Source organism: Taurulus bubalis (assembly GCF_910589615.1).
Source record: "Taurulus bubalis genome assembly, chromosome: 18".
In the NCBI taxonomy this organism is placed as follows: Eukaryota; Metazoa; Chordata; class Actinopteri; order Perciformes; family Cottidae; genus Taurulus; species Taurulus bubalis.
In genome coordinates this window covers 18,938,747-19,010,835 of record NC_136606.1, presented here as the reverse complement: position 1 = coordinate 19,010,835, position 72,089 = coordinate 18,938,747, and the positions used below count along the sequence as shown (strand labels likewise).

Below are 72,089 nucleotides of genomic sequence, written 5' to 3'. Positions count from 1 at the left end.
ATAAACAGTAGACTGAAGAGTCATGAATGTAGCTCAGACCATGCCCAGTGCATGTTTAAATGGAGAGAACTGGACATGCGTTTACATAAAAATATGACAATAGACCACCAGGAACTGACATTGCTGGAGTGAAGAAATGCAGACGTGTGCCTCTATAGAGCCTCCCAAAACTGGTGGAAATGCTTGATCCATACAGAATAACATTATGGCTCTCTCAAAAATGATGTCTTTGTTTTATTTTGATAATTTGGTCAAAGAGGATTTTGCACTTTACTTGAATGTGTGTTTTAGCTGTTGTGACTTTTCGTCCTCTAAATCTTTGTTTGATTTAAGAAGATTGACTATTCTTGTTTGTACATATTATTATTTAATGTCATTTATGTGTTTACTGAAGAAAAGTTTGCACTTTCAAATGTACAGTGTGTGTTGGCTTAGTGTTAATAAACTGTTAAACTGGCAGAAACAAACTTATTTTTTTACCCGGGGGGGGGGGCACCATGAAGGAGTTATGCTTAGGGCACCAAAATGGCTAGCAGCGGCACTGCTTAGAAAATAACAGTTTCATTCAAAAATATTGAAGTAAAGGTATGGGGAGCATCCTTTACCTTTACCATAAGAATCACATGCTGGAGTGATTTGAGACTATAGCTTCAAATAAGAAAAGAAACGTGTTCCATTCTCCTGAGCCAAGTGGAAAAAAACACTGTCAAACTGTCAGGAGAGACCTCCCAGACATCAAACTTTACATCAAAAAGACCTTCATCAATAGCCAACAGCCTGTGGCAGAGCTTCTTAACCATGGGGGTTGGAATGCCATGTTGAGCTGCTTCAAATGCAGGTGAGGCAGCGGGCAGTCTGCAGATACAATTATTTCACACGTTTCTGTATAAAGTACAGGCTCCGCCCCCTCACCTGGAAGTACTGACACATGGTGGGTTCAGGCTCCGCCCCCTCACCTGGAGGAACTGACACATGATGGGTACAGGCTCCGCCCCCTCCCCTGGAGGTACTGACACTACTAGATACAAGTTCTGCACCCTCACCTGGAGGTACTGACACATGGTGGGTACAGGCTCCGGCCCGTCACCTGAAGGCACTGACACATGTTGGGTACAGGCTCCGCCCCCTCACCTGGAGGTACTGACACATGGTGGGTACAGGCTCTGGCCCGTCACCTGCAGGAACTGACACATGGTGGGTACAGGCTCCGCCCCTCACCTGGAGGTACTGACCATGGTGGGTACAGGCTTTGCCACCCCCACCCCCCCACCTGGAGGTACAGACACATGGTGGGTACAGGCTCCACCCCGTCACCTGCAGGAACTGACACATGGAAGTGAAAACAGTTTGGACATATCATCCATAATACATAATCCATTTGGAGCTCTCTTTATTCTTTTATTTATAGCTGATGTCAAGAGAATGTTGAGTGCTATAACTGGAGGGACAGGTGGTTAACTGTGCCTGTACATATATTTACAGATACATAAATTTACATTTTCCCAGTGAGGGATCATTAAAGTACTTATGTTATCTCCTAACTTTTCTCTTACAGATACATCTGTTATCTGCAATGAGACAAGTTTAGAAATGCCATCATGTTTAAATTGCTATTGTTGCAAGATCTATTTGTTGCTTCGGATTTTCAGAGGTTTTCTTTAAACATCTATGGCCACAGACTCATTGCCGTTTTCAATCCAAAAAGGCAGCAGCGCTATCGTTGCGCCATCGAGCAGCGCCATACAGAAAAGCTCTTCTCTTTTCTATCCAGTCACTGAATCCAGCTGAAGTTCAACATTTGCCCTCCAGCAAAAGCTTCACATGGCTGTAAAGTTGGGCGATGCTCCTCTGTGGGTTTGTCACTATGAGTCACATTACACATTGGATTCAGTGTTAACATAAAATACTGATTGAACTACATTAATTTTCTTCCATTTTGTATTTTTCACTTGAGCATAAAGCATTTTCTTTATGCATGAGGACATTTTCTCATCTGACTATAGAACTACCACACACGCACACACACACACACACACACACACACACACACACACACACGCACACACACACACACACACACACGCACTGCTCTCAGCTGACAGTGTTGGCTCTAATGGGCCACAGGTGGCTCATGTTACTTTCCCTCACTCTACATTCAATGGCAATCTGAGTCAAACAGTTCAATATTAAAGGGTGATTTACTGGCCAACAATAGCAAACCATATGTTCCTGTTTCCCATCAATCATGGCTGACACCAAAACACAGAGGGAGCTCTTTCTCTCCTTCTGTCACTCACACTTTCCAATGCACCCTGTAGATTTGATTGAGTGCGTGTGTGTGTGTGTGTGTGTGTGTGTGTGTGTGTGTGTGTGTGTGTGTGTGTGTGTGTGTGCGTGCGTGCGTGCGTGCATACGTGCGTGTGTGCGTTCAGACCTTCACTGTAGCCCAGGCCGGAGTCTCTGTGGGTGTTTGCGTGTGTCCACACATTGACAGGTGGTTAAAGACCATGCAATGCTGCCTGAGGGACATATGCAAGAATGCATAGCACCGAGGTCTGCACACACACCTTGGATAGTGCATAGGTGGGAATGGAACCACCCCCCACACTGACACGTCAAATGGAGTCTCTCTGTTGGAGAGGTGGATAATAGAAGTCCAACATGCCTTCACTAGTTAAAATACAGTATGGCGCAGCACTGAAGTGTTTTTAACCCACCACAACTACTACTAGAGGGCTTTCAGATGATGAACACACCCTTTTTGTCACAGAGTTAGCGAGAGGCATAACAGAAACTGGAGGCAAAGACGAATCACCTTAGAGTGGCTAGTTACATCAAAAACCACATCCTGCTCTGTTGTTGGGTATCAGAACTTCCAACCTGACATTTGATTGCATATATTGAGATGACAATCTGATTCCAGACTCTTGCGACCCTACAATGTCATGTGGCTGCATAGAGATGGAGAGCAAATGTTGCTAATAGGCTAAACTTAGATGTGTAAATATGTAAATAGGCGATGTGTAAATAGGCGACTGTATTTTTCCCCAACATCAAACATAACTAAAACACAATACACTGAAAATACAATGATATCCATACAGTACTAGAGGACAACCAAGACTGGATTTCTCAGGGCAATATAAATACTTGAGTTTAAAAAGTATGCTGATGTTATCGAATTCCTTTTTACATAAACACATGACATAAATAGACCAAATTACCTCAAACATGGCATTTCTGTACCTCAATGTATTGTTGCTATATCCCACAGTGTTGTTTTTATTTTGTTTAAGTTATGCTTACCTAACTGCAGCCGACACCGAAATGTTGTTTCCTAAACATAAATGTGACCGTTTTAACGTGAAGGTGTGGCATAAGATGATGTAATAATTAACTAACATGCTATTTCTACGCCTTTCCATGAGACGGTGTTGATTTATATTGAAAGAACAATCGCCCCACACCACATTCTTTTTATGATTTTTTTTATATCAACCGGTTGTAGCTCTGTCACCTCCCTCAGCATCATCAGATGATGACCAACTGCTCCAAGTAATATATAATATTCTTCATTTCATGAACTGGATCTATACTTTAATAAAAAGCTGATATTGGCTGCACACACACACACTCACAGGCGGACATCTGTAAAGCTTTGTAATAACTGAAACTAAACATCTGTTTGGCGGGGACAAAGATGGACCTAGTGGAAAACAACAACACTGAATGGTGCCTAACTACATCTGCCATGACAACGGAGCTTTATGCTGAAGCTGGGAGCCAGTTGGCCAATGTGTGACGGATGGAGCCTCAGGGTTTGTACTGTAGCTCTGACTGCAAACAAGAGACTCTCTTTAACAGACACTTTATTCTTCCAGACTGCTAGTCAACAAGCTGCTGCCGTGGGCAGATGTATGTGTGTGTGTGTGTGTGTGTGTGTGTGTGTGTGTGTGTGTGTGTGTGTGTGTGTGTGTGTGTGTGTGTGTGTGTGTGTATGTGTGTGTGTATGTATGTGTGTGTGTGTGTGTGTGTGTATGTGTGTGTGTGTGTGTGTGTGTGTGTGTGTGTGTGTGTGTGTGTGTGTGTGTGTGTGTGTGTGTGTGTGTGTGTGTGTGCGCATTCTATTTCTAGTGACTTTTACATGAGTGGGAAACAAAAGATATTGGCAGATAAATACAGTGCCCCAGATTACATGTAATGTGCCAAAGGCTCCAATGCAAAGGAATTGAAATGTAATCTTCAAAGCAAATACCCAGGGGTGTGAAGTAGTGGTAGTGCTGGCACAGCATCAACTGAGGAGAATCCCTGTTTAAAATAACCCTTGCCAAACCCAATAATGTTATAGTAGAACAATTCAAAGATGACCGCAGGCTTAAGTGAGCCGTGGCCTCCTCTACTCGACCATAACACAATGATGGACTGGCAGCTTCCATTTGAAACAGATTAATTTGTCTGGGTCTCAGGAAAAGGCCACGAGGAAACCACCACCAAGATCACGACACTCCAGACGGGCCGCGGACGTGGAACCAAAGGCAGCTGGGGCTTGGTGACATCTAGGATCTGAAGGATTTAATCATTTAAGCATGTACAGCTGGAGATTATCTCCAGCAGTAGGATTACAAAATTGAATAAATGTCTCAGTTTCCTGGTTTGTACGGGGTGTCCAAACGCGTCTCAGGTCAAAGGTGTTTGTACCGGATCAAATAGGACGCAGGACGCAACGACGCATACTCCCCCATGGCACAGCTCAACGTATCCTCGTCCAACGATTCGTTTGATATTTTGCGAAAAAGTTACTCCTCATTTTTATTTATTTTTTCAACGACACTTGTCAATTTCCGCTCTTGCATGCATAGTATTTTTAAAATGAACTTCCCCCTTCACAGGAAACAACCTGGCTAGGGTTTAGGCAACGAGATCAGGGTTAGTGTTAGAATCTTTTTTAAATATATAAATATATACTGTATCAGTGGCTTCAGTGCTGTCTAGATCAGCTGTTTAACAGCAGGGCGCTGTTAAACAGCTATATAAGATTCAAAGTGTAATAATGTCCGTACGTATACGAGCACAAAATAGCCTAAACAGTTTGACATGTCTTGACTCACTTTTGGTACGAGACAGATTTCTCAATTTTTTTTCTGCAAATAGTACCCTGTCAACGTAGGCGTGATTAGGCCTGTATATGCTTCAGTCATACAGCTGTCTATTCAGCTTGCACTTCACTCCCACTGTATTAGGTAACAACTCTAACAATGTTTTACCACCCTTTACTTTTGAATTACAAGAACTTGTATTACATATGCGCAAATAATTGAGTAATTATGATGACTTGAAACATCAATGGCAATAAAAAAGCGGTAAGGTACGGCAATGTGAGTTCCTCTTTTTTTCAATTCCTTTGTATTCATTTTATCTCTAGCTTTGAAGATTAGCGGCAGAACATTGATGTGCTGTTGAACATCCTCATGATTATGTATCGCTTGTTTCCATGCTGGTATGTGTTATTGTACCGGGGGCTAGCGGGGTCAGCGCACACTGCTTTATCAAAATACATGTCTTTCTTTCTTGATGACACATTATTAAAAGCAATGTTACTTGACTAATGTTTTAATATTCTGCAAAACCAAATAAGAAAAGTAAAAATAATAAATATTTCAGTGAATATGCAAGAATAAATAAAGCAGTGCTCTATGTCTCATCAAAATAGGTAAAGGAATACTATGCTATATTAAAGTGTCTAATGGCATAATAAATACAGCATATAAGATATTAGGGGAGAGTAGATCATGTAATACTCTATAGATAGATACTCCAATAGAACACTACCTTGTCATACACCGAGTACCATCTCATATGTTTTTAGCTCAAAGGACCCAGATGACCTCAGTACATCTGTATGAATACATGATTCATTCTCCTCTCTGCTGCCAGGGGCCCCTCACTATTCATGCCTGCCGACGGCATGATGTAGCCACATGGGGGACAAAGCGCTGACTCCAGCCCCTGACATCCTCCTCACTTGCGACCTTTGACCCATTACAAAAGAGGGTTGTCTCCCTTGACAGAGATTTCCCTGCTGTTTGACGGCTGGGCGGCACAAAAAGCCGCCTGGCCCTGTTGACAGGGCATTAAGAGGGACAATGAGGGATAGACTGGGAGCCCCCCCCCCCACACACTGGAAAACAACACTTCCTGTCACTGGATGGGTATATTGGCAAACTGCCATATCCGTCTTCCCTGAATGGTTACGTTCTCATTTCAACTCAAGATCCACTTACCGACTTTTGTTTCCAGAGCATTCAACCACACTTCATGGTCTTCACCAGTGGATGGTTTGTTCAGTTGTCATGGATGTTCCAGGAGGGTTTTGTGGTAGGATGGGAATGGCTGTTATCAAGTTCCATACTTAGGTCATGTGATGATAAAGACTAAGATGCGGTCAAAGGCTCATGAAGATGAAAAGTGGACCATGACAAGTATTATCAAGACATTGCCGTCACAGTTCATTGTAGTGTATGACCCTAGAGCTCATGCTTGAACTAGGGATGCTCCGACACGTCTTTTCAGTCCCGATACCAATGGCGGTACCTGGGCTTTCGGAAGTGGAAGAGACTGGAATCATTCTTTTTATTTTATTTTGTACTACTTTCCTAACTTTGAAAAACTAAATTAGCAAATAATTTCATGGAGACAAATGTAATGTATTGTTATTTATTGAAGTAATTATTAAAGTATCCGATACCAAATATTGTCACCGATAATGATGCAGCAATTTGAGCAAGTCAGTACAGGCCCGGCGCCAGGCACAGATTTGCGGGGGGGGCCTTACGTTGCTTTGGGGGGGGGGGACTTTTTTTTTACAGGCTATGGTAGCATAGTAGTTCAACTTTTCACCTATAATCGAACTCCGGCACAAAAAGGTGACAGACGGTATCATTTAGAATCTCACAAGCTAATAAATAGGCCAGCTGAGCAGGTAGCCTACCCAATAGAATTAGACATGAACCGTAGGCCTATGGCAATCAATCAACACAGCAATGAAGCAACACATAAGTCCCACAATATCCAACACATGGCCAACACATGGCCAACACATCCAGCAACAACATTAACTACAACAATAACGATAACAACACACTCAACAACAACACACTGTCCGGTGTTTGTCGGAAACAGAGCGGAGCACAGCATGCAGCAATGACGAAAAGGGCCAACCAACAGCTAGCCTACAACAGAAATTAAGAAGACATTGCTTTGCATTACATGTTTGTTTGTTTTTCCAAGAAAGAACAAACACATAGGCCTACAACCAATCATTTAGCCTCGTCCATAGGGCCAGCAGGATGGATAAAACCAGATAACTCACCATTAGTAGAGCGGGAGACGACGGTTGGCCGCCAAGTGAAATCTGCGTAGGACAGTGTCCCTCCATTCACTCCTGAACTTCTTTGTCAAGTCCTTCTCGAAAGCATAATCAGGTTGGCCTTTCATTTGTGGAGCATCAACTGTCTGTGATCAAAATGATTTTGCTCTTTTTATCAGGAGAAATGTAAAAATCTGGCAAATATTTGTCATTATTATATGTTATAAAGGCTTAAAACACTGTGTAAAAAGTAAAAGGTTAAGAAATGTATTTGAATTTGTATCATATTTCTCTTCTAAACAATTGAAAATGAACATGACCAAAGCTTTTGAGATTACAGAAATGAAATTGAACCTATTTTACATCTTCTCAAACAGTTTTGTTTGCATAGAGCATTCAATATCCATGTTATAGACTTTTATATGTGTCCATGTCCAGGCGTTTTAGAGATTTGTTTATCTCCCTGAAGCAGTTCCGGTCCAGCTGAAGACAGAACCCATTATTGCCCTCCTCAAACATCCAGACAGGCTTTTGGAGGCAGCTAGTACAGTGTTTCCTCCCCAAAATGACTTTCTGCCTGTCCTTTTCCCACTGTCCTTCTTTGTGTTTGTGTGGACAGAAAAGTGGCCTTTAATGGGGAGTTTAGGTGGGCCAGCAAGTAGCAGAACTATCAGAAACTATACTAATACTATTATTTACAACCACAACATATTATTTCCAAAGAAAACACCACTCAAAAGGCAGTGAAAAGCCAGTCACACTCTCTTCCCTGCTCTCTGCTGCTGCTCTGCCCTGCTCTCTTCCACCACTCCCCCACAGACAAGCTCGCCGCCGTTTTTCTATACCATTACCATAATGTCGAATTGGAAAGCTATGCTTCTTAGCGTTCAGAATCCGTTGGAATTACGTCGATGCCGTAAATATTCGAGGAGTTACGGTAATCTTAGTTGTGCATCCTGTTTGCATATTACTTCCTGTGACAGCTCAACAGAGTTGCGCTCTTTTTTTTACGTGTGATAAGTGACTGACAAGGCTTGGCCGTCCAAGGTGGGCCCAGCCGAGTCCGAGGGCGGGCCCGGCCCCCGAAGGCCCGCCCATAGCGCCGGTTCTGAGTCAGTATCGGACTGATATCCGATATCAGTATTGTTATCGGTGCAATTAAACATTTATTATAATCAGATTTTGAGGCAATACAATTAGAATGACTCCCTCTACATTGCTGCCTTGAAACATTTCAGGCATTTCATCTATATCTTAAGGTGTTTTTATGTTAATAGTGAGCTTTATGTTACCAAGCACAATATCACTCTCTAGAGCAGTGGTTCCCAACCTGTGGTTCCCAACAACCCAATGGGCCACACGATAAATTAAAGGGGTCAACGGGACAACAACAACAAAAAAGATTCCTGCCACACAAATAAGGTAAATACATTTTACACAGTTTGGTTTACATTCATATAAAATACTTAGGCTTCTAAAAGGAATTCCAATAGGACAAAGGTAATCACTCTATAGTTGAGCCGGTCACAACTTGAGCCCCTTCTTCACTGAAGAAAACAAAACAAAACACGAACATCTGGCTTTTGTTTCCTGTGGGAGAAGTCTCAATCAGCATCCATTCACCAGGACAAATGACTCTGCAGTAGAGACAGGTATGCATCTCCTCCAGCTCCTACGGGCAGTAATGGAAACATGACGTGCTAGTTTTCGATGCAGCGCTATGTGACGGCATTGAACATTATTGAATTATTATTCAATAATAGATTATTGAAAATAATAAATCAAATCAACAGGGATTTCGACAATTATTACAATGTAGGAAAAATACAATTAATATGCTCTCCTCAAAGCCAGACTCCAGTCAGACAACAGTAATTTTACCTCGTCGTAAAACACACTTCATTTAAACTCGACAGAAACTAAACTAAACTCATCAACACCGTCTTTGTTTGTCTTTCTATCACCAATTCTGGTTTGAGAGTTTGTAACAAAGAAGGAAAAAGTTACATTATTTTATAATACAAATAAATACAGAAGTAACTCTGTTCCAGTGCTGGTGACATTGAACGTGACACACCTGAGAAAAAGAAAAGCCAGTGCAACAGCACGGCACTCTCACTATGGGAAAGGAATCAATCGTCTATTTTTCACATCTTTTCCCATGTTTAAAAGAAAACACATATATGTGTAATGTTGGGAAGGGAAGTGTAGTCAAATTTAGGCATCAGCCTTCGGTTCTGCCAAGTGAAGCCAATGTGTCTTATAACCTGCATTCTCTCTACTGGCCACCAGGGGGCGAATCCTCTGGTTGTATAGAAGTCTATGAGAAAATGACTACTTCTCTCTTGATTTATTCCCTCAGTAAACATTGTAAACATGAGTTTATGGTCTCAATCTCTAGTTTCAACTCTTCTTCAATACAGCATGATGTTCATTTAGTAAAGTATGGTCCATAGTATTGTCCATAGAGTCACATAGACCATAAAGTAGGATATGCTGTAGGCCGGTGCTACAAAATGATTAACAGGTCGACAATTTCTTTTGGTAGGGCCATCTAATCCCAGTATGATTCAATGCAAAAAAGCTATCACGCATTACTACTTTGCAGTTAAATATTTAACATTTATTCCAACACTTTGACATAATAAGGACATCTTATTAATACAATTCAGTATATTATATATATTTTAGTGTTTTTTAAGCTTAGTTGGTCACATTTGGACTTGCACATCTATGTAAAATAAATTGAAATATGATAATTAATAAGGGATATTATTATGACGGATTTGTAATTGTATGGATATGAAGGTCACTTTTATTACTACAGAATGATTGATGTGTGAATGAATGTTAGACAAATAGTGCATGCTGCTTGTATATGGACTGCCGCTTTAAGGAATTGTAGTTCTCTTGTTCGCCTGAGGGGGTGGAGCGAACATTGACTTTTGAGACAATAGACTCTACCCTTTTTGGGGAAGAAGAAGAAGACGAAGAAGACGAAGAAGAAGAAGAAGAAGAAGAAGAAGAAGAAGAAGAAGAAGAAGAAGAAGAAGAAGAAGAAGAAGAAGAAGAATAGTTCCGCCCCTGAAACGGCAGGTCCAATAACATGGTTATATCCAGAGGTAAATAAGTATTAACCAATAGGAAGGGCCCTAAGTCCCGTGAATGAGTAGAAAACTAACTTGAATGCAAATGCTCCCTCTCTTCCCGTCTGCCCAGCGAACCCCTCAGACCTGTGGTCTGGAGTCCGCGGTGGATCTGAAGAGCCCGATCGAGAGCATAAGCTGTCTGTCATTTTTATTAAATATACTTTTACTATAACTCTTTTGGATTCCGGACCTTATTCCCCATCACCTCCCAGGATCTTGAACATATACACATATATATATATATATATATATATATATATATATATATATATATATATATATATATATATATATATATATACTGTATATATCATGTTGCATACCCCTCTGAAAGATAGTCCTGCACTTGACAGAGCAGTTATCCATGTGTGTCCTCCTGATGTTCTCATGTTTTCTTAATTTTTTTCCGACAAGTGCTTCATGTGCCTTACTCCCGTAGCTGTCCATGCTGGATCGGTCCACGTTGATTTAAAAAGCAAGCATGGAAAGTAAAATAGCGTTAGCATGACTGCATCCAGCAGCTAGCTTAGCCAAACCTTCTTGTTTTAGCTCAGCCGTCTGCACAGAAGCTCAAGCTGCTCCCTTTCACACCAGTCTTTTGTTTTATGGTGAGGTCCGGTTGATCTGGGACCAGGTGTTTTACCTGTAGTTTCTCCGCCAAAGGTCTTCTCTCAAACGGGTGTTGGAGGAGAGATTATACAGAGTTAGCATTTGGTTTTCTTTGAAGAGCAGAACTCTTTTTTTTTTGCGCAGATATCCTATTTTAAAAATATTACTGGGTATATTCCATAGCTCATAAACACAAATATTGACAATTTGTATAATTTATTAATTTTATTATACTTTTTATAATTCACAATTTTATAAATATATATATTTTTTTGGGGGGCAAAAGGTGGGTGGGGCCAGGCCCTCAGGCCGCCACTGGCTACCGGAGCCATACGGCAGCTATAGCACATTGTCTCTCCTCCGCTGTCCAGATACGGACAGTTATTTTCACTGGTTGCATAAAAAAAAACAAGATGGCTATGGGGAAAAATGCTGAACTCAAGGCTCCTTTAGTAAAGTATGATCCATTCAGAGTCAAATAGACCATAAAGCAGAGGATGTTTTAGGGCGGGGCTACCTTGTGATTGACAGGTTGCTACCACAGCGTTGTCCGGTCTTGTGTAACAATTTGGTTGCCTAAAAATGTCTCCAGCTTTCGGTTGTACTTAGCTGCTGGGAAGTGGCCGACTTTTAGTTTCTCACTTAAGGACAGGAGGAGCCAGGGATGGCTCTGCCCACTGACACAGCCGCATTTCTTCCACTGCATTCTGGGATGGATTCCAGCTCCCCTGTGATGGGCTTGAGTGTGTATGGTAAATGAATGAATCACTGGTTAGGTTGCTTTTTTCCATGTTGCTCAGATAATCTAATGTCAGTGATTGCTATGAAACTAATATCTAATATCTAAACTAATATCAATTAATTAATTTAATAAGAGAAAGGGTTGAATGTATATATTAATTAGAATGCAACTGTTGCTTTATTACTGAAATAAATAAACTATCTTGCTAAACAAAGAAATGTGTTGTTATTTATTGGTCATAGATTTTGGAGTTCACAGTAAAAATGTAAAGTCCCTGACTGGTACATTGATTTTGTTTTATTTTTCTTTGTACAGTCCTTCAGAACAACTGTGCTCTTTTTGTACTTGTACTGTTATTTAAGTATTCATGGTCACAATAATGACGGTCACAATTCTTATCGTATTCATTTTAGTCTAATTAGTTTTATATTTGGTCAGTAATAAGCATAAAGCACACTTTATGCTTTTTAGGCAAGGACACTACATTTCTACTACTATTTTATTCTGCCAAAGAGATACTGAAGGAAGTGTAATTATTGGGGTGGACGGTGGTACAAATGCAGACCATCATTTACAAAAAGACACAAAAAAAGGTTATTCACGGTTTGGTTTCCCTGATCACAGAAAAAAACTAATATGCAGTCGGTGAACATGTTGCAGATCGGTTCTACAAGAACACTTTGTAACTTTGCAGACAAGTTTATTGAAAATGTCTCCTCGTTATGTTGATGACACACATCATTATCTAATTCATTTTTAACCTTCTCGGAGCCTCATCTTGGTGTGAGCTACAGAGATGTTTTAAACTAGATTTGTTTTATAAGCATTCAAGATTTAAAAAAGATTAAGAACATTTGAGCGCTGAATGATTCTCTATTCTCCATTCTTCTAAGGTGCAGTTTGCTAGTTTGGTTTACATCTGTTGTCTCTTTTATGTGAATACAAATATATATTTTATGTTATTTTCAAACCTTTGTTTTCTTAAAGTCTGTTATATGCAGTGGCGGCCGGCCAATAGAGGGCCACATATGACTTATATGTGTTTTTATGTGGTAAAACTTGTTTTACGCTGCCATCCTGGACAGGAAATATTATAAAAGGAGTTTATTTATGGTGTTTAAAACCCTCAATATTGTATCCCTACATCTGTTTTAATCTACTGAGTACAAATGCAGGGTGGTGGTTACCGTTAACTAGGGTTGGGTACCATACTGGCACCAGTTCCTGGCACCGGTTCCAACACCGGTTCCAACACGTCCGGTACCTACCAGATCGAAAAGCAACGCAGATTTCGGTGCTTCCTTCCGGTGCCTGAGCCGATTTAAATACTTTTTTTTTTTACACTACTCTGTAAAGTTGCACGGTATATAGATACTAAAAAGGTAGCGCGGTACCCGCATGCTAAAAACGATTATTAAAATAGCGCGGATCAGGGCGCACTTGCTGCTCTGCTCTCTGTCTGCCTGCATGCAGAGCGGGGCTCGAGGGGGCGGGGCTTCCAGCGCTCACACACACAGTGCGCGCACACAGAGATCGCTGGGGACACGAGCACGAGCTTTTGAACGTCCGTCCTCAGCTTGCTGGAACAAATCTCTCCAGTTAATATTAATGATGACGTGTAGTCCAGTAAAACAGCAGTTTGTAGAATACAACAGTCTCTGAGTTCTGTTGCACACGGTCCCATCAGGCCAGAGACACGAGCACGAGCTTTTGAACTGATTGGACTGGTGTCTGTTCTTTTTTTAAATATATATATATATTTATAGTTTGAAGTTAAAAGGTTTGAAGCTGTAGTTTGAAGTGTGTTTTGTATGTACTTATTTATTTATATCTATAGTATACTTTAAACAGTTAATTATATTGTTCAATTTGAAGAAAAAAATCGGAAAAAACCCAAACGATACCCATCCCTACCGTTAACCGGTCTCGTCCCGCATTCTGCGCATGTCCTCTGCGGTCACACACTAAACTGGAAGCTGTGGACAGAGAGAGCGAGAGAGAGAGAGCGAGAGAGGGAGAGAGAGAGAGAGCGAGAGAGGGAGAGAGAGAGAGAGAGAGAGAGTTAACAGGGAACAGGGAATTCATGGAGCGTGTCACAGCACCACTGTTTTCTATGTCTTCTTGTCCACGATGCCCTTTAGGATTTCAATAAGATGCGTGTGTGTTTCCAGATAATCAGTTTCTTCCTCGCCGTCAACTTTTACTGCCAGCCGCTCCGAGCTCAGGGTGAGTCCGTCCGTCTTTTATTTCAACTGTGTGTCATGTGTCCATTATACCGTCTGCGTCTTTAATGCATTTGGGTGACTTGCTGAAAAATGACAGGATGGTGTATAATTCAAGCCCCGAGTCTTCTGTCGTTTAACCACTGCAGGTCGGGACGAACTTGTTGATTCACTGACAGCTGCCATCCGTTAGCCCGAGACCTCGCTCCTAATGTAGTGGTGACAACTTCACGCCAAACTCCATTCACAAATCTGACAAAGTGATATTCCCTTGCTTCATAGTTAAGTTGAACACCTCGCAGACTGGTCGGCGCGACGTTTTTGGATTCATAAAAGTCCTCTGCTAAATTCGGGCAACGACATATACAGCAACCTGCACTTTTTTCAATAAAACTTCTCCATTTTATCCGTGATTATACGGCGCTAGCTACCGCCCACCACGGAGTGTCTCGGTGTGATATGACTAGGAATAACGGGGGGAAACAATTGTAAATGTTGTTATTTAACAATGTTTAGTGTATTTATTGCACGCCGAATTAAATAATGCGTCTTTGATATGACCATAAGGCTTTTAGTGGTGATGTTTACGTATGTATCTATGCCGAAAAGCAAAGCGACGATATCTTAAATTAATCCGTTATTCGAATGAACGTTAGCATGACGCTCTGTCCGTCTCGGTGAACGCGACGCTTTGGGTTAGCGTCCTGCGTTTCTGAGAGCTGGGACAAAGTTTTGGGACAAGCCTTTGAAGTTTTAGGACAACTATGGCGTAGTCCTTAAACGCTTTTCTTTCTTTTAATATTTGACTGCTGGTAAGCTGTAATAGTTTAAAAAGTACATTTCTGCGGTTCCTTTTGTGACAAACAGCCGCTGAAAGGAAAGAAGCAAAGCTGACATCGGGAGGGGGAAAAAGTGAAACGGGACCGTTACCGCGATGGCAAACGCCATGAACAACGTACTCTTCTTTGGTTATTAGCTAATGCACACAGCTTCTGGAGTTCATTGTTAAGAACCAGTAGGACCCATTGTTCTATTCGGCATCCCTGCCATACCCTCAAAACGCATTTACTTCCATAAATACGTAATGTTTTAACTTGTTGGCGCCTTATTCATATCATTCTCACACTCCCCACCTAAAACCCCGTTACTTTCATAAGCACTGGCAAACTTTCATAAGCACTGGCAAACTTTCATAAGCACTGGCAAACTTTGAGCGGAAAGTAATTTTGAATAAATACCAGCTATTGAGAGGATATCCGCCACCAGCGTGGAGATAAGGATTTAATCCTAAATCAAGTTTCACTAGCTTTCTTCGGGGAGAAAGACGGGAGACGAGTCTGGCTGCTCAAAGAAAACCCAGCGCACGTCAGCGAAACGTCTCTATTAGCTTCTCAAGGTGCTAATTAATTCACTGCGGCTCGTTTAGCTAGCCGGGCAAACACAGAGGTGTGTGTCGGTGCTGTTGGACAACTGGCCGTGAAACTGCTTTCACTTGTTAATTGGCTGAGTCAACATGGAGCTGTCCCTTTGCCCTCTGTTGCTACATTTCTTTCTTCTTTTTTTGGAGCCATTTGGCAAGACGTCTTCTCCGGAGACCTTCAGCTGTTGCCGGTCTTTAATATCATTTTGGCTAATGAGGATCTTAGCTTAGTGTTTTAACCGAATCGGCTCCAGGGGTTCGGGTTATAAATTGGTCTAACATGTGGGTAGGTCTTTGATGTTTTAGTCCACGTGGGTGCAGGATGTGGATTTGCTCTGGATAAATATCACTCTGTATCATATTTTGTTTTCTTCTTCTCCTTCTGACATCTGCCAGGAACATGAAAGCAACACAGCTCTTTAGATCCTCATTTGGGGTCCACATTGTGTCCCAAAGGCTTGTGTTAAAGTTAAAACAACCCTTTTTTCTGTTAAACCGCTCATTATGTCTGTGTCCACCTTCTCCTGACGACCCTGTCTGTCACGCCCACCTGCTCACCTGCAGGACAGACCAGTGGCAGATAGGGTCGTCACAACAGTAATAAAGGTCTCAGACAACAAAGGTAATACATTACACCATGTGGGAAAGTGGCCTGCCCTTAGGAAGATAATGGCTGTATTCTGACGTCCTCGCCACAATTATTTTTGTGTTGAAATGCCGCCATACATTCCATACTTCTCTACCAAGGTTTTGTGAAAACTTTGTTTCTTTCATGTTGTGATTCGGTTATGGAGGCTAGCCGTGAGAGAATGCATCTGGAACCAATTTTGCCTCCTCAAAGCAGAAGGGGAAGAGGAGGGGAAGGAGGGAAGTGAACGGCAGCCCCTTTTCTTTCCATGTCCACTGAGCAGGCTCGGGCCTGAGTCCCACAAACCTAATTATAGTTATGTGAACACAAGATTAAAGTGCAGCATAGAGTTGGATTTCTTGGCTATCCCTTGATATGCGCTATTTGAATTGACTATGAAATATAATGTTTTTTTCCCACTGGCAAACAGTTGCTAGTGTTTTGTCGAGGCTAAATATAGATACAAATAAATAAACCTAGTAAACATGTGACATAGGATGAATTTCCTAACCCCTAATCCAAGTGCCTTCATCATTTCAAGTGTTGATTGTAAAAGAAAATGTTATTTTCTTTGAATGTCTCAAAGAAAGAAAAAAAAGCATTCTGTATATATTCTTTCTGAACAAAAAAAATAGCCAAACCAGCAGATATCCCAGCAGATATCTCCCAGAAATATGAAACACACATACAGCCACGACAAAAAGAACAGCATATTGATGATACAGTAGAGATGGAAACAATGTAGAATTATATTGTGGATCGTGATAACAGACGCTCACAATAAGTTTTAAGATTTTGGGGAATTTCAGGATAATCGCGTAATATTGTCAATTGATTGACTCAAAAAAAGCTGTCAAGCTGTCTATCATCATTAAGGAGTTTTCAGCATATTCTAACCATTATCGGCATAATATCGTGAATTGCAATTATTTGGGCCATAATCATTTTGTAATATCGTCCCATGCCTAAGTCAAATGGTCCCTTAAAATTTATGGATTCTGGGTTATTTTGCAGCTCAATCTACATTCCCAACATTATGAAAGCGTCAATTCGTTCTACTTTAAAATTCCATTTGAAATCCATCTTTTAACGTTCCCCTTTTAACTTTATCACAGGACCAAAAGGAATATTTAAGTCACATTTTAAACATTTATCCGAGGAGCTGCTGTCAAACTTACGATTTTGTCTCTACTATAGTATGTTCCTCTCATTTAATCATACTAAATTAACTTCCCGCTGGCATTTTGTTCAATAAAAATATTAAAGGGGGAAAGTAGAGTTGTTAGCTTAGCCTAGTTTCTAAATGTAACAAGTTCCGTACTACAAAGGAACAACTAACTTCAGCAGACACTTATATTATAATTCATTCCCATGCATGCTTCAGTCGCAGCCCAGAGCTAAACGGCTAACGAGGTTACGTAACTTACGTTGATTCGCTTTTGATGCTTTCAAGCTTTATTCAAAACAAACATTGGGTGAAGGTAAATTACAGTGCTATCATGATGCGTTCAAATGTAACCAAGACAATTTAATTTAATTCCAGTTGTTTGAAGGAGATGTTTTCACATCAATGTAAAATAGATATTAGAGTGAATTATCACCTGTTTAACTTCCTACCACTAGTTCCAAGCAGTTCATGAAACATCTTTTTTTTCCATCAAAGCTAGTGTTTGAATACAAACACAGTCTTTTCTTTCCTAATCATTTAAATTGTGTCCTTAATGTGAATAACCACTATTGATGACAATAACAAAGTAAAAGAAGAACAGTTTGACGGTTTACACAGACTTTGGACGTTGAAATATTCAATTCAATTCAGTTTATTTTGTATAGCCCAACATCACAAATACAAGTTTGCCTCGGAGGGCTTTACAATCTGTACACATGACAGCCCTGTCCCGGGACCTCACATCGGATCAGGAAAAACTCCCCCAATAAAGATTGTAACAACCCTTTCACAGGGAAAAAAAGGGGAAGAAACCTGAGGGAGAGCAACAGAGGAGGATCCCTCTCCCTAGATGGACAGAAGCAATAGATGTCATGTGGCCAGAATGAATTGTTGAAATATGTTTTCAGGTCGTTGATATAGCTTGTAGAATACACATCCACACACATTAATCTATGCAGATAACACGGGTCAGTGGTGAAAAAAAAGTTAGTCTGGAGTAGGGCTGCAACTAACGATTATTTTAATAATCGATTAATCGGTTGATTATTTTTTCAATTAATCGATGAATCGGATAAAAAAATGTTTTTATTAAAAAAGCGTTCATTTCCAACCCTTTATTCAAAAACAGAAGTGACTCTTTCATTCTGGGTCTCTTATGACCACGACGTCACGTTGTTGGCTAAGGCCAACTACGTGATTTGCTTCATTCTACTTCTAAAAAAAAAACCTGCAGCCAGATCCTCCGGTGTGCCGGTTTAACGTTAACGAGTGACAGCGTGAACTGAACCAGACCGGGGGGTGACGGCATGTTTCATCACGTTACGTTTTTTTACAAGCAAGACTGAACTGTAACGGAACGGAACTTTAACGACAATACAGGGCTCTCAAGTTTTTAAGACAGGCGGAGGCGCGGCCGGGATTACATTTCACCCAGATACAACAGATACGTTTTTCTGATTGGCTATTCGTGTAGCCCATTTCTTTTTATTGATTGGCAGGGGATTCGGGGGAGACGTGCTTGATTCCTCCATGGTGAGGGCAGCGCGACCAGGTCATGTTTGTGCGCTGCGGCACATTAAATAGCCTAGAGTTTTTTTTCAGCGTGAGAAATACGATGTGTGGTAGGAGGGCGGGACTTAAGACCGAAATGCGTGACAGTCACGCTCAATGCGTGACACTTGAGAGCTCTGACAATACACAACCCAAACACGTTAGCTAACGCGATAGCAAGCTGACTAGTTTCCATTAAAAACAAGTTTGAGGAACATGAAGACGCTGATTGGCCAAGACTCGACTTGTCAAAGATCTTCTATTTTTGAGAACACCACAACCTCAGCTTTTCTCGTGTCTCACTCCAATCTCAGAAACGCTGGCCGGCCAGTTGCTCTGCTCCGTTCTTTTTTTTCTTCTCCGCGACTTATTGCCCGGCGTAATAATCGCGCGACACAACGAATCAATAATGAAATTCGTTGCCAACACTTTTGATAATCGATTTTTATCGATTTTATCGATTCGTTGTTGCAGCCCTAGTCTGGAGCCTTGCTGGCAATTATAGTTCTTACAAAGAAGATTCGAATCAGCAGGTCAAACTTTTGACATATCGCATCTCGGAATGGGCCAAGAAAACAGTCGGTCAAGATGTTTAATGTTCTCTGAATTTGTTGGTTCTCAAACTATTTATTGTATTACAAATAAGTAGACGGCTATCGCAGGATAATTACATTTTCGGCTCATTTCCTGAAAGTCTTCTTCTCGTGTCTTTTATCATGTTATGCGTACTGTATTTGGGATATTTAGGATATTTATCTCATAGTTCTCCCCCAAAATGAATAACTCTGGAAACCCGTGGTTTTCCCAGAAGCACTCCAGGAAGAAATGCAATTTAGCTGTAATTGCATCCAGTCAAACTTAACTTTCCATTTAATTTTGAATGGGCTCCAGTGTGCTTGACTGGGTTATGACCACAGAGGATAGCAGGGATATTAAACATAACAAGATTAAGATAACGTTTTGTTTTTAACAAAATACATATTTTCTATATTCAGTAGACAGAATGCACGTTTTAAGACACTTCCGCATCGGCTTCACTCTTCAGAACCGGAGGTTGATTTGAACACCTGAGTGTAGCTGAAAACAGTTTCCCCTCTCTGCCTCACCCCGTAGCCATATGCCCCTCATTATGTCATTTCCCATTACATTCACGGGATACAGCAGGTCAGGTCTGCATCCCCCTTTGATTCTGCTAATTGAATATGATATGAGGGGGCAGGACATACTCTACCATCTGGAAGTGTGTGTGTGTGTGTGTGTGTGTGTGTGTGTGTGTGTGTGTGTGTGTGTGTGTATATGTATGTGTGTGTGTGTGTGTGTGTGTGTGTGTGTGTGTGTGTGTGTGTGTGTGTGTGTGTGTGTGTGTGTGTGTGTTGACATCTGCTGTCTCTCTGATAGGATTCAGGTGTTCAGGAGGTTCCTGGATGTGTGGCTGTTGTGTGAGTGCTACCTAGTTTACATCTGGTCAACATGTGACATACTCAGGCTCTTTACATAACCATATAAACACAAGATAGTGGGATGAATTTAAATTATACATATAAATTCACATGTCTTGTTTTCTGTTTTTTTTGTATGCGATGATCCATTTATGCAGCAAAACTCAAATTCTGTTGAATTGACAGATTAAAAGACAGTTATGACAAGAACTTTAAATTCCATGACACTGTTGGAAGTTTCCATGGCCAACATAAACATCATTTCAGACATAGAGGTAGGCATTCAGATCTTCTGACAAGGGTAAAAAACGTATGTAAGTCCATCAGAGGAAGTATTGAAACAAAGCAGTGCTGCTCCTCCCCCTGAAGTCTGCTCACAGCTCGCTCACAGATGGAAGTCTGATGGCAGACCATAATAGTTCCGTACAGGTGGCAACCTCTGGGTCTGAAAAGTGAAGTCAATGCTGAAGTGCCTTGAAATACCTGCATTCTCTCTACTGACCATCAGGGGGCGACTCCTCTGGTTGTATAGAAGTCTATGAGAAAATTACTTCTCTCTTGATTTATTCCCTCAGTAAACATTGTAAACAAGGTGATTGACAGGTTGCTACCGGAGCCGTTTACGGCAGCTATAGCACATTGTCTCTCCTTCGCCGTCCAATTATGGACAGTTAATTTCACTGGTTGCATAAAAAAAAAAAACTTGGTAATGGGAAAAATACTGAACTTGAGGCTTCAAATCCGTAGTCCACAAACAGACCATGAGGACTAAGTCCACTTCGTATATACCTCTACGGTTCTGTATCAGGTGAATGTTGCACTCATCAGTGTCTCCCCAGTGAACACTTTTTATTGTCTCATGTGTATTGAATACTAAATGTTGACGCAGTTTACTCTTACTTGAGTTCGGCGGCAGAGGGATCACTATCAAATCCCCCCTGAATGTCAATCCTCTTGTGTGAAAAGCCCCAGAAATATTAAAACCATACAATGATGTAGTTTATCTTCTTATCTTTTTACAAGTCAAATAGTGATGCATAGAGAGAGGGGGGAAATCTGTTTTCTTCCAAAACGTGCTCTGTTGATCCTTTAATACTCAGCACCGTATGGCAAATCTCAATGAATCAATGCACAGGAAGTGACCTTTGACCTCCATCCATTAAACTCTCCCCCCACAGAGTCTGCAGCGGCTCTGAGGAATGCAGGAAGGAAGGCAGTAGCATATGAGAGGCTCCTCTGACCTGAGCATGTGTGGCTGTGTGCTCAGGTTAAAGTGGCAGGGGGGTTTGGGAGGACCCTAGCGGTCAATCCACATCGCTGTTTTGGAAGGCCGTCATTCTCAAGTCTCTCTGAACACATACGCCTCCATTTTATTAAATGTATCAATCCCCTCTGAGGTGAGACGTGTGTCTCGGTTCATGGCCAGGCCATGGCCACATGTAATTCTAGGGGTACCAAATCCATCACGATTACGTCGTATACCATCACCTCCATTGGTTTGGTTCTCCAACAGACTCCAACAGACTAACCATAGACATGAAAATAAACACAAGAATACTCATTCAGTGTTAACGTACGCTCTATTTATCACAGCACATGAATAACTCTAATTTATAACTAAATGTGAGGTTCAAAATGTTTTTAACGATGGGGGCCGGAAGGGTCCAGACTTCATATCAATTACCCTGCAATGTGCTCACTACTTCCCAAACACATACATTTTAGCCAAAACCTTACTATTTGAATACCTCCAACTCTCACAGATGAGTAGTGTGCCTGTGCAAGTGTGAGGCTGTTTATGTGGCAGTGTTTTAAACAGGCGGCAACGAGAGAAGCCGATGCAGAAGTGCCTTAAACCTGCATTCTCTCTACTGACCATCAGTGGGCAACTCCTCTTGTTGTATCCAAGTTTATGAGAAATGTTTTTTCACTAAGGGATTGTATGCTTCATTATTCTTCAAGCATTTTTGTGTTAGAAAACCTTTTATAAATTACACTTCATAAATCTGTTGACATGGTCCTGTTTGAATATAATTCTAAATGCATTCATATCATCAAACATTATTTTTTTTCATCCACTGATGCACCCTCCAGCCCATTTATCCATCAACACCTCGGCTCTTCAATAAGTTAAAGACACTGAACGAATGAGCCGATCAAAAAGCTGCTTTCTTCTAGGAAAGTCTTAATTCTGTTATTACCAAAATCTGCAAATGCCCCCCAAAAATAGACTGCCACGCCCTACGGTTGGGTCCACTCCTTCCTTCCACACACACATGCGCATGCACAGGAAATGGGCTGGCAGGAAACCCAGAGTAATGTTACAGTTAAATAGAAGGGGGGTGCAGTGAAATTCTTCTCATTATCATCCCAGCAGCTGGCTCACGGTGGTGCGAGTATCTGCTCTTTCCAGGTTCTTCGTCGTCGCTGAAACGGTGCTTTTTTACCCGTTTGATGCGGGAGCAGCGGCTCTTCCGATGTTTGGAGAAGAACAGCGCTCTTTAATAGTCCGCATGCTGTGATAAGTTGGACTGGAAACAACAGAAAAGCAGCACTTTCAAAGTTGGTTCAAGGTTCTGTTCTATTACAGTGGGAATCAACAGACAAACTCCAAACTGTTTTTGGAATGTCAACGATGAGTCGTTCAGTCTTGAGCTGACTGAATCAATTAGACTGCGGTTGACTATGAATGTGTGCTGTAAATCCCAGCTTGTTGTCAAATAGCAATCCTTTTTTAAATTGTTCATGGTGTGACTAAGTTAAAATTGTGTGCAGCTTCTTTTGGATTTAACATGCCCATCAACAAACTAATAATAACGCAACATGTTGGGAAATGGGTTCATCCTGTCCATCAACGTTCCCTTGAGGCAACCTCCGCTCCTTCCGAGTGAAGCCGATGCAGAAGTGTCTTTAAACCTGCATTCTCTCTACTTGCCATTAGGGGGCGACTCCTCTGATTGTATAGATGTATATGAGAAAATGACTCTACTTCTCTCTTGACTTAGTCTTCTTCAATACAGTGTAGTGTTTTTTAAGCTTATATTCTTCAACAGCATGATGTTCATTTAGTAAATGATGGTCCATTTAACGTCAGATAGACCATAAAGCAGGCTTTAGGGCGGGGCTTACTGTGATTGACAGGTTTCTGCTGCTTCGGAGCCGTATACAATGTCTGGAAATGTAATGGTGCTTTACAGGGAGCCCAGAAAACCAACCTCACAGCAATCTGTTGCACTCTTCTTGGTCCACTCCACATAAACCACAGTGTTTCCCCCCACAGAGCAGATACTCGTCTTACCTACACATCTCGTTTTGGCTCATAGATGGTCATCAGCTGGCTAGGGTTGGGTACCGAGAACCGGTGCCAGTATGGCACCGGTTCCAACACGTCCGGTACCTACCGGACCGAAAAGCAACGCAGATTTCGGTGCTTCCTTCCGTGCCTGAGCCGATTTAAATACTTCTTTTTTACACTACTCTGTAAAGTTGCACGGTATATAGATACTAAAAAGGTAGCGCGGTACCTACACGCTAAAAACGATTATTAAAATAGCGCAGATCAGAGCACACTCGCTGCTCTGCTCTCTGTCCGCCTGCATGCAGAGCGGGGCTCGAGGGGGCGGGGCTTCCAGCGCTCACACACACAGTGCGCGCGCACAGATATCGCTGGAGACACGAGCACGAGCTTTTGAACGTCCGTCCTCGGCTTGATGGAACAAATCTCTCCAGTTGATATTAATGATGACGTGTAGTCCAGTAAAGCAGCAGTTTTAGGATCCAACAGTGTCTGAGTTCTGTTGCACACGGTCCCATCAGGCCACCTGATTGGACTGGTGTCTGTTCTTTTTTTAAATATATATTTTTATAGTTTGAAGTTAAAAGGTTTGAAGCTGTAGTTTGAAGTGTGTTTTGTATGTACTTATTTATTTATATCTATAGTATACTTTAAACAGTTAATAATATTGTTCAATTTGAAGAAAAAAAATTGCCTTGGCAATAAAAAAGTATCGGTTTAGGCACCGGTATCGTTTTAAAAGTATCGGTTTAGCACCGGTATCGGAAAAAACCCAAACGATACCCATCCCTACAGCTGGCCGCCATTGGTTCACCAATTGGTTTCCCACCACATCTATGTCACCGCTGAGATTATGTGGAACTCTCCCGCCATGCTTTGATTGTTATTGCCAGTCAGAAGATGCCTCTTCTTGCTGCTTGTTTCCTCTCTCCTGTCTCTTCGACGTTGTGTAGTTTGTTTGGATGTGACAGGAGGGGGGGGGGGTCTTTACATGTCTTCACACACGAAGCACAGATGCAGATAACAGTGTGAATGACACTGATGTTTGTGCTTTGATGCTGGAAACTCAATTTGGCACCGAAAGAAAAACATTGCTAATGCGATTTGCAGGTGGGACTTTGAACGCTGAACAAAAGACTCCATTTACCGCCCATGGTCCCCCTGGAGAGACCTCATGCTGACACAGCCCTTATCTTCTGTGAGAATAAGGAGTGTGTGTGTGTGTGTGTGTGTGTGTGTGTGTGTGTGTGTGTGTGTGTGTGTGTGTGTGTGTGTGTGTGTGTGTGTGTGTGTGTGTGTGTGTGCGTGTGTGTGTGTGTGTGTGTGTGTCTGCGTGTGTGTGTGTATTTTTGTCAAAGGTACTTGGATCATTTGGGTTTCAAAAACCCCTTTCAGACAGAGAATTTGCAACATTTATGGCTTCATCGCTCTCGTAACTAGTGTGTATGAGAATTTAGTAGAGTTGTTTCAGGTCTAAATCTTTCTACAAATAATAATAACCACCAAAGATCACAATGACAAAGTAAAAATATGTCTGTTTACATTGACTTTGAGATGGATGGATTTTGCCGTGCAGTTTATTGGGAAAAACAAATACACCATGATATACACCGCTATGGTAAATGCTGCATTATACTCTGATATACATTTGAAGCAATACTGCCCAGCCCTTTGGGTCCTAATATAAAGTATGACACACTCTCAAGGGGGCAGGGACACAGGCGTACTATTTTTTTAATTCACATTAAAGTCACATGACTCATGTGTCATCATGCACTTTTCTCTTTATCAACAGACCAACTCTTCCAAGTGTAAAAACCTGTTTAGCAAAAAGATTCACTGTTGGTTGCTATGAAACAGTAGGTGGCTAACCTAAAATACCTGTAACATGAATGAGAGATAAACACACACAACTTAACTTTCTTTACATTTTTTAATTTTCTTTTACATAGTGTGTCCATTATTTCAATCAATCATCCACCTAAATATTGCCAGAAGAAATGGAGGAACCAGGTCTACTAAGGGAATGAGGAGGAACAAGTTAATCCATCATTTCAACCACTGAGGTGAAAGTGCGTGCTCATGAAGTGTCGGTAACTACGGCGAGCACCGTAGGTCAAAGTCGAGTGTGATGGAGGTTTACGCCAAATCGTTCATAGCCTTACTGTTCATAGCCTCACTGTTCACCTGTAATTCCTCTTATATCGCAGTCCCACACCCTACGGTACCAAACGATTCCTCCATGTCCTCCGTGGTGAGGACCAGCCACACAAGAAAAGTAACGTGTCATCTGGATGTCTGAATGAGGTTCAACAATGTAGCCGAGGGGCTGACCGCACTGGGCTCCTCATTCCACAGACCACAGTGTAACAATGTAGCAGAAGAGTCTTGTTCCTGTTGTGTGTATGCTGAGCCAGAATTGGGCCAGTGCTCATTAGCAGCGGGCCCGGGGGCCTCATACTGTACATGAGTGAATGGCTTCTATCATCCCTCACCCCCCTGCCGCCCTCAAATTATTATGTCACCTGCCATTGTTTGGGGAAGCTGTGTGTGTGTGTGTGTGTGTGTGTGTGTGTGTGTGTGTGTGTGTGTGTGTGTGTGTGTGTGTGTGTGTGTGTGTGTGTGTGTGTGTGAGAGTGTGAGAGAGAAAGATAGAGAGGAGGTAGGAGGTTAGAGAGGGAGAGTTCATTTGTTCTCTGTTCATTTAGGCCAAAAAATACCCAGAGAGACGAACAAAATCAGCTTAATTGGGTCAAGGAAACCACCAGACATCAACTTTAGAGCCACCAGCAGGTTGACACAAACTATTTTGTGGGTTGTCATGAAATTTTTTAAACGCAAACACACACGCACGCACGTACGCACGCACGCACGCACGCGTAGTGGAAGCCTGCTCCTCTTTTGAGCATCAAAGCTGAGTGCAACCCCAGTGATGGAATCCAGATCCTCCTGTGTCAGGCAGCTGAAGACACACCACCGGAGGGGTTGCTCTCTCTCTTACACACACACACACACACACACACACACACACACACACACACACACACACACACACACACACACACACACACACACACACACACACACAAACACAAACGAACGGACTGATAAGCGGGCCCAATGTGCAGCAGCGACTGGAAGAGAGAGTTCCAAATAAGGACAGGGAGGATTTAAGGCCCCACTCATTATTCTCTCAACTGAATACATTTCAGACTCTTGTTTGAAATCATCACAGACATTTAGGCTTCACTATAAGTTATGGCTTGCTGTACCTCTACTAGCTCATTACACGATTACTAAGTCAAGAAATCAGTAACAAAAATATTGATAACAGATATATATATATATATATATATATATATATATATATATATATTGTTATCAAAAAGCCAAAAATGAAATAAAAAAATGGTGTTTCAACACCAATGACATCAAGAGTCTCAATCGAACGGAATCCCAAACATTCCCACCCCGACTAACCACGTCCTGACTGTTGGAGAGCCGGTTGGTCATATTTGGGAAGAATTGCTTCAAAAACAAATAACAGACAGGAGGAGACTGTAGAGCAACCTCTGTCCCAATGGTTGATAATTATTGGAAGAGCATTTCTGTTCAGCATGTCAAGTCCACATACTGAACCAAGCCCCTGACTGGACCCCTGTGCGTGGGCTCTGGTCTGGAGCTCCGCTGGCTGAGTGTGCTTGTTACTTCCGTATAGCTGGGATTTATATCTACATATCGTTGCCACGGCGCTGTAAAAAGTGAATCTTCCCTCGTGGTGTTCATCTCCCCGGAGGATGAACCGTCGCCGGACCTTTCCTCTGCATGCATCTCCCCCAACGGTAATACTGTAAACTACAATGTCCTAACAGTTGTATCACGACTAACTAACCTGTCTGTCTGCAGATCCCTCCTGTTGCCAACATGCTGCGGAGTTCTCGCCTTGCAAAGAAGCTTGTGACCAGGTACACACACACACACACACACACACACACACACACACACACACACACACACACCTCGGCCCATTATAGTCGGCCTATGAATAGAGGTTTTTGAAGGGGAGTGGGGTAAACTTGTTTTTTTTGTCTTCTGGCTCTTTGAAGTGAAGAAAAAAGTCTCACCCCGTTTCAATTGGGAGCAGGTGACGCTCTCAGTCAAAGAAAGAGAGAGAGAGAGAAAAACTGATAGAAAGAGAGGTTCAATGAAAAGATGGAGATGGAAGTCTCAAAAGAGGGGAAAAGGTGTGAGGGAGACGAGGAGGGGAGTGATGAAGATGAAAGGGATGGAGAACGACAGATAATGGACTGACTAGAAGTGTAATGGCCTCAGAGGTTGTGCTTCAGGTCTCGAGTGTGTGGGTGGGTGTGTTTCGGTGTCACGGGTGGGGGTGGGTGTCGGTGTAACCTCAGGACCATTTTTAGCTCTAATGGCTGGCTGTGCCCAGGAAACCAGCCGTTCTTCAAGAGGTGCTGGCGGTTGTATATAGAACCCGATGCTTCTTTGAGAAATAAAGACGCGGTTCCGGGCTTTTTTTTATTGACACTGCTAGTTTGGAACATTTCAAATAAACTAAATTAATCTGGAGCGTCTCAAATGTCAGCACCTGGGCCCTGTTTCTCGTACCTTGCTTACTGAGTTAGCGGGCTAATTGTCAGGATAAGATGACGTAGGTCAGGCTTTCTCGGTTTCTCGAAGCAAGCTTAGATAAATCACCATAGCAACACAGCCAAAAATGTAAACCTGCTCCCAGGCAGGGAGGGACAAAAATTATTTTCACTGCTTCAATTGATTGAATTTCTGATTATGAATAATACATACATACTGATCCGCCCATATACATATTCAAACTCCTAGTTATATGGTAATCTACACATACATGTATATACATATAGTACATGATTCATACGCGCATGCAGTACATATATCCTCATAAGTATATATTTATTCGTAAATATAATCTGATTGATTTGGGTGATGAAGCACTTCAAATTTGCCGATACATTTTCCCAACACTGACGCATTTAACTTGTCTCATATATTTGCGACGCTTAAGTCTCGCAGCGGGGGCGATGTTAAAGTTGCGTTCACGGCAACAACGTTGCAAAAACGTTGGAATATTCGCAACGCGTTTGTTGTGAATGATTAAGGTATTGACTTCCTCATATGCCTTCATCATCACCTCCTGCTTCTCAGCGGAGAAAAAAAAAGAGGTTTATTTGCCATTGTACTGTTAGAACATCGTGGTGTCAGTGCTCGATTATTATCCCTTCTGACGAGGAGCGGGCACGCGCATTTATCCAGATGACTGATGTCTGGCTAGAATTAACGAGACCGTTTCAGCACGGATTAGACGTGAAGAAACCCAGAAAGCCTGATGTCAATCATCTCGCTAATTTAAGTTGGAGATTAGGACATTTACTTGACTTTGTTTAGCCAGGTACGAGAAACAGGGCCCTGGTGTTATCATGAAGGTGATTCCATGATTACAGGTGATTACAAGTTCCTCAAACAACTCAAAGAGTGTCTTCCGCTGTTATGCCTGCGGGGCCAAAGTTGATGCTCACTTCGGGGCTAAGCGCCTTCCTTCACTTTATCCAGCAGATAAGAGGTCTTGAATGAGCTGCAGCATTTGTGTTGGAGTGAAAGAAAAACGCAGACTCTTAGGCCTTGATGACACGCGATTGGAAAAGCGCTGCTTTTCTTCCTCTTCGGCGCCCACCGCTCGATGAGAAAGAGCCCGTCAGTCCGCCAGCCAGCACTTCTTCACCTTTTAAACACGCCGAGGGAGTCTTACAAACGGCCCGCTCGGTTTTCACAGTTGGTCTTTTGTTGCATCAGAGAGAGAGAGGTCCTCTTTGATTATCTGCCAACAAATCACTGTCGCTCCGCTTGGCATTGTGTTTTCCTGTCACTTGGGCGGGGCAGCGGCTTCTCCAACGGCGATACAGTTTGCTCCACCAAAGACCAGTCCAAGAACAGCTGATTAAAAACACATTAGGAGCACCTGGCATGAGGGAGCCGCTCCCATCAGAAAGCAGAACTCCATGCTACAGCTGCTGGAAGACAACGGTTCTCTTTTTTTACCCACGTAAACGATAAGAAGGCGCTTTAGTAATTCAGTGGGGACAGAACTTAACTTAACAGAAATAGGGCAAATTGAATATGAAACAAGCAATGTGCATGAAGACGATGTGTATAATTGGCCTCCTCCACATATCTGGCTCTTTAGCTGATCAATGCAGTGTTGCAGGAATGAGTCTCAAAAGCCAGAAATTAGCTTTTTTTTTCTTTAATTGTGTTTTAGTTTGATGCCTGAAAACAGCTCTATGGTTAACACAAGTTTAAAAGATTTAAACGACATTAAACAGTGAACACCCCTTTCTTAAATCTTGAAAGCTTAAAGGCTAGATGAGACCACGCAGGTTGTCGGGGACAGTAAACATCATCACGTCGAACACATCCGGCTTAGGTTACATCCACACTACTACGTTTTTTGTTTTAATTAACTTCCTTTCAGCCTCTAGACTGCGCCCAGACGACTGCAGTGGTTTTCCCTATAACAGAGACGTTTGAACGCTCATCTGGACGGAGCTCGGACCATCAGGCACATTTTGGTATTCTTCGCCTCTCAAATCTGTGATGTCGAACAACAGCGGAAGAGAAAAGACCTCCTGTCCTCATCTGCTCGGTTTCATGACTTCACACTTCAGCCAGAGACTGCTGGCAGCGGCCGCGTTCTCCTGGGCTCTCGCGCCTGTATGTTCACACAACACTTGTGTGTGTGTGTGTGTGTGTGTGTGTGTGTGTGTGTGTGTGTGTGTGTGTGTGTGTGTGTGTGTGTGTGGAGACACAAACCACAAACTTGGATACCATATTGCTGTCTAGGAGAGCTTATCTCAGAAGTGTTGCGACTGACTTCATAATTCAGCACTTTCCCATGGCCCGGACACATTCCTCTGTTGGGAAACATTAGACATGGCCGAAGGTGGTCTCCTGCACAGTGAGCATCATTTACTGGATGTCGAGATCTTGATCAGTTCCAATAACTCAGTAATAGTCCTGGGGTGTTCCACAAGCTCTCTGTTTAGTTGTTTTGTCTCTTAACTTTATTTAAAGGAACAGTGTGTAGCTTTATGGGGATCTATTAGCAGACATGGAATTTAATATGAATAAGTGTGTTATCTTTAGTCTATGATCACAAATGGAGAGTTGTCGTGTTTTTGTTAGCTTAGAAGGAGACGTTTATATCTACACCTTTACAGTAGCCCAGAACGGACAAACTTCAACCCAAACACTGGATTTGGGCCATACAAGCTTTTGCATTTTCGTGTTTTCTGTGCCCGCCACTCCTTTGACATGGTAGAAGTTTCAGCCGGTTGCTATCTGCTATCCACCAGAGGGTGCTAGATCCAACACACTGCATCTTTAAACAGAAGAATACAAACGCACACCTTCTGAATTTGAAGTTTCTCTCTTTTCCCGGACTACGACTTCTCACAAGTAAACCGGAACAAATTAATTTGTATGTGCGTATTCTTGACCGGGGTGTCAAATTCTGGAGCTTGGCATTAGGAGAGCCTTTTGCTGATCTTCTGCAGTTTATTTTTAAAATCTGGTGCTGGGGATCCTCCAGCCGGGACCTCATGGAGATCTCGGGCCTCTCCCAGTCCTCGCCCTGCAGAGTCTGCCTGAGGCTTTCTGTGGCCTGAAGGAGGGACGACTTGTCCGATCTTCAGAGCAGCCATGCTGCTGTTGCCCTTCTGTTTGTCCGCCTGAGACAGGACGCTCTGGATTCCTCCGTCTCCTCCTGGATGCTGGTTTTCTCCTGCTGAAAGCTGAGGCGCTCAGTCTCCAGCCTTTCTTTCGGGCTACTGCGGCCTTCCTGGCTCTGTTTCCAGTGCCTTCTCCTCCTGATTTCGGAGAGCTTCCTCCATCTTGCTCGATTCATACTTTGAGCAATAAGCATCAATGATGTAAACATCCATCTCGTCCCACCGGAGTCCTGCTCTCTGTCCAGCTTCTCCGCCCGTCAAGTGCAGCTTGATCCAGAAACCACAATGAAAACGTGTCTCTGTGAAGATGTGGGCACGGCACTCACCAACCAGCCTGAGGTTTCCTTTGACTGGACCTCAGCCAGGAGCAGACTGGGTGGTGGAATAGCCTTCAGGTCCTGAAGTGGCGTTTGGGCCGGCAGGTCTGGCTGGGTGGTTGGTGGTTCGGCTCCCCAGGATTATTCCAATCCTTCTGCCTCCTTCTCCAATGTTGATGAGTGTATTCATTCAGAGGCCACAAGTTCTCCAGTATTGAAGAAGAAAAGACGATGAATGTAGCCAAACACTAGTAACACCCGAGGGAGCTACCGGCCGCAGCGTTTAATTGCGATGCAGCTTCCATCGCAGGCGTTTTTGTCTCTCATTCAATTTGTCCCGAACCTTTCGACTACTGATAGCTCAACTAAAACACTATTCATTATTATGACGATGGCGAACCAGCCAATATTTTAAACAAATATGTGCATTCTTGACAACAAACAATACAGACAGTGAGTGGTGTATCACACCATTCCGTCTCCTTTGTGAGATTATATTTTACTCCTCGTTATGTTCTTCTAATGCATTTCCTAGCCATGAAACCTTGAATTGCATCTGTGTTTGAAAGGTGCTGTGACACTTAATGAACCTGCCTCGCCTTAAGTTCTTAAACCCCTCCTGGGAAAACCCTTCCAGAAATGTCTTTGAAAGACCAACAAGAAACAATACCAACAAGTAAAATAAGCTGAATACTTATGTGATGTCAGTGTGAGTTGAGCTCTGACTCTGAGAAGACGAGTGCCCCGTTAGATGCAAGTTGGTTGAACTAGTACAAGTTTGGTTTGGTTTCTAGAAGAAACACAAACATAGATTTAGGAGGTGTTTTTAATACTTCTGTATGTTTCTCCCATGTCGCAGCTCGCCACTATAAAGAGTGAGTCTCGTCTGAAGCATCTGCTCCAGAGGTTACCCAGTTACTGTCCGGAGTTGATGGTGAGTACTCTTTCTTCTTTAACAACAATGCTGACTTCAGCCGGTTGTTTATTTGGGTTGGGATGTCATCATGCACCCCTTCTTGCAGCACAAGGCTCAATACTCCACTACAAAGAGGTCTTCAAAATCTAATTGGAACAAAAAAATTGTAATTAGTAAGGTTATCTAATTATTAGCAAAGCTAATTGTGTGGTTTTTAAATGATATAGTCCATGATAGCTGATCGCCGCAGACAATAACATTCTGATTACAATAGTGAACTATTAATACATGGTTACTGTTGCATGTATTATTGCATTTGATTTACTATTTCAAGTATTTTTTATGATCACCAAATGATTTGGGAAATGATCTCTGGGAAGTGAGAAAAAACCCGCCTGCAGTGACCGCTGATCGCCATAGGTGTCGCTAAAGAGAACTAAACGGAGATCTTCTCGACTGTTATTTTAAACAGGAAGTGGGTTGGTGGTTGTGGTTACTAAAATACTGGAGCACCTGGTTAAACCACACAATCGCTCTCTCTCTCTCTCTCTTTCTCTCTCTCTTTCTCTCTCTCTCTCTCTCTCTCTCTCACACACTCACACACACACACACACACACACACACACACACCGGGCATAGCTTCCCCCCACCATGGGTAATTACAAAGCAGAGAGGCTGGTTTGCTGCTGGTCCCCCTCTCTCTCCATCAGCCTCACGGTAATTAGACCGAGGCGGTCTGAAATGAACATGTTTCCGGTTCTCGTTTAGCCGAACCAATGCAAAAACACGGTCAGCTATTGGCCTGCATTGACGTACAATCCCGATGCACATGTGTGTATTATTACAGCTGTATTGGGACATATTACTTCTAAACGTGTGGCCGATAGCGTTGAGATGTAGCTCTTAGTGCTGCATTGTACCAGATATAAAAATCATGTGTGCCATTTTCATAGAACGTTTTTTCTTTTTAAAGTTCAGTAAAACATATCCAGTACTCATGACAAAGGGACACATTTACTATTACTTGAAATCTTAAATTGAATGTGTACAAAAAAAGACTTCCAGCTCACAGAGAAGAACAGATGTAAACAAAGGCATTGAACACAACACGTGGCTGCTGTTACATACGTCCACTAGTTAACACTCTGGGATCTGGGGTAATTTTCTTGATTTTACATCATTTTTAAATTTCTCTTTTTAAAGTCACTCACTTATGATACATACATAAAAAAATTACAGAAGAATCTCAGCTATCTATATAATGAGGCACCATTGTCCCAAGGCACAATGTCTAATGTATGCACCTTCCACCTAACAAAATTCCTCGTTTGTGCAAACATTCCTGGCTATAAACGGTTTCTAATTCTGATTCTGATTCTGAAGTGTAAAGAGAAAATATGACTAAAGCTGAAAAATTGAATCTTGATTTTGGAAATGTTTCATATTTGTTGTGAAAACATAACTTTACTCATGTGGTATATCGGTTTTGGTGATGGAAATTGGTTTACCAAAGGTCTTAGGTTCACAAAAGCAGTGGAATATATGAATAAAATTGTAGACACATGTAGATAAATGTCAAAAACCAAATGTATTATTATATGGTGGGGATGATGAGCTGTGGCTGGCTTTGAGGCCAGCAATGGTGATGTGTTGGCAGGCAGACGGACAGGGAGACTGCTGCAGCTGCATGTTGTCCTCTGGACCCTCGCAGCTCTGAATCCACTCTGTAAAATACATTAATACAATCGCTATCTAGTGACGCGCTAATGCCAAGCTATCGTCAACAAACACACGTTAGTTACGGTCTTACAAACACATAATGTAGGTTCAACACTACTGGTCGTACTAAGTTCACTGTAAGAAAGCTAACGGTGATCGGTACAACAGTTGAGTATGCACCGTGCAGTCGTAGACACGGAAGGAAACATCCAACACGGTACTATGTAGTGACGTGCTAACGCTACAAAGCTATCGTCAACAAACACACATTAGTTACGGTCTTTCAAACACATAATGGAGGTCCAACACGACTGGTCATACTAAGTTCACTGTAAGAAGGTTAACGGTGATAGGGGCAACGATTGATTACTCACCGTTCAGTCTCACAGAAACGCTGTAGCCAGCTATCTGGCCCGTTAGCTCCGGCTAGCTCCTTGTTAGCGAATCCTTCAGGCACTGGAGCTGTGCCGTCAGTCCCTTCCAATATAGCTTTGCTCAGGACTCTTTGCTTGACATCTTCTGACTCACATTGAAGCTTTGCACACGTCGTAAGACACGTCCATGTACAGATGCTCAGACGCGGAAGTGGAAACCATATCCGCCAGATTTGAAACCATATCTCTGTGACGTATTGTGATGATATAATTTTTATTAAAAACTTAAACACCTGTCCGACTGCATCGGCGCGGGCCCCGCCCCCGAAAGGTTAAGAAAAGAAGGGACAAAGGCCAAATACAAAACATGAAATTGATGAGCGTGAAAGTTCATTCTTGACCCTAAAACCATCGATCCCCGGCTCAGCTAGTCGGTGTGTCCTTGAGCAAGACACTTAACCCTAAATTGCTCCCGTAACTGCGCCTACGGTGTATGAATGGTTGATAATCTGATGTGGCACCTTGCATGGTAGCTCCTCTCATCAGTGTGTGAATGGGTGAATGATGTCATGTAGTGTTAAAGCGCTTTGAGTGGTTGGAAGACCAGAAAGGTGCTGTACGGCTTCATTCATTCATCATAGAGATGGTTCAGTTATCATCATGTGACCTAAGCACTACATGACTACGTCCACTTGTATTACAGTCTGTGTGAGATACGCAAGTTCAATTTTGATTTTTTGAGCTGCAGATGCAGACTGTGACAGAAACACTGCTTAGTTGGTCTAATGTAACAAAAATAAAATAAGGTATCAGACACGTCCCCACAAAGGCTCTCTGCTTTGGCTCATGTAAACTGCAGCATTATTCTTCCTGTCGTGTTGTTGCCTCATTGGCCCCGGCTACATCACAAATCATGTTTATGCCTCGTGTGAAGACACCGGTACTCCCCGTGCCGCCTCATAAATGACGCTGACGCCCGCTGACGGGACCCTTTGTTCCCCGGCCAAGAGACACACGCAGGGAGTGTTAGCAGTGACGTGGAAACTTCACACAAAATGACTGTCCTGTGGAAGCATAAGAGCATGAAAGCTCTCCCCTCTCTCTCTCTCTCTCTCTCTCTCTCTCTCTCTGTCCCTCTCTTGGTCCCTCTCTTGTTCGTGAGGATTAATCCCAAGACATCTCACCACAAACCCAACGGGACGTTTATAGGATTTGTGTGTTTTCCTGTTTTTCAACATTGTTGTGATGCAGGCAATGTAACGTTTGCTTCTCTGGGAAATCACAGAAAAAAAACTGCAGTATTTGTTTTCACTGGCATATATCTTTTTGTAATTACTGCAGTATGTTGTGTATATATTGGACATGTTTATTTCATAGCCTGTATGTATGTAAGAAGTGGACGTAGTCATGGTGATGTCACCCATTGGTTGGTGGACTGCCGTTTTGATGGCTGGAGTTCGGTGATTTTGCCATCGCCATCTTGAATTACGGCCATGCCATGTTGGTCTGGTTGTTTTCTGGAGCCAAGAGTCCAGTACCAATGGGGCCCAATGGGGTGCGTCCACTGTCCACGGGAGTTGCCATTGCACTCCGGCAGTGTTGTTTGCGTTCTGTACGAGCCATATACTTCATATTATTTATGTAGACCATCCAACTCTGTGTCCTTTATCAGTTAATTTCAGAGCCAGTGTTTCAAGCTATGTGTTTTATTAAACCTTAAATCATCTGACGTTAACCTTTTCTTCCCCTATGTTTTCTAGAATGAACTTTGGACGTGCATCAACTCTTCACTCCCAGGTGAGAGAAGAGTGTTGACATGGAACCCTGTGTGTGTAAATGTGTATGTTTCCCTCTCCTGTCTGGATGAACTCACAGAGACGTACTGTGCAATTCCCCTCGGCTCTCTCAGCGTGGCGGCGGTTAGCTAGCTGGTGGGAAACGCACAGCTTCCTTTCACATGATGGGGACGGGTAGAGAGTACGGGTGTCAGTATCTTTAAGGTAGTGGTATTGATACTGGTGTCGTTTTTGGTAAAGTGGTAGAAAAAAGACAAGATAATCAGATCATAATTCTACTCATGGGGCTTTAAATGATACAATGTAAGATTTCTTCAAAAAATAAATAATCATATTTGGTTTTGTAGTCATGGGAAAAAAATATTTCGATAGGCACATGGTTGTTTTAATTGTCATGTTTATTTTCTATTACTTGAAAAGGACACACTTGAAAACCAATTCCAATTTCCACGATACCAGGCACACAGACTCTGAGGCGTGTCCCCACAAAGTCCATGAGGGTTTTAGCGCTGTCCCACAATCCATAACATTATGACAAAAGCAGAGGAATGGGGATGAATAAAGTATATATCCAATCCATCCATCCAAGCCCGGACTATCTTACACATCTGGTTTATTCACCATCTCGTTAAATTCTGCTTCATGATGCTGTTTTTCGGAAAAAAATTATAAATAAAAAACAGGAGTTAAAAGATTGTGTATTAATGCAATCGTATTGATCAAATGAGATGGAGATGAAAAAGAAGAGGAGCCTTCTGCCTGTGCCCTCTTGACTTGAGTTTGTCCGCTTTCCTCATGTCCGTTTCACCGATTCGCTGAAGCTGAAGAGCCAATTGAAGTAATCTCTCCCACCAACGGGCTCAACGTGCGGAATCTCCGGAAAAGCCTCAGACAAGGGCCGACTAGTGCCAACGGACACACCGCAAAGAAACTTGGGCCACAGACGCTGAGGGGTGACGACAAAGTGATTTGGTCTTACACTGGGAGCATTCATCAGAGAGAGAGATCTATGCATCTAAACCGACCGCCTTTGCAATAACTCAAAAGGAGGCACCTTGACTCCAGGAATGACCCGGACCAAAACATTTCAGCCGAGCTGTTTCGGCTTTGTGTATCTGGTTGCATGAGAAGTAATGGCAGTGAGTGAAGCTGTTACAGCTGTGAGCCGAGCTGGATCTGACCAGAGCAGAAAGCAGGCGACGGATCAAAGGCCTAAATCCTGCCGCCTGTGCTCGGAAACAAATGTACCTGTCAGAAGCCTAATAGCCCCCAGATTGGGAGGTATTGTTATCCTTTTCTTCTTTTTGCACCCATTAAGCACTGGCGTCTGTGAGGACGGAGCCTCCCTTCAGAGCCTGTCGGGCTCTGAGATATGGTCGTTCTCCTTCTTTTCTCTTTCACTGGAGCTGGAGCTCAACGTAGAACACAGTAAATAGTAGAGGGTGTAGCGGTGCACTAAGATGGCTCGTGTATTTTTGTGTCTATGTGTCTCAGCCAAGCTAATGAGTTTTTATAGTGAGGCTGTTCTTAAATAGACAAACACATGATTAGAAAGCATCATTGCTGTATCTCGTAACTTTTATGTTTTAAGACCCCAGCAAAGAATTAACGTTTAGCTTTTTGTGAAGCGCTATACCTTTTAAGACCAAGGTATTGATGCCTGGAGCTCGATGAGAAGTACTGGTATCTTTTTGCTTTCCCTAACTCTGCACCAAAAGAACAAATGTGGTAACGCACAAACACTGGTCAGGAGGTCAGGAGGTCGGGAGGACATGCAGCTCATCTCCTGTGAGGTGTTGCCTCTAATCTGCTAGGGGTGGGAATCACCAGAGGTCCCACGATTCGATTTTATCACGATACTTGGGTCCCGATTCGATACTATCACAATACTGCGATATATTGAGTATTGCTATTTATTCCCTTTTTTCCACCGCAAATTGTCCCCAAAGGAAAACTTTGTCAACATATTGTATCTAAGAAGATACCGTTTTCAGTCTGTTCATCTCACTTCAATCATTTTTATTGCAGCAAAATGTGATCGTCAAGCAGACAACCTGTCCAACATGTCATAGATGTTGCACCTGACAAACTGAACAGTTTGTATTACAGTCGACATAATTACTTCATCATTACAGTCCATAGTCACTTCATCATTACAGTCTACATAGTCGCGTCATTCAAGATGGACGCGCCGGAGGACGCGGGGCTTATCTCCGTGCAGTTTTCATTTCCGCCATTCACCATGGAAATAACCACTCTTTCTGCTTTATACTTGTTGTGGAAATCCCAAAAACATCGGAACGTGAAACGCCCTCGTGTCTGGGTTCATAATATTACCCGTAGCCACACAGCTCGGGGGATGTCACGCGAGGAAGTTCGTCTGAATGTCGGCCGCTTCCAGCGCTGCTAGAGGACCCGGAGCCAGTTTGATGCTTTTTCTAACATCTTTGACCGGCGCCGTGTCGCGCATGTTGTCCCGTGTGTCGAGCTACAGCTGTGCAGCAGCGGTGCTACGAGTGACAGGAAGTCCAGACGTCTGCTTTAAACACGAACGGCACATTTCTAATTTCTTTCTTCGCTGTCTCCATGTTTGTTTTTACCAACGTCCTACTGATCACGCTGATCTGGGACCTCTGCTGATCTAACCATAAAACAACACAGCACCTTCTAGTGGGCTGAAAAAGCAATTTTTCGAGGACCAAAAAGTTTATAATGGATTAAATAAAAGATCTATACTTGGCTTCCGTGTATCGACACAATATGGGCACGCAAAATATCACGATACTATGCTGAATCGATTTTTTCCCCCACCCGTATAATCTGCCACATCTTTTGTTCATAGTCATGTTTCACGTCAGCAAAAATGTGTCACATTTAATTCAAAATCACTTTTTAATAATAAAGCTATGTGATCTTCATGGGTAAATGGGGTCATTGTAGCAGCACCAATCTGACAGATGGCAAATCAAGATACTTAATAAATACTTATTAAACCTGGGACTGGTCACAATAAACAAGCACTCTGAAATGTAGTGCAGTTTTATCACAGGTTTGGGGGAGCGTGCCATTTGGCATGCTGACGGCAGCACTGTCCACCAGAGGAGCAAACGAGTCGAGCGTCTCTGAGGCGGTTCCTTTAACGGCCTGTGCAGGCGTTCTTTGGTTCTGAGCGAACCAGCCAGCTGTTGCATGAGCTGGCCGGTCTTGGACAGTGCAGCCGGGGAAGGAGATGGATGTGGAAGTCCTGGGCTGGTGCGGTTCCCCGTGGTCTGCTGATGTGACAGTCTTGCAGGCAGCGTGCCAATGACACGCTCCCTCCCCTCAAACCTCAGATTGTCTTGGCAACGTGCTCATTAATACAGACTTTAACGAATTTGTGAACAGAATTCAAGGGAAAACCCCTCTTGTGTGCGGAGAAAATAGTGTCTGTCGTCCACACACTGCACAAGCTCCATGAAACAGTTACACATAACATACGGTGGGTCCGTGGTGTTTGATTTGTCTCCAGGAGTATCCAGGAAGTCGGAAGGCTGGGTGGGGCTGGGCTGCTGCGAGCTGGCCATCTCATCTGAGTGTCGCAGGGAATGCAGACAGGTGAGATATCGTGACTGCAGTGTGGCCCACTTCCTGTTTTCAAGAACAAACTCCCGGACATTCGTTTTTGCTGTGTTATTATTAAACTTTCTCCTTTTCCTTTATAGGCGTCATCTAAAAATGACATAACTAAAGTATGCAAAAAAGTTACCGAGGTAAGTCCGATAACATGAATTGAGTAGCTGCAGGTGAAGTGGTTTTGTATTCTGATAATGATATAAAAGAGCAAAATTGATGTGGAGACTCAGGTTATCTTATTCTGTCAGAATTAAGTTGAAATAAAAATATGTATTTCACCGCTATTTTTTTAGTGTACTATGAATAATTCAAGAGAGAAGTAGTCATTTTCTCATAGACTTCTATAGAACCAGAGGCGTCGCTCCCTGGGAGAATGCAGGCTTAAGAAACTTCTCCATCGGCAAAACTGTATACAATACTAATAGTCACTTTTTATTAATAAGTTTCTGTTTTTTATGTAGTTTAAAAGAAAACCAAATAACCAACATCGTTTAAAAGACAACTTCATAGATTTGGAATAGAACAAAAGGGATAGAGGAGAGAAAAATTTATTTCGATACAAAAAGACTTCCCATTAAAATAAGAATACAGTCATCTTGATGAAAAGATAGAGGAGGGCAGTAGTTTCCTGTTGCGGCAGGGTATTTTATCAGAATCTGAGGAGGAGAAACCACTCTTTGGTTTAACTGCTTGTGACTCACTGACTCATTCTGAGGCCTTTGAATCACTCTGCCAAATCAGTTGTAAACCACTAAGACACTGCTTTAGTATGTTGTGGCTTTTGACTCATACTATGTTCACATTAATCACCACCAGCTTCTCTCTTCTCCTTTTAGAACTCCCTCTACAGCTGCATTACCAAAAATGAAAGTAAGTTGTCTCTCACACACCAAAATAAACAGTGACGACGCCAACGACTGCAAACACTGATCTCACATCTCCCTCCGGCCAATAAATAAACAAACAAACCCATCAAGACCAGCACTATCTTCTCGGGACCAATAGATGAACTCGTTAGTATTCTCTCTCTGTAGATACACAACATGCACAGACACACACACACACACACACACACACACACACACACACACACACACACACACACACAGCAGAGCCATGTTTTTTGCCTGGCAGGATGTGAGGTCACTAACTTCCTGTTGAGAGGTCCTTTTGCGTTTGTCAATGTCAACTTCAGTCTAAATAATTAAATCTGGGGAGGTTTAGAGCTCTGATTTCAAGGGTCCAGTTCAAGTCCATGAAACAATAATAAAGACCAAAGTTCAAGAGTGACACAACAATTTATTCCACATGCGTAATGACACTGACGTGCGTTGTCACCTAACAACTAACCACTATCGTCAGTTTATTTTCAGACAAAAGTTAAATATCCAATCTACTCCTGTTCTATTTCTATTGCGGTACAAATCCTCTCATCTTACTCTGAGTTGCCCAAAATGTTAAACTATTCCTTTAAGAACCATCAGAATATGGTATTTGCAGTCTTTTTAAATACATACTCACCCTGAGTATACCCTGATGTGTATTTAGGTTTATCACCGTGTGTGTGTGTGTGTGTGTGTGTGTGTGTGTGTGTGTGTGTGTTCCCGCAGTGGGCTCCACCTGCTGCAGCTATGCAGGGCGCCACACCACCTGCAGGGAGTACTGCCAGGCCATCTTCAGGACCGACTCCACCCCCACCGTGTCCCAGATCAACGCCGTCAACGAGTACTGTCAGAGCCACAGCCCCCAGCTGCTCAGCTGCGTCAGCAACTTCACCAAGTCCTACCCCATACGCAGCCCCATCGACAGTGAGTCTGTGCACGCTGCGCCCTGCACACATCCAGCCTCCCGTTGAAACCTTCACGACAGAGCATCATTCCTCAATTACAACAGCATTAGTAGAGAACTCTCTTCCAGAAGCGCCCCAATGAGCATCTATCTTCGTTGGCGTTAAAGGTGCAATGTTTAATGTCTTGCCACATGCTCCAAACAGATAGAGGGCAGCATTTCACCTCACAGGGTATATACAATTTCAATTTACAGTTGCCACTACGAGCCCAACTTTCATCTCTTCATACTGTTCTTTTCCCAACCCCAGCTTCATGCATCTTGAAACACACATTAATTTTATTTAACTCCTGTGTGGTCTTAATATCTATAAGCAACCCTTCATGTACAGCTAAATGCTACATTTAAAAACAAAAAACAAAATCATATACATTTTTAAATTTAAATCAGAAGAAAGTTATAACTAAATGAATCGCTCATAAGCGGTTGAAAAGTGTATGAGCACTGTGTGTTGTGCCAGCAGAGTTACACAATTCACTCGTTTGACCTGCTGTCTGTTTACCTGGAATAAAACTGAACATTGTGAAACAGCTTGACTTATTTTGTCACTTTACTTGGGAGGTTTTTGCTGCCAAGAAACCCACAGTACTCGACATCAGACAGCCAGCTGCAACAGACTGTCTAAAAAACATGCAGGGCGTGTGGGACACAAGCACACCGACACTGGAACAGTTTAGAAGCAATGGTGCATTCAGGTGCTCCTCGGATGGTTCCCATTTTTTGGGATTGTTCTTTAAACTTCAGCGCGTTAATGAGCTTGAAGTCGTAATAAGGAAACAACATGGACGCTACTAAGAAGAGTGGCGTACACGTATATATTTTTGGGATTATTCCAAAGCTACATGGATGTCTCCCAATATCAATACAAGAAAAAACTGAGAAAAAAAACTGAGAAAAAATGAAATAAAAAATAACCTCTTGCCAGATGTTGACGGAACATCAGAAGATGAAGGAAAGAGGTTTTCTTGTTGAAACGCGATCGTGTCGGCTGGTTGTGTGAGTCTTGGCTGAGTTTTTGACTCATTCATTCACCGTGCCTCCCACCCAGGCCTGTACTGCTGTGACCGCGCCGAGGCCACCCACTGCCAGGTGGCGTGTCGGCGGATCCTTCGCACCATGAGCACGGAGCACGAGATCATGGAGGGTCTGATCGACGAGTGCGGCTCTCAGCCCCTGCCTCAGGAGCCCATGTGGCAGTGCTTTCTGGGCAGCGCCCACCCTCCCTCCCCGCCTGAAGAGGAGACCCCCCACCCAGCCAAGATGGACTGCGCCAAGCTGCACTGCTGCGCCAAGGCCAACACCTCCCTCTGCAGGTATGGCACACCGCAGAGTGGAAGCCGCAAGCGTCGCTGTTCGGAGCGCTCGGTTGAGCTGACGTGTTTGTGTGTGTGTGTTCCTCTCTGACAGGGACATGTGCCAGGAGATCAGCACCAACTGGGGCAGCCAGACCTGGCAGGACTTTGACCAGCTCTGTGAGTACAACCCGGTGGAGACGGAGCTCATCAACTGCCTTGCCGACGTCAGAGAGCCCTGTCAGCTAGGTTGCAAGGACCTCACCTACTGCACCAACTTCAACAACAGGTCAGACCCATAGATGCTCCGAACTGATCCCTATTCAGTTTGTATGATTACACAAAACAAGGTGATCGCAACCGGCTACAACTCAATTCATCCTCCTCTTTAAAAGGATGCTTTTAGAAGCAAGTGAATTAGAAGAGCATACTTGCCTCAGCATTGTAATAAATGACATGAGGGTTTTGGTGATTTATTCGGCAAATTACCATCATAAAAGTCTTACACTTCAAAGTTTATTTAAACTACCATTTTACAATGACTTTAAACTAGGGCTGGGCACTGATTTATATACTGTTGTTAACTTGCTGTTGCTCAGAGAGTGCCTGTTATATTGTTCTGATAACATTACTAAATAAAAGGGTTACACTAGTTTATCATTCATTATTGAATTTTGCACATAATGCGATTAATCGCTGTTAATCACAGAGAAATCATGCGATTAATCAGTTAAGGTTTTTCATCTTTGCCCAGCACTACTTTTAACATGAAAGCCACTATGAAGAACTTTCTTTTTTTTCTTGATTTTGGCAGTCCCTGTGGACAAAACGCTGTAGTGCTTCACCAGAGACACACCAGCGTCCCTTTAGAAAGCCTCTAATTTTACTGGAGAAGGGGGTCAGTCAGTCTTCCACGCTCAGTCCTGGTTCTGGTTCTCCACTGCCTCCCTTCCCTCCAGCGGGCCCAGCAATACGGCCTGGGTCTTCATCAGCGTGGTGAAGCCCTGCTCCGCTGGAGCTTCCGACCAGTCCAGTCCAGTCCAGTGAAGCAAAACATTCCAAATTGAATCGTCTGTTTACATTTCAAGCGTCACATTTCACGTTTGGGATGACGTGATTACATCATGCTGGGTAGAATCGGCAGGAAACAATATTTGAAGTTTTGATGTTTTACCATCGTAGAAGTTAAATAGTTGTTGCTTATATACTGAGTCACATTTCCACCGTTCTCCGTATAGCTCTCCATATGACTGCTTTTATCTCCAACACTTCAACTACTTTCACTACTTACTCTCGGGCTGAGGCGTCAACCGGCTTTTCAGCTGCTTTCAGCTCCTCGCTTTAGACTCCAACTAATAGTTAACTATTCAGTGCCGACATGGAAATGAAGAACTCCCCTGCCTCCGGGACTTGGACTTAAAACCAAACGTAATAATGCGATCATTTCAACTTTCTTCCACTGTTTTCAGCTCTGACACCAGCAGTCAGCGACGTTACAGTAGCACACTTCCAGTTCCTAACAGAAAATGTTGCAGTTTCTATTTTCACAAGATTATTCGTGCCATCACACGCATTTGGTAACTGACACTGAACCCAGTGTGACCCTGGAGTTATAAGCACTGCAGCATGTTTTACGCACTGTCTACAGATGGGGCCAAAGGCCAAATGGAACAGCTTCAGAGGCTGCACTGGGAAATCACACTAACACACACACACACACACACACAGATAAAAACAAAATCAAACATACTTCACACATACACATAGCAGTCTGCCGGTCACCTGGTGAGGGAGGCAACCACAAGAGCCCCCAGACATTTAATACAGGAAAACATTTTGAACAGTCGAGGTTGCAGAAAGCGGTGGGATTCAACTAGATTAGAGTATAACATCTTATTTAGTTAGTGACCATATTTAGTCTTGTTCCCGCAGCCTCCTGCCCTCTGACATATAAGGGACTCGAACAGTTTGTGTCCAGGTTGAGAGCGGTCGGCTACAATCTTTCTCAGTTTAATTTACTAAATGAACATCATGCTGTATTGAAGAAGAAATGGGATGACAACAGAAGCCACACCAGAACTTCAGGTTCCGTCATATTATACATATACATTTTAGCAGTGCGGGCCGTGCATTTTCGGCCTAGGCCTTCTGTGCCGTCTGATATTGTATACATAAACACATGACGGAATGCTGCGTCATTAACGGACAATGCATGTAGTCCACATCAACAAGAAACACATTTAGTTATGTAGCCGAGGGTTTATCTTGCGCCTATACTTCACTTTATTAATAAAACAACACAATGCTGCGTAGTTTGCACAAGACGGCAACCACTTTTATTCTCGTTCCACACTTCACTAGAACATTTCCTCTCCTCCTCTCCTTCCATTTTTCCCTTCACAGTAAAAGCACACTGCTTCCTAGAGAGCTGTTCAAGTACTCAATATAATGGCTTACCGTTCTAACAAAACATGACAAAATAATCCAACAAAACTGCGGCACTAAAACACTGCACACACAAGAGCACGAGTCGATCCGAACGAATGATATTAACTACCGTAAAAAATGTGGGTTATAAGCAGCTACAAACGCTGCTTAAAGCAGCTACAAACACAAAAAGCAGTTCACTCACCAGACACTGTTCACTTAATAAAGACAAAGTCCATCCGCCTCTCTTTGTTAACAAATAATTCAATAACGTGGTTGTTCAGTTTATCGGTGCGCTTCACGGACACCAGTGAGGATCGTCACTGCCAAACATGCAACCCTCCATGAGAAAGGCATAAAGTAAATCCGCCACCAATTCCGTTTCTCCTCCTCGTTCAGCCATTGAGTATGAAAAAAACTAAAACACTAACAATTAAATGACTTCTCTAACACGTGTTTTGACAACCTGAACTGTCTTTACTAGCTATAGTTTTTCGTTAGACAAAAGTTACGGTGGCCCATTGACCCATGTTAATGGTCACGCTGGCTCTGTGACCAATCACACGTCCAGCACGCTAGCAGGTTATGTCAAACTAAAGATCTGATTTGTTGAAGTCTGTGACAATCAACAATAACGTACCCATGTACTTTAATCCGCTCTTCTTCCTTAGAGACACAGAGGTGAAATCTGATTGGATGAGAGCTCTCCTTAACATGCTGCAGGCAGCGCTGCAGGCTGGAAGCTGAGGAACAGACGCAGACAGGAGCTGTGCAATGAGAAAATAAGCTATTAGGGAAAAAATATTATAATACATGTAGTGTATTTGTGAAAAACAATTAAATTATAAAATAGCTATAACTTTGTGATTCTGTTTAGGCCAGCAATGCATTTTACCAGTGCATTTTAGTGGATTACCTTGTTTCCAAAGAGTCTGCTCACTCGATTCATAAAAAGTGTATTCTCACAAACAAACCCAGCAAAAGTGCATTCACGTTTAGGTGAAGGCAGAAATCTCAAAACCCGGTCCAAAAAAAGAGTAAACTATAATAATAAATATAATAATAATAATCAGATTAGAGCTAAAAAATAATAAGTGTTCAAGCACAAACAACAGCTTCTCTCAAAGTAAACGGTCTTACATGTTCTGTTATTCCTCACAAAGACAATAATCTGACAGATTGTGGTATTTCAGATCATGATGACATGGAGCTCACGCTGTGGCATTGTGGGATGTGGAGTTCAGGCAAACAAACTGTGTGTGAGGCTCTTTGATGGGCTCTGGGGGAGAGCGGGGTTCAAACGCTGTGCTGTGGAGCCGGGAGCAGCATGGAAGACTAACACTGGTCTGGAGCGGGAGAGCATGGAGCTAATGACTGTGTGTTCGTGCGCGCCGGTCTTTCTGCGTCTGTGAGACAAACAAGCCTTCTTCAACACGTCCATGCTCATCCTGATTCACTGTCCAAAACAGAATGCTTTTTTCAAGCAACTCACTCTCTATTCAGACAGTAATTGCTTACTTCACTAATTAATTCAGACTTGTTACAAATAACATCATGATGAAATCACAGCAGAATCTCTTTATTTCGGGTTCATACCGCTGCAGTAAACTAGACTAATTAAGCCGACGGGTGACTTGCTAGATACAGTAAATGAGTGATTTTGACATTTGGTTTTCCACCAAATCTGGGACTTTTGCAACATGCACAAAGCAGCAACTGTAAATAACAACATTATTTTCAACCATGGTTGATGACTGAAAGACATCGTGTTGGTAATCTACATGGAGGTAAGCCCCTAACCATGTAGATTACCAACAGGGCGAGTTAATGGTAAATGTACTTCTCTTCTAGTCTTCCGACCACTCAAAGCACTACATGTCATCATTCACCCATTCATACACTGATGGGAGGAGCTACCATGCAAGGAGCCACCTGCCCATCAGGACGATCTAAAAAAAATCACACACACATTTATATATATACAGTATATATAAAAATACATCTATACACATATAAGTTCAAAAGTAGATAGAGCAACGGGCATGAATGCGTGTGCGTATAAACAACCATACGTCTACTGTATGTCTCTTGTATTTTATGTTTTTGTGCTGTCTGTCTGTCTCGAGAGTAATGTAGTGCAGTACAACAATAACAGCTCCATGTTAAAAGCAGATGTGGCATTCAGCGTGATGTAATACCAAAGAAACAAGTCTGGAGCGCCGAGTTTGGAAATGTCATGGAAACAAGTTGCCGTCTGGAAGGAAAGAAGAACTCGGCACAGTGGACCGTGAGGCTCTGATGGATAGGGTTGCGACTCCAAGCGTACACAGAGTTTAGTCGGAGTGGAGGAAGAAGAAGCCTGCAGCATGAGCTGCAGCAGCCCTTGTTACACCACCGGCATTGAGCTCAGCTCAGTGAGAGCTTTAGTGACTTGCTCTTAACAAGAATCAGCTGACGGACGCATTTAGTTCTGGTTTGAGAGGAAAACCACGGTTGACCATTTTTGGGGTGAAATAAAGTTAATGATCCAGGGCTACACACACACACACACACACACACACACACACACACACACACACACACACAGGGCCGCTTCAAGATAAACAAGGCGTTCACTCAACAGGAGAAAATGGAATGATGGAACCACACCCCGAACTTTGGCCTGGAACCTTCTCCCTCCAAACCCACCAATCAGACATCAAAGACACTTCCTGGTGCGGTGGAAGAGGAAAACAGTCCCTCGCATTATGCAGACTCCCTCTGAGGACACTTACATACACTTAAGGCTTCCTCCAGTATTTTTCTGTCACGCTCACACAGGTGGTTGTTTACTCCGGTCGGGCCGTGTCTTGAGCAGCAGCAAGGGCCGGGACGTTTTGTCCGTGAACACACCACCCTCTCCTCGTTCTGTGTGGCTCATTCTGAGTGGGTGGCGAGATCACCAGGACGTAAACGCCGACAGCAGGCCAAACAGCTGGTTCCTCAATAAAGTCGAGCCGGCTACTTTATTGCATTCATGTTTTTTATTCTGATAGAATACTTTCCATGACTAAGTTTCCATTTGCTGTTGGTGTATGTTTTACCACAAGCCTCTTCAACACAATGCGAGCCCACAGCTATGAGTTTAGCTAGATGAGACTTAAAAAAAGATTTAAAAGTATGCCCTCCCCCTATAAAATAACAATAAGAGTGTATTTAACTCTAGTAAAGCATTACACCAACCATCATTGTTACAGTTGTGAAGGTTTCAATAGATAAATCATGATCTAATGCTTCTGAATGATGACGGTTTTGATCAGTCCTCCCCTTACCTCCCTAAATTTCCCCATTGGCTGCTCCATACTCTTGTGTCATTTCCAACTTATTTAAGCATCCAGCACAGGCCTGCATCCCATGGTTGTATCATACACTTTTCCATGCGTGTGTTTGCATGTGGACGATCAAACTCAAGAGTTCTCCCTCCGTCCTCAGGCCGACGGAGCTGTTCCGCAGCTGCAACGTCCAGTCGGACCAGGGCGCCATGAACGACATCAAGCTGTGGTCCAACGGGACGATCAAGATGCCGTTCATGAACATCCCGGTGCTGGACATCAGGAAGTGTCTACCGGACATGTGGAAGGCCGTGGCCTGTTCCCTGCAAATCAAGCCCTGCCACAGCAAGTCCAGAGGGAGCGTCATCTGCAAGTAAGTCCACTGCAAAGTTTCCCTTGATCAACGTTTTTTGGCCACCGATATCCAAACACACATCTCTTCCTGTCTCCCTCCATACTGCTCCGTTAGCCACTACGATCCATGTGTGGTCTGCCAGTCGCCCCAGACTCTCATTTGATTGGATGATTTCCTGGAAGGATTCAAACTGGGAGAATTCATTCAGTTCACTGGACCTTTAACCAACACCCACAGATCGGTCAACATTGACATTGTCTGTCAGTATGAACACTCTTAGTTAGTTCCACCTGTGCTTTTGGTGCTTTGAAATGTCCAAATGTGAGCCTGTATTTCTCCCCCTCCCCAGTCGCAATTTCGACCAGCTATACCTACTGGTTTTCTGTGAACTATTGATTCCTCCTGTAGTTTACATCCCATCTGGAGTGACGTCTGTGTATTCTTCAGCGGCAAGCAAAGAGCTGCTTGTCCTTGTGACCCAGTAAAAGTCCAGCCAGGCTGTTGTGTCTGCTACTGGTGGATATGGTATTAGCCTGTATGAGTTTGCATTTTGGAAAATGATCTCCTTTTAAAAAGTACAACTACTTAGCTATTAAAGGTTCCTGTTTGCAGTGTAGCCATGAGTACAGACCCAGTAGCACAGAGCGTTCTATGTTCTAGGTGAACAAGAGGCAACATAATAATTTATGTTTTTGCAGTGATGGATGCTTCAGAAGACTCATCCCTTAAGCCTGCTTTATGGACCATAATTTACTAAATAAACATCATGCTGTATTGAGGAAGACTTGAAACTAGAGATTTAGACCATAAACTCATGTTTACAATGTTTACTGAGGTAATAAATCAAGAGAGAAGTAGAGTAATTTTCTCATAGAGAGTCGATTCAGCATTGGCTTCACTGTTCGAAACCGGAGGTTGCCGCCTAGTCTTCATTTGTCTCGGCATGTTTGTCTATATATCCTCAATTCCATTGTTTTTCTCCCACTTCCCTTGAATGACCTTCCTCCGTCCATGGCACACTGCTCTCATCCAGCTACTGGCTGTGTGTGCTGGCAGAGTCTATCGCACAAACCTCAGATCTGCATTTGTATAAATAGAATGATTTATTCTTATCGTTTGTTTCAAGCTGTGTCACACTGGATTTTTGTTGTTGTTGTTGTTGTTGTTGTTGTTGTAGTTATCTCTTTTCTGTCCACAGGTCGGACTGCTTGGACATCCTGACCCAGTGTGGGGACAGGAAGCGTTTCCATGAAGGACAAACTCCAGAGAGGATCTGTGAGCTGCTGTCGCCCATTGATGACCCTGAACGCTGCATCCCGCTCCACAAATACCTCAGTGAGTCAGCATCTCATGGTCTCCTGTAGCAACATGTAGGGGAGCTCAGTTACAGATGGAATTAATAACAACATATATTATTGTTACTGGAAAGAAACCTTTATAAAAAAAAACTAAATTGCCTCCTCAGATTATACAACCATGTAGCTGTCACCCTTCAAAAGCTCATGCAGTCCAAATGTGCAAGTGAATGGATTTGTGGCCACCAGGGGGCGGAACTTCACAGAAGATGATCGACACATTAGTGACATTATTCATCTCATAACACAACATACAGTTAGTATTGCACTGGTTCCAAGTTGCTTCCATCGGATTTTGGGATCTTTGCAGAATATACATTTTCTGGGTCCAGACGTCTGAATCCGTCCACTCCACCGAGTTTCAGTCGACTGATTCGTCTGGTATCGTGACCTGAAACGGCAGTTTCTTGATTAAAAGTAAATGACCAATTAACACAGCAAGGGGGACTCACGATTAGCCACTCAGCGCCATGGGTGGGACTAACTAACGCTGTTTTCAAGCTGCTGTTGTCAAACTGTTGTCAGCTGTGTCCGAGGACGAGGAGCAATAATAACACCAATGGAGAACACATTCTCATAAAAACACCCACAAAAAACAAAAGAAGATTCCTCTTCATTCACCTCTTTTATTGTCATATACACTGTCTGTGTGTATGAGTATGAGTATACCATGAGAAACGCCTTGATAAAGCAAGCCATAGCAACTACAGAAGAAATTGTGTTTGTGGGAAACATAATTTGTTTCTATGAGCGATCGCAGTAAAGATGTTGACAAATAAATCAGACGAGGCAGTTTTAGTGATGTTGTTGTGGTCTTGACCGCTTTTCAACTAAAATCCAGGGTCTTCTTTGTCTGAGACCGAGACAAGACCCAAATCCTTCAAAAAGAGGTCTCGAGACCGGCCTCAAGTACGACAGCGCTGGGACATGGTAAACATTAGACACGCTGACTGGAGACCTTAAGTTCTAGAGGTATTGCAGGTCAAGAGGCTGAAGTCAAAGACAAGTCAAGAGTCATTGGTGTTAAAGTCAAAGTTGACTTGCAAGTATTTTAAGAGAAGACTGAAGTTGAACGCCAGGCCAAGTCACGTGACCAAAGTACGTCTGCTAAAAAGCTCTGTCGTGGTGATTTGATTCAGAGGTAAAATAAATTAATCTTTATGAATGGAGCTTGAATCTTTCTAACAACACAGTTGGAAACGGATTTCTGTTGTTCAGTTGTTTCCCGGATTGGGCTTTTATTCTGAAACCCAATGAATACGTTAAGTGTTGACATTGTCACCAACAGAAAAGACTCTAATATATCATCTGACAGCCATGCTTTACATGTCCTTACCCACCCATCACCTGCACCCCCACCCCTCCACACAGTCCCCAGTTCCCTAGGCAACAGCATCGTGCAGGAGGTCATCCACCCGTGCAACCCCAACCCCTGCCCCAGCAACCACTTATGCCAGGTCAACAGGAGGGGCTGCCTCGACGATCTCAACTGTCAGCCGTTCCTTTGCGTGCCAGGTACGACTCAGCGCCTTCACCGTTACTGTGTGTCTGCTGCACGGTGCTATTCTGACTGTGTGTGTGTGTGTCCTCAGGCTGTAAACTGGGCGAGGCTTCCGAGTTTCTGGTGCAGCAGGACGCCCGCATCCAGGTGCCCACTCGCACCGGCCCGACAGGGTGCCACGAGGTCTGCATCTGCGGCCCCAGCGGGCGCCTGGAGAACTGTGCGGAGATGCCCTGCGTGGACTTCGACGAGCCCTGCATCGTGGCAGGACAGAGGAAGAGTGAGGCCTGTCTGTCTGCATGTCCACAGAGTGTCTAGATCTCCTGGTAGCATGTGATGGGGATTATGATTATTACGATTATGACACAGTTGGTGATCTTACTTCCCGAGACGAGGTAGATTGAAGTCACTTCATGCTGAGGGGAGAATTCCCTTTGAACGTTTTTTACTACATTTACAAATCTTACTTAGTGACGAGATGTTTCCATTCATTGATATGGACTTGCTTCCAGGTCGCGTAGAATGGAAACATAATGCAACCAAACTATAATGAAACTAACGTGTGAATATATGGCTCATATGAACTATAAGAGGGAGATGAAAGTTTACATACTTTCCCTCAGATGGGAAAGTATGTCCCAGTGCCCCAGTTGTGTCAGACATATTCTTATTTTTCACTAAAAATAGCGAATTACAAACCATACTAATAACGCTACTTACATACTAAATGACCAGATGTTGTTGGTTCGGTTAGGTAGTTGAGTAATTCCCATAGACTGATTATAAGATGTGGATGTAGTCACCATGGTGTCAGCCATCGATGTGTGGACCACAGTTTTAAAGCCTTAAGTTTGTCACTTTGGCCGTCGCCATCTTGTTTTTTTGCAACCAGAAGTGACACGAGAGGGTGGAGCTAAGTACAGCCAACCGCTAATCAAGACATTTGTATGCAACCAAACTCTCATGAAGTGAAAACACACTCAAAGGGTCAAAGTTATGAGACGAAAACACAGACAACTCCCAGACCAGACAACGCCATGGTTGAGACCTGTCAATCACCTTGTAGCCCCGCGCTAAATCAAACTCTGCTTTATGGTCTGTTTGACTCTAAATAACCATAATTTACGAAATGAACATCATGCTGTATTGAATAAGACTTGAAACTAGAGATTGAGTAGAGTCATTTTCCATAGACTTCTATACAACCAGAGGAGTCGCCCCCTGGTGGACAGTAGAGAGAATGCTCCTCCAGCTTCCATCCAGGGAAGAAGAACTTAACACGCAAACAATGACCTTCTTATCTTTAGGTTAACATTAGCTTACCTCTTCAGTTCAGACAACTTTTTTGGAATAATTTGTGTCTTGTGTCTTAATGTGAAGTCTTAAATCTTAGCATGTAGAAAACTCAGATACACATTCTTCTTATTGCCAGACGTAGAGCCCACGGATTCTGTAAAATACATACTGAAGTAGAATTAAAACCGAATTCCAGACTTCTATTTAAGTGTGTCATTATCAGAGTGATCAAGGTCAGCCTCACGCTGTGTCATTAAGAACCCAAAGCTGTTATCAGTCAGCCGCCACCTCTGCCCAACCAATTACAATGAGACACCACATCAATTCATTCACATCTGTAGCCGTCACACTCGAGTGGAGAGGAAGGAGTTGTGGATTCTCAACGTCCTTCTAAAGTGGTGACTGAGGCAGGTTTTTACTGCAGCAGGTGGTGTCCGTGACTGCTAGTGTCCTTGTCCTTGTGAACCTGTTTTTCAGCAGAGAAACCGGTTCCTCTGAACCACTGATCCACTTACGCTACATAGCTTGAGCAACAATTCAACGGCATCTCGGCGTCAATGCTGCTGGCCACACTTGGTTGTTTTGTAGCTTTGCCGCTCGTTGTGTGAACGTGGCATCAGGAGTTCATATTCCACACATATGCTTTTAACACAAGAGTGTTGACTAATATTTGCAAATGAATTAAAGGGAGACACTTTGAGGTGTTTATTTATAAACTCTGTTTTTGCATCTGTAGATTTCTCAGAAATTCACCAAAAGTTAGCGTTTGATAAAGCATAATTTGCATAGTTAAAGGTGCTAAGTGAGCATATCTATTGCTTCTCAATGTTGGTGCTGTTCGCACTGTTAGTCAACCTTCCATATTATTAGTTAAATCATATCCAACTTTGCCACCCACAATGAACAGTCAGAAGTGGATGTGAGCAATATTGACAAATGGAAAACGTATTTAATTGCAATGAGTCTGATAAGACAGGAACGCAGCATCTCTGAAACCTCACAGACTAACTAACTCTCGCCGACAGCAGAAGGTGCATGGGCTCTCATGCTGTGTAAATAATGTTAACGTGTCCCTCTCTGAACAGAACCGGTCTCGCTTTCATAGAATATAAAGTGATTTGTTGGGTTTTCCCCGAAGATGGAGCATTGCAGACTTTACGGACACATGCAATTCTTTATCCTCATTTTATTTGCACTGCATCTTATTTCATCATGCGTTGCTGTCTTTCTTTGATAAGGTCACTAGAGGGCAGCAAAGTCAGAAAGTTGATCAGCTGATGATCTGTTTAATCAGTAAACATTATCCTCTGTCCCTCACCAGCTCAGGCTCCTCACCCACAGCTCTTCTAGCTCGGGGCTTTTAAGTTTCCTCCTGCACTTCTCCTGAGGGGTGAGCTGCTCTGCTATTATTCAAGACAAATGTCTGCGACACTGTTGTTTTGTGTCAAACCAAACTCCATTCAAAAGTCTGGCCATTTATCGTGCCCTTAAGAGCTTCTTCTTCAATTCAGCATGTTTGTCTTTCACATAGCAGCTCACTTGCTCAGAGCAGGTGAGAGAGAGTTCACAGTCAAAAGGTAGCCATGAAATGTGCATGCTTTGTCTTTATCTAATCTAAATGCAATTTTCTGAGTCTGAATGACTGTCAGCCTGGTAAGACACGAAGTTTGGAAGATGATCGGAGGACATGTACAAAAGCAGAGCACTTAGCAATGAAAGGAAGAGACAGAGCCCTTATTTACATTCCATTACCGTCATGCATTTATTAGTTTTCCTCTTAATCACTTATTATTGAATTTTATTTAATCACATCTAAATGAGAAGTTTTTTAAAGTTTGCTTTCTGTGGTGCAACCGGAGAAATGGATGAACATTTGGTGCAGATATTCCTGAGGCTTAGCCCGATTTTTAAATGGATGCACATTAATGTAATATAAATGGTAATGGCCGGTAATGGTAATAATGCATCACTGCTCTCACGTGGGAGCCAGTAGAGCACCAGATGAGTCACATTCAGACTTATGTCCAACTGAGTCCCCAAACTCTTTGGACTGACAACATCACACTTTAGCTCGAACAAGCAAGCCAACCAGTGTCTCACAATGACATCAACATGTTTTACATCTTTAATAATAGAAAGAACATTTAATATGCTCATATGGAAATCATGAGATGTTGGGGACCTGTCATATTATCTATTAACTGTTTACTGATTACTGCAAATATGCAAAATGTATTATTCACCACAGTGCCCAGTTGTGTCAGTTAACCTCACCAGCTAACTCCTCTGTTATTTATCTCATGTTTTATCTGTAAAGTCCACTAGCAGTAGTAATGTTTGTAGATAAATCACTAAAACCAATTCTCATTGTCTTAATGATGAGATCAACTTTATTGATCCCATGCAGTGTCACAGATGGCAGAGTTGCAAGGACAGATGCATTGTAGCGATAACTAACTAGGCAGCACAGTTGCCAGGAGCAGATGTTGGCATTGTGTGTTTTTTGCATTCGGTCCGAGTAGGAGGGGTCAAAATAACAGAGGATTTTCACCCAGGAGGCAGCTGTTCATGTCCCGTGTGAAACGTTGACTTAAGGGGCGGTCGTTATTTATTTACCTTAGTTACAGTTGTTACGTTACAAAGTTATGTTACGTTGTTGTTTTATGTTGTTTTACTTAATACGTTACGTTTTTGTTGTTGCGTTATTATTTTAAAACAACCATGATCTTTTTCTTTTGTTGCCTAAACTAGACTGATATGAAACGTATTTATGGAATGTAGTTTTGGTTCAGAAACATCAACATTCAACCATTGGTTGGATACGTTGATACGTGATGCCTCAATCTCTAGTTTCAAGTCTTCTTCACAACAGCATGATGTTCATTTAGTAAATGATGGTCCATTTAGAGTCAAATAGATCAAGGTAAAGCAGGGTATGCTTTAGGGTGGGGCTTACTGTGATTGACAGGTGGCTGTGATTGGTAACTTCTGTTCATTGGTTGCGACATAGCGACGGCTCCAGGCTTCAAAACGTCAGTCCCCAAACCAACGGGTGACACCACAATGACAACGTCCACAAACCTTTATACAGTCTGAGGTTGAACTAGAGTACCATGTTCATTTTGAGCATGAATCAAGCGCAACATCTACATATATAGGCACTAAAACAGAAATAGTAACAAAAAATGTCCCAGCTAAACTGTGGAGACCAGGTATTGTGGATTGTAAATCATCACATCCTCAACACACAGTAACGTGGTGTTCTTCTGTTGTGACCACCAGACCACGGGTCGTCTTTCAAGATCGACTGCCACACCTGCTCCTGCTTCGCTGGAGACACCATCTGCTCCACCAGAGAGTGCCTCGACTTCGACAGCTCCGATGAGGACCGCAGACACTTTACCGGTCCGTATGTGTGTGTGTTAACGTTGCACTCAAAGCCCTTGACAGTGCTATGTTAGTTTACTTTTTTTGTCTAAGTCAGCTCGATGTATGTTTTTGTAATCCCAGCCATCTAATACTTTTCCTTTATTTTCCTTTAAAGTGGAAGTTCTCTTCTTGTAGCTCCACCTCACCGCCACACCGCTCAGTCATCCTAATGGTTGTAGTGGATGCCATGAATACCTTCCCTCCGTCACATCAGTGCTCCTCTCCCCCTGTCCTCCAGGCCTTCCCTGTAGCTGTCCGGACCGCTTCGTCCCAGTGTGTGCCTCTAACGGGCGGACGTATCCCAGCGCTTGTGTGGCCCGCTGCATGGGCTTCAAGGACCACCAGTTTGTCTTCGGCCTGTGCCGCCTCAGTAACCCCTGCACCGGCAAACCCTGTCAGAGGAACCAGAGGTAGGCGAAGCTGCTGCTGAAGCTGAGCACCGTTTTCCCCTCCTTTTATATCTGAGTGGCTGTTTCAGGGTTGCTGTGGTCAGTGTTGTTCAAGTCCGACCGTTGGTTTGTGGACTGCCGTTTTGAAGACTTGAGTTCGGCATTTTGGTCGTCGCCATCTTGTTTTTTTGCAACCAGTGAACAAAAGTGAACATAGTTGGACTTTAGAGAAATTTAGACGATGGTAGCGACTTAAAAAGGTAGCCCCGCCCTAAAGTATACCCTGCTTTATGGTCTGTTTAACTATAAATGGACCATTATTTACGAAATGAACATCAAGCTGTATTGAAGACTTGAAACTAGAAATTGAGACATAAACTCATGTTTACAATGTTTTACTGAGGGAATAAATCAAGAGAGAAGTAGAGTCATTTATATAGGATCCTATACAACCAGAGGAGTCGCCCCCTGGTGGTCAGTAGAGAGAATGCAAGTTTATGCAGGAAGCCTTGGCTTTACTTTTTGGACATGGAGGTTAATGCCTGATACCAACCCTCGCTCGCTGGTCCAGCTGACTTTTGAGACTTTGCTTAGCCGTTTCGGAAATCCTCGTACTTGAGCGATGATAACTCATGCAAGAGTTAACAACTCGCACGTTAACGTTCATTGGTTGCAAACGGATTCGTTCAGCTCTCCGTCCCTCAAAAACGCAAGGGCGTTCAATGAGCTTCTTTAGCGTGCTCATGCACACTGGCAGTGGTTAACTTCACACAAGACCCTCATCAATATGCTGTTTGTAACTCCATTACATTCACATCCTCATCATCCCTCATCCCCACTCCGCCCACAAGCTTTGAACCTTCACTCAAGGTCTAGATGCTGACAGGAATATAAATCTAAGGAAACACAGACACCGTCTATATTTTCAGCCTCAGACAAAAAGCATTTCTAATGATATTCAAACACCAAAGGCCATTTGTTAGTTCTCTATTTAGCTCTACTACAGGGAGGCCTTTGTATGAAACAAGCCTTTATAAAGACGGGCCTGTGTTCCTAACTTTAAAGTGTTGAGGGATATAAGGATTTCTCATACACACCTATTATAGAAATGAAAGGCAATGTGGCCGTTCAGTGCAAAACAGATTTTCTTTCAGGGGACAGCGAAAGGTCCAGACGAGGGGTGCTGTGAAGCTCACAGACCCTTCACCCTGGGTCGCAGAAAAGTAGATCCATCTGCGGGTCCACAGTACATCATGACACGCCCTCGAAAAGGACGTGATTCGGTTTCGATTAATCCTTGGAAGTTGTCTATGGGGACGTGTCGTGTTGTAAAGTGGCCATGTCGTGTGCCTTGGGCCCAATCCCGATCTCGACACTCACAGACTCACAGACTTTGAGGTGCCTTCCCACAAAGTCTGTGAGAGTTTAATTCTGCTTACACAGAAAGATTGAAAAACACATGAAATCAGGGACGATATGACTCCTGGTTCATTCATCAACCACTTCTTCTCTTTTGTCACTGAAGACGTTTTGACGTTTAGAAACCATGCGCGTATAACACACATGTAAATAGATTATTTGACAGTTACCTCTCATCTCGAGAGGCAAGAGCTGGGAAAAGTGAGAAAAAAGTAGTAAATAAATACTGGACCGGAGACTGCAGATAGACCCTTCTCGGTGGCGCATATGGGGTGAAAGCTCCCGGTGACGGCAGCTAGCTCCTCTCCCACCGAGCAGCCGCCTCTGACCCGCTGTACGCCACTGAACCCGGCCTCTCTATCTGCATCGGCGTGTCGTCGCCAGTCTGGACAACACAGACGGTGTCCTTGTGCATGTGTGTGTAGACTCGCTGGTTGCCATGGTGATAGACCCGGGCTTCTTTGTGTGTCTTTGATGGAAACAAGTTTGCTCTTTTATTGCAGCTTTTCAACTGAATGTAATGTCTTCTTAAAGGGGGGTCACGACGAACAACATCCAAAATACACACTCTGGTGATAATTGTACTAATCTGTCTGTATTTGATGAGATAATGCCTAATTTTGATAAAAAAAATATTCAGTAAACTTTTAATACAAATATTACGACTATTAGTCGAGTGGTGCTTCTGCCCTAGTGTCCTCTCATCGTGGTATAGACAAACGTATGAAGCCATATTGTGTGTGTGTTTCCAGGTGCATCCCAAAGTATCGCGTGTGCCTCAGTGACTCGTCAGACTGCCCGCAGTTTGAGTGCGCGGGCCGGCCGGGGGCCTGCGATAAGAGCAGCGTGGAGGCGGCCTGCGACACCGACGGCCTGGTCCATCCCAGCCCATGCCAGCTGCAACAGGCGGGGAAAATCCTGGCCTACATGGGTCACTGCCAGGTGGGTTACACAGCCGAACTATTTAATTTTTTTTACCTTTGGTGCTTTTACAAAATATTTAACGTGGAAGAACATGCAGAACCGTCTAAAACCAGGAAAAAGCCATGTTCGACATAATATTGTATTTTAGTTTAGTGTGTGTGTGTGTGTGTGTGTGTGGTGGGTTTACATGTTTAAAAACGTGTAATTCATACACTGATATATTCACGGCAAACTCTCTTGTGTCTCTGCTCTCAGGATGCCTGCAGGAAGCCTCAGCAAGTCTGTGGCCATAACGGCGAAACCTACAACACAGTGTGCGACGCCTTCACCGACCGTGTGGCCGTGGACTACGAGGGCCCCTGCCACGCCGTGGGGGCCATGTCCGATGCGGTCCCCGACTCTGCATGCAGCGTGATTCCCTGTCCCCCGCTGTCCACTCCGGGCTGCCAGCCCGTCACCCCACCTGGTGAGCACTGCTGCTGCTCGCAGAAAAATCTTTGACCAAATTTGAAGACTCTTTTTGTCAGAAAGGTTCCACTCACTCGATGGGTTCCTTATGTGTACATCAACAGTCCGGATGGTTATTTTGACTTAATCCATGACCATGACCTCTTTCCAGGAGCCTGTTGTCCGATATGTGCCAGCATGCTGCAGATCCTCTGGAACAAAGAGCAGATGAACACTTTCTCGAAGGTACAGACGGGTCACACTTCACCTCCTCGTGTGACAAAGCTGCCTCTTGTTCCACATTAAAGGCATTCACGGATTTGTGTTCTGCATCTGGATTCTGCTGGTGGTATCAGCTGTAGTTACAGATGTAGACCACTGGGGAGAGCTATAATGCCAAAGAGTCCTATACTTCAGTGCTGTTACTGAAGGACCAGAAACTTAGGCCAGCGTGGCAAAACAGACGTCTGAGCATAGAATGAGTGCAGCAGTAATTTTACATCACCTTGAAACAGTCAGTGAAAATAGCATCTTAAGATATCTATTCAGTGGCTCCTTGAGCAGAAAGCTCTGAGGTTTTTTTGGGGCTGCGGAGCTTCGTTATTAATCGGCGGCGCTTTGAGGCGTTCTCCGGAGGCTTCCGCTCAGCTCCCAGCACAAGCATCGAGGGGCTCAGCCAGACCTGTTGAACTGCACTAAAAGCCTGAGGCCGGCTGAAGTCTTAAACGCTGACATATTGGCTGCTAATAACTCCCACCAGCAACTCATTCTGGTCCGCTTAATTATACGACAAAGCCCCTCTTAGCTGTCAGTCAACTTGGCTGTAATCCACTAGCACATCATATGAAGGCTCAGCATAAAGCTGCTAATACCAAACACAAGCACAGCTGATGTGATCTGCAGCGGCGAACATACATGAGCATATGAAAAAAATAGCTTGTTTTTTTTCACTTCCTTCATTCATATCAATAAAGCGTTAGTGTTGGGGCCCGCCTCAGTGTCTCCAGGGAGCTGTGTGAAGTCTGGGTAACGTCCTCAAGTGATGTCGCCCGAGTATGTGTCGGCTGACTGAAGATGACGAGTTCCGACCAAAACAAAACAGGAGCAGAGAGAAATAAATCTCTGCTGCAGGCTATGTTAACCGCTACTAGCATAACACAGCATAACACAGCATAATCTCTGTTATGGGTAGACATTGTGGGTAGACATGCTGAATCTGTGGAGTTTGTGTATAGCATGCCGTGAACTTACATTTACGTTACGGCATGGCTGCATGTCATGTGCTGTTGTAAACAATGCAACTAGTGGAGGGGGCAAGGTGCTCAGTGTTGCCAGATTGGAAATGGTGAAGTATCGTACCAAAGGCTCAAAATGGTCGTATTTGGAGGATGATTATGACGCATCTGGCAACACTGAGATCGGTCGACCAATGATAGTTCTCTCTACAGTCAGAGCTCGCGTAAGAAGGTGGAACCATTTCCAAACCTTGTAAGGGCGTAATAACTAGTTTGTGCAAGACCCAGAGAAACACAAATATCCAACGAGGCAAAATCCCGGACGTTTTTGGAATCCCTGCCAGACGCATTTTTTAGGTCTCGAAAAGAGGACATGTACGGGAAAAAGAGGACGTCTGGTTACCCTATTGAACGTGACTTATTTTATGCTTTTATATTTTAATTTAAAGGGACAGTGTGGAGCATTTAGGGGGATCTGTTGGCAGAAATGGAATAGAATATTAATAATTATGTTTTCTTGAGCGTATAATCACCTGAGACTAAGAATAGTTCATATGATATACAGAGCCGGCCACCATGTTTCTACAGTAGCCCAGAAAGTACAAACCAAACCCTGGATCCAGATCAGCCACAGTAGTTCTCCAACACACTTTTCAGTTCCAGTTAGTTGCAATCTGCAACCTCAATTCCCACACATTGACCTTTTAATTGTGAATTTATTCTAACACCTTTTGTTCATTTTCAGTTCACTTAGTTACACACACACTATCACATCCCATGCCTGATGAAATCTCTATTAATCCTAGTTTGGTTCATTTCTTATATTGCGCTCCTGCTCCTTGATTTGAATGTGCCTCCTACTCCTCATCAAGTCCTATTACCACGGAAAGCGTCTGAGACGTGGGCTGAGACTGAGAGGTCGAGGAGCGGGGCTAGTTAACGGCTCTCCGTGGAGATTCACTCTCACGCTTGCTGCTCATTGGAATTCCAGCCTATGAATATCAAAGTAATTTGCCAGTTTAAAAGAAAAAAATCTCTCGCTCCTGTCTGTCATTCTCACTCCATCGCAGTCTGCTGAACCTTTATTTATCATGTTATGAATGGTTATGACAAGAAGAAACGCTGTAATTACATTGTTTACTTTAAATTAGAGGATTTCTTTATTTTTAAATAAAGAAAGTATTTAAAGTGGGTAGAGAGATACATTTCTGAGGCAAATAATAATCCAATAAAAGGATCATATTACAGCCACTGAAACGGAAACAAATCAATATATATATATATATATATATATATATATATATATTTATAAATATATAATATTTTTACGGCTTGATACTCAAAATAGTATGACTTTGTTCTCAAACTATTAGGATATTCTTCTTTCAAAAAAGAAATCTAAATAATATGATGAATTTTACTATTACATTACTACTTTTCTCATAAAATTATGACTCTTTCTTCAATGGATTATTTTTTCTCTCACAGTATTACAGCTTTTTCTCAAACATTTGAAGGATAAATAAAAAAAATATTTGTTGTAAGTCATTTCTGTAGAACATTGGCAACAGTTGAAACCTGAGCTCAGTGATGACTGAAGCCTTTAAAAGACAGCAGGTTTAATGGTTTTCTTCCCTGATATTTGAAAGCGTTTTCTGATCCCTGTGCAGTTGAACAAGAACCAGCCGGTGACGGTCCACGACGTCCTGCAGATCCTGCGTCTTCATGTCTCGGTGCCGCAGTGCGACGTCTTCGGCTACCTGAGCATCGACCACGAGCTTGTGGTCCTCATCGCCCCAGTGGACCATCAGCCGACACCGCTGCAGGTAACACACACACATATTGGGTCGCGGATAATTTTTAAAAGGAGAAAAGTTTGGATCCCCTGCTCTAGAGCAGTACCTCCTAACCAGCGCAAAGCATTCTTGGTTGAAAACACAAGCGCAGCGTTGAGCATGAGCGCTGTGCCATCAGTGTCTTCAGTGTCTTCAGTCATCATTATCATTTTCACAAAGCTTTGCAGTTCTCCATCAGCATCTTATGGGCCTCCATGGTCCTGACTGTACTGTGCAGAGTTTAAGAGTTCCACTTGGAGTAGAAATATAGGAAACGGTGATGATTATTACCATGGTTCTGTCTTGCACCATAAGAGGAGAAAGCCTTTGTAGAGACTGACGTGATCTCTGAATATCTTCACGCCGTGGCCCGGTTTATGAGGCCAGGTCCATTTTCTTGTTGCATGGGAGGTGATAATGACTCTTAAGAACCAGACATGCGATTATTCCTCCCATCTCTGTGTTTAACCTTGTGCTGCTGCAGCCTGAATGTTAATATGACAGCGTTCAACTCAGACCCGTGCAGTCATGAGAGGGAATTATTATACAGGTCCATTCTGCAGGTGCACAATCAGTGGTTTAAAATGCAGATTCAGTCACTGTCTAATTTCATATCTGCCAAACTTAGAAACTAATGCAGGTAAGACGGGAGGTAGAGCGGAAAACTGCTGCCTGATTGGAAAGTCACTCTCTCTCTCTCTCTCTTGTCAAAAGTCAATCTAGCTCACCCAGCAGTGGATATCTCCCTGCAATTACCTGAAACAAATCATATGCAGATCATCCACACAAGGTGCTGTTATTCGTTGTCAGTCGATGTTCCACACAATCCCCAGCGAGAGGTAAACATAGAGACTATGTTTCAATCAGCCTGATGGGAGCAATCACCCGCCTGCGTCGCTTGTCATGGATGCCAACTGTTGAGGGTAAATAATGAGCTGTATCGGTTTAAGAAATAAATAAAAAAGTGTCCCTAGTCACCGTCCACAGCATGATATCAGACATTTCAGTTTTAGTGAAGCGAGCAGATGGAAACCGCTAAAGGGAGGCAAACAGTATCAACTTAGGAGGCCCAGCCAAAACCTGGTGTTTATGCCTGGTATGAATAATATCTCCATATTTTTAGGAGATATTATTCATATGCAATATATATCTCCATATTTTCATAGTGTCTCTAAAATATCAAAACCGTTTGATTGAACCCTTTGATGTGTATGATCATATTCAACACTGAGGTGGTGCCCTGTTACTGAGAAGATTTTGTGTTCATTAAATTTGAAAAAAAAATAACTGTATTTCAGAGGAAATTTAAATCTCGAGTTTGGATATCGACACTTTCACTTAATTTATTATTTGACTTTGTTTTATTTATATATTTTGAATATTATATTTATTATTGAATGGCTGACTTATTGAAGGAATGTCTGTCACATTCGCAGAATGGTCCCTTTTATTATGAAGTCAGTTCTTGGTTGCTTTTATTTTTAAGTCTTGTCGTCTTTTCTGAACGTATAAACATGTCTGCCGCTCCAGGCTCTTTCCTCCAGATATAACAGAGGAGCTGACAGCAGCTTTTTATTATGCTCTCTCTATGGCCTAAGAGAAATTTTCATAATCGTAATTGATTGTAATTGTAAATGGCATAAACTCATATCGTGCCCTGGAGTCATGACAGAGAAGCATGTGAGGTTATTTTGATAGGAAGGTTAAGGAAGTGGGTTAAAAACTATCTATCTGGAGCTGAGACGTCTTCAGGCTGCTGTTTGAAAGCTGCCGCTGGCAGCAAGTGGATCTAATCTTAGACCAGAGTCGGTCCATGATGCCCAAAAGCAACGAGCACACTACACATAGACTGAGGAATTTAATTAGGATGGAAACAGAGAGCGGAAGACAAAGAGAGAGACTGAAACAACAAGAAAAGACTTTGGATAGAAGGAGGAATCATGAGGATCCACTCACTGTCTGGGACAACATCTCAGGGACATTCCATGAATTCCAACATCAAGGCAGTTTTTCACATTAAAAGAATGTTTTTTTCCTGAATGAACAGCACATCTTTTTAGAGTTGCAGAAGAAAATAATCAACGTTTTGAATAGCTTTCACAAGTCGACCACATCTTTAACAAACGTCAGACTGGACCCGATCGGCCAGACTTATTTGTCTCTTTACAGAATAACACACAGGTCTCGGTGATATTGCGAAAATCTTGGATCCCAATACAGATCATTTCATATCTTGACAATCACGATTTAGCATTTTTGAGGGTTATTCAATAAATATCCAGCCTAAATGTGACAACTGTCAGGCCTGGACTAAAAGGAGGACCCAGATGCAGGGGATATCCGTACAAGCGCACTTTATTGTTTTCTTAGATCCTCGTCGACGAGTGAAAAAACCATTAGGCTGTGAAAACAACTTTCTCACTAAAACTTCAAACATAAAACTCTCCCAAAGGAGGGGAAAAAAACAACTTACGCACAGAAACTTTCGGGAAAACTCTAACTAGGACTGTGGACGCGGGCTTTGGTGCATGGACAAGGAAAAACACTTTGGCACAGGACAGAGGGAAGACGCAGACTATAAGCACATGAGGGTAATGGGGAACAGGTGGAACCACTCAGGGATCAGGGGAGACAATCAGACCGGTGACACATGAGGAAGGGCAAGTGACCTGAAACGAGAGGAGAGTCAGGCTTCAAAATAAAACAGGAAGTTACGAGACAAAAACCCCAGACAAGACAACCCTCAGCGCGGTGTGACAACAACCACACAGTGACGTACACTCTGAAGAGCACTGAGTATCTTCTCATTTCATAAAAAACTTTAGCTCAAGTAATCAGATCGTCTAAATGGCACTTACTGATACACTTTGTAGTTCAACTTTATTGAAGAAATTGTACTTTCTTGATTCTCGCTGATTTCTTGAGTCGCTTTGGATAAAAGCGTCAGCTAAATGAAATGTAATGTCTCTGATTATTCATCCAGATGGATATTCAATAGATTGCATGTTCATACCAACACGGAACATGCATCACTGTTTAATGATACATGAAGGCTGATAGATATATAAAGGTTGATGTATGAAAACATGTGCTGTGTTTACCCCCCCAGATGTTTGCAGCGACATCCCTTCATCAGTGTGGTAATTTTTATTTGTTTTGAATAAACATAACATTTGGGAGGAGCTTTGCTCAGCGTTTCATTCTGTTAGATTTCTTGTGCCTCTGCAGGTTTGCTCCTCGCTCTGCGTATGCCGCCTGAATGTGAAAGTTATTCAGCTCATCTGATGCAATCTGTTTTCCACGGCTATATTTGAGTTTTATCCGTGAAAAATATCCCTCCATCCGCCTGCAGCAACTTCTCGTGCTTCCCTCTATAAAGCCCATGGCGATCATGAACCCTACCTGTAGGAGTGGCAGCTCTACTTAAATCATTAATGCACTCATACTTTAAAATGCATGGTGCCGAGTCAGACAGGCGTCCAGAAGGATCCGGAAAGGTAACTGCTATGAACTATAGAAGCTGTCAAAGGCCCCTCCATTGTGAGAAATATTAATTTGAATCATGAAATTATTGGAACACATTTAAACTTTTTGGCAGCAAAATTATTTCAATAAAAGCAGAATAATTAAATATTTCTCAAATGGCAAAATGTCACTGGGTTTAGACAGAAGAAGAACAAATACAAAACAACCCATGTTTGCAGGGGTTGAGTGACGTTTTTACTGGTGGCTTTTAGTCTGAGCTGTTACTAGGCAACAGCATCTCCAACTTGTTTGAGAAGTAAAGTAATTTCCATCCCCGGGTTGACGGAGGTTGTGCCAAAACAAAGTCTCCGCATCGGAGCACTGCACACTTTGCAATTGTACTATGCTCCTGAAATAAAGCTCTGGAAATGAATAAAGCTTTCCAAGCAAAAGCACAGCCAACAACCCTGAAGATAATCGACGGGGCTCACAATGGCTTTCCAATTGGAGTTATACCAATTTAAATTATGTCTGCAGCCGTCACAGATCAGCTAATGTTCCCATTCAAAGTCCACATGCAGCCAGGTAAATGGTAAATGGACCAGTACTTGTATAGCGCTTTTCTAGTCTTCCGACCACTCAAAGCGCTTTAACACTACATGACATCATTCACCCATTCACACACTGATGAGAGGAGCAACCATGCAAGGTGCCACATCAGATTATCAACCATTCATACACCGTAGGCGCAGCTACGGGAGCAATTTAGGGTTAAGTGTCTCGCTCAAGGACATATCGACATGGGCTAGCGGAGCCGGGGATCGTACCGCCGATCCTCTGATTGAAGGATGACCCTGTTCACCAGATGGCTAGCAGCCTGTTTTAATGTCCACCAGGGGGCGACTCCTCTGGTTGTATAGAAGTCTATCAAAAATGACTCTACTTCTCTCTTGATTAACATGAGTTTATGTCTCAATCTCTATAAAAGTCTACTTCAATACAGCATGATGTTCATTTAGTAAATTATAGCCATAAAGCTGGCGACGCTTTAGGGCGGGGCTACAAAGTGATTGACAGGTTGCTACCATGGCTGGGAGTTGTCTGTGTTTTTTGGATCATTTATTTAAAATCTAGCATACTTTCTTGTTATTATTTGTAACACTTTGGTTGCTTTAAAATGTCTTATTCAGTACTTTGTTCCATTCTCTCATGGCACTTCTGGTTACAAAAAAACAAGATGGAAACAGACAAAATGCCCAAATTGAGGCTTCAAAACACCAGTCCAGTGCTGAGCGCGCTCTCTTGTTTCCAGATTGAAGCCTGCAGCAAGGAGGCAGAGAAGATCGACTCCCTCATCAACTATGCCAGCCCCACGCTGGTCTCCCACGTCCCCCTCTCCGCGTTCCTCGCATCCGAGATCAAGACCTCCTACATCCGCTCATCTGGCGGCGCTCCGCCCTCAGCCCTGCCCCCGGGCCTGTGCTTCCTCCTGGGGCTCCTGATCGCTGCACCTGTCCTCCACCAGGTTTAAGTGCTTATTATTTCCCACCCACCCAGCCCCTCCCCCACTAACTCTTGAGTGTTCCAAAGTGCCCCCCATGAGGTGAGTGTGTTCGAGCGGTCATGGAGCAAGAAGAAGCGTCGGCGACAATCATTCCTATTGACTCACCTGCGTGTCAAACAATCAAGACGTCGGGAAAAGCTATTATTGTGGAAAGCTTTTGTATGAACAGTGTTATTCAATGAATGAGTTACTCACTGGGTTTCCCCTCCAGTGAAGTGCGTGTGTGCGTGTGCGTGTGCGTGTACGTGTACGTGTGTGCGTGTGTGTGTGTGTGTGTGTGTGTGTGTGTGTGTGTTTAAGAAGCTTTTGACTTCATACCAGCAGTGTTTATCCGTTAGGCCCAGCAGCAGGCTCTCCTCTGAAAGCTGTTAAGTGTGAATGTAACTTTCATGACTCACTCTGTCTGTGTGTGTGTGTGTGTGTGTGTGTGTGTGTGTGTGTGTGTGTGTGTGTGTGTGTGTGTGTGTGTGTGTGTGTGTGTGTGTGTGTGTGTCCGATTGGGAATTTAGAGACAGATGAGGACAAAACATCCCTGTCTGGCAGCACATCTGTCTGACAAATTCCCTTCCGCCACACACACTTTCACAGGTGCACACACACAAAGATTGGTGTCAGTCGACCCCGAGCTGCTCTGCTCCGTGTGATCCAGGTATTAGACGGAATCTGATCAGCATGTCCATGGACCTCGTGTTTTCAAACCTCTAACCTCAGCAGTGTTAGTGCCATGCTCATGGACTGAGCCAGCCTCCAAAGTCGGTCGCAACTACTGACCAAACAAAGTGCCGGAAAGTCAATCAAAAAGTTAAAATATTAAGGGAGCTTGTGGTCCAGCATCTGTATGGGTTACACGTCACAGTTTTACCTGATGACATGAAGCTTTTCTCCAAAAACAAACCTGGTAACACTTTCTCTGAGGTGGTGCTCACGAAGAATCCTCAGAGCACGATGCATTGTTAATTTTTTTAGAGGAACAAAGGAATAGTCCACATGAGATATCCTGACTTTTAGAGCCCTAGTATCGGATCCTAGAATTCCCATAATCATAATTCAAATAGATAGACTTTTTTTATTTGATTCTTGTCCGATAAACACTAGCATCTAATGTTCATAGTCTCCCAGCCCAAGCTGAGAGAACTCTGATGACGTCACTTTGACAACGTTGTTATTCCCCAAGAACCACAAAACCCATGTAATCTTCTGAGCACCACCAGAGATGAGGTGCTACCCAGACCCCCAACAGCCTGGACCCCTCTGAGCTCCCTCTGAGGCCAGTAGCTCTGAAGCGCATTAAAAGGGACGCTTCCTTGTCTGTACATACGAACTAGAAGCCATTTAATTACTAAAGGACAATCAGCTAGTCGTTACCCATAATACACTTTGGGTAGAGAAGATTTTCCACAGTATGCCTCGCGTATATTATATGAAGTAATAATGAAAAATGCAATAACTTTATATTTGTTAAGAAGTGTCTCTATATTTGATGTGTTTCCGATAACGGATTGAGATGATGATCACCTATGTGCCATGTTTTTGTTTTTGTTGCAAATAGCTGTTATTCTTTATTGCATGATGACAATTATGAAGTGTTTTTTACTCCAGAATGTACTACAGTGTGTGTTGTCCCGTCTCTATGTGTTTGTCTATCTGCCTGTACAGCACAATGTGTCCCTCTCTAACAGTATTACTGTGCTAGGCAGCTCTGTAGCGGAGAATTTGTATTATTATTATTATTATTAATATGGTTATTGTTATGTTCTATGTCCTTTGAAGCCAACATGAATTCGGTTACTTTTCAAGACATTGTGTGCCTTCAGTGTTTGATTAGATTCATGTCGCGCTAGAAAAACTTGCTGAAGTTGTAAAAGTTTTCTGCTCCTGATGAATTTGTTCTCAGATCAAACAATAGTTCAGCATTTTGGGGAAAAGTGCTTTCTCTCTGAGAGGGAGAAGATTGACAAAATAAATCTAATGTGTGCGCGTAAAGGGTGGTGTCTGAAATTTGGTTATCTTAGCTTAGCTTAGCTTACACTGTAAAGTTCACACTTCGAAAGCGTACTAATAAACACCTTGTATCTAGAGAAATGGGTTTTAGAGGGGAGGCTTTTTGGAGCGGCGTAGAGGCGTATTTGTGAACTGAGGCTAGCTGCTTCCAGCCTTTATACTAAGCTAAGCTAAATGTGTCCTGTCTACAGCTCCACATTCAACACACAGACATGACGTTTGTATCTTTAGTCTCACGTCTCTCTCAGACAGAAATCTAATCAGCGACTTTACCTAAATGTTATGAATTATTTCACAGCCAACATGGCGACCCTCTGGAAGCTGAGAACAGTTAGCAGGAAGCTCAAGTCTCTTGTCTTTCCATGAGATGCAAATGCAGAGTTGTGGAGTTTAACTCAACTAATCAGCCATCCTGAACATCTTTCTATAATGATCACACGTGTTATGGTCTGTTTCTCATGTTTGATTCTTCTTACCAAATTGTCTAAAGACTTCCTGAGAGTTCTTTTCTTCACATCATCAATGTGTTTGACTGTGAGTGCCATGAATTAAAAAAAAAACATTTTATTAAGAATTTGAAGAATGTCAACAGGATGCATATTTCAAGAAATATAAAAAAGAAAAGCAATACCACAACCAATAGTGTTTTTACTGTGTTGACCATCAAACTGCTGCGAGACACTTTCACACCGTTACACGAGCTTGGCTCAGCATTCCATGAGATACAAATACAAGCCGGGAGTTATGTTCTCTCTCTCTCGCTCTCTCTCTCACATACACACACACTTCCACAGCCTGAAGAGAATGATCAATGATGGAACCAATCAGGTGTAAATACGGTCTCCGCTGCGGATTACAAAGAGGATACAGGGGTCGAGGACAACAAACATGATGGATCTTTTTAAGAACCTGCTGTGTTAATATTGGCTTGTAGTGCATGTCGGTGCATGTCAGCATGGCCCTTTGGAGCTGATCCACCATCATCAGAAACGTTTTAGAGAAAAGACGTCTCATTTCTCTTTCAACATATTTCCTCGCTTCCTCTCTCCTCGCATGCAGGAGATGCGAGTGAGGGAAACAGGGATGCAATGAAGAGACTTGGGATGGAACCAACTTAGTCTTTCCTTGTGAGTTCCTGGTTTATTTGTTGTGACCCGCCTGCTGGACCAGCTGCATTTTGGGTCTCTGCTTTAGTTATTCAATCATTGATCCCTGAGACCTGTTCTTCTAGAGACCTGACAGAGAGCAAGAATCTATCACTTCAAGCAGCTACTGCAGGGAATGTCGACTTGGCTCTCTGTGCCACATCCTGTATACGCTATACAGACTGTTTTTTAGTATTTACATTTCTTCAACTGCTATTGAGGCACTATTATTATACTAATCTCTCAATTTCCAGTCATTCTCATCACTCATCTGAAAAGATAGAAGTATATACAGTGTTCAGTAGACTGTGGGTGAAGGTCACTGATTATATGTCAAAGTGCTCTGGTGACAGCGAGGAGCCGCCACTGAAAAGTGTACTTATTAATGTATTATTGCGTAATATTATTGTTTTAATTCAGATGTTAACCTTTTAGGATATGAGAATCTATACTTTGGTTGTTTGTCTTCTTCTGAAATAGAAATGCCTCAAGTCAATCATGTTGGGCTCAACAGAGATAGGATTCACCAGAGTGTCTGAGGACGTTGATGGCTAAACTTATTTTAGTTGTAGAATAATAATTACAACAGTTGTGGCTTCGTCACATGTACTTCACCATCGCTGCACAAGTCAAATTCCAAAACACTGTCGATAAAAAACGGCTGAGTAAGACCATCAACTTTGAACTTTGGTTCTTGGCTAAATGTGGATTTTGTGTCTGATGACGTGTCACAAGTCCACCAGCACACAAATA

At 42.9% G+C, this 72,089-nt stretch overlaps 1 protein-coding gene across 1 annotated transcript; it reads left to right on the top strand.

Annotated features, from left to right (window-relative positions):
- Positions 1 to 13,980: 13,980 nt before the first annotated feature.
- Positions 13,981 to 68,157, top strand: reck (reversion-inducing-cysteine-rich protein with kazal motifs; the record flags this gene model as incomplete). Its single annotated transcript, XM_079234654.1, has 21 exons — positions 13,981 to 14,092; positions 27,496 to 27,554; positions 32,541 to 32,615; positions 36,451 to 36,487; positions 39,995 to 40,080; positions 40,188 to 40,235; positions 40,935 to 40,968; positions 41,709 to 41,906; positions 42,995 to 43,259; positions 43,354 to 43,527; positions 49,137 to 49,349; positions 50,530 to 50,666; positions 52,058 to 52,201; positions 52,279 to 52,467; positions 56,766 to 56,888; positions 57,151 to 57,322; positions 59,473 to 59,662; positions 59,900 to 60,110; positions 60,264 to 60,337; positions 62,997 to 63,152; positions 67,939 to 68,157. The coding sequence occupies exons 1-21, from the start codon at positions 14,020 to 14,022 to the stop codon at positions 68,155 to 68,157; spliced, it is 2,877 nt and encodes a 958-aa protein (XP_079090780.1). The 5' UTR covers positions 13,981 to 14,019.
- Between the last annotated feature and the right edge of the window lie 3,932 nt (positions 68,158 to 72,089).